This window comes from Oryctolagus cuniculus, chromosome 1 (assembly GCF_051225735.1).
Source record: "Oryctolagus cuniculus isolate XC-2025 breed Fujian yellow rabbit chromosome 1, ASM5122573v1, whole genome shotgun sequence".
Lineage (NCBI taxonomy): Eukaryota > Metazoa > Chordata > Mammalia > Lagomorpha > Leporidae > Oryctolagus > Oryctolagus cuniculus.
Window position 1 is genome coordinate 145218627 of NC_142867.1, and position 69129 is coordinate 145287755.

The window sequence follows — 69129 nt, forward strand, 5'->3', positions numbered from 1 at the left end:
ACTGGCTTCAGAAAAATGTTTTAAATTTTATATGGCCTAAAATCCTCCATAAACAAGATTATCCCCTTAAAACAATAACACAAATATCAACAAACGTAAATTAACTAGGCCTTCCACAAAGAATATTATTCTTTCATTTGTATATGAGACTGTTGCCACCATCTGGGGAGTGAACTAGCAGATGGAGGACTTCTCTCTCTCTCTCTGCCACTGACTCTCTGTAATTCTGCCTTTCAAATTCATAAATACATCTTTTAAAAAAATCTTTTGCATCTGGAAAAACCTTACAGGTTATCTATGTCTCTGCTCTTTAGTATATCATTAATTTATCACTTCAACAAATGTTGAATACCCACTGTGACTCAGACACTGGACTGGCCTCTGGGTTTGAACTGCAAATAACATCAATATGATTCCATGCCCTTAAGTGAGGCTTGAAGTCTAAAAGTTAGAATTTCAGGAGTATAGAGCATTATGTTGTGCTAGGGACAGAAAACTCTGGGAGTGTGTGTTCAAGAAAGAAACATAGGTCAGGCAGGTGAGATTCCTTAAGGCAATACTATTTTAGGTGACACCTAAAAGTGAGTGTGAGTGCAAGGAGGGAGGGAGAACAGGGTGGAAGAGATTCCAGACCATAGAAATAACCCCATTCATGGAAGCTAGTAAATTTTTTAAAAAATTATTATTTTAAGATTTATTTATTTGAAAGTCAGAGCTACACAAAGACAGGGAGAGACAGACAGAGATATCTTCCACTTGCTGGTTCATTCCCCAGATGGCTGCAACAGCCTGGTTCAGGCCAAGGCCAAAGCTAGGAGCCCGGAGCTTCTTTCGGGTCTCCCATGTGGGTGCAGGGGCCCAAGCACTTGGGCCATCTCCTGCTGCTTTCCCAGGCCACAGCAGAGAGCTGGATTGAAAGGGGAGCAGCACAAATAGGCGTTATGTGGGATGCCCGGCAGCTGCTTTACTCACTATGCCACAATGCCGGCCCAAGCTCGTTCTCATTAGTTTCAAAAATCAGTACTGAATTTCTGGAAAAAAAAAAAAAGTGGGGGGTGGTGGTGAGATGGAGAGTACTTGAAGTGAAGTGGAGAAGACCAAAGTCCGAGATTTCAGATATTCAGATTTGGACTAACAGCGCTTCTTTCACTGAAAATTGTGCCATCTTGTGGCAACTGGCTGTCAAAGCACATCATGCCAACAGCTTATCTTAGAATCCCACCCAGTTCTTCCTGAGGTACGAGGTCCCATTTTTAGAAAATAACTATTCCATTAGATGCCAACAGTGTTAAGAGTTAATTATCTGCCTTCATCTATGGGATCGTGGTTTGAAGGCCTCTTCAAATAAAAATACATTTCCTTTCCCTTTTTTTTCTAACTGTATTATCTCGGTGATAATATCACTAAATTGATATAATTCCACTTAAAAATAAGGAAATTTGGTTAGCCTCATAAAACTCCAGCTCTGCCTTTCTAAATTCATCTTACCTCTCCGTGGGACTGTCACTCAAATGGCAATGGAATGGTGAGACAGGTATAACAACGCCTGCTTCATTACGTCACTCTCAGCAAAATGAGCCTAGTAAATGTTTGTTGTCTTTCTAGCCTTTTTGCGAGCAGTTGTTAGATTTTATTAAGCTTACCGATCACTATTCATATCCTTAAGGGCCCATAGACCCACAGTTTGATAAACCACTGCATCTAGAGTACTTTCATACCAGCCTTGGACAGTCTGAGTCCAGTCTAGTTCAGCCTTCAGATGTTTTTTAGATAAAGAAAGGGAGACCCAAGAGGGAGGAAATGACCTGTCTCATTTCTGCCCCAATCCTAAACTGTCTGCTAACTTCCTTGCAGTCACTGTAGACAAATGGGTATGGAAAATACATCCCTGTGTCTCCTACAAACAGAAAGAAGCCCAATATGGCAGCAGAGGGATGTACAAGAGGGAGAAGGCTGGGTGATGAGACAGCAGGTCAGGCCATTTTAACTACTCTGATCCCCATTCTACGGGCATTGGAAACCAACCAGAAAGTGTTAACCAGCAGCTGCAGTTTGGAAACATCTTGCAAACAGCACTTTTTCTTTTCAACCACCATATGTCTGGAATAGCCAAATCAGCGGTTTAAAGTTGTATTGTGTAAGCTGACAGCAAGAAATTAACCTGTTTCCATTGAAGACTAAGGCCAAAAACAATTTGCTTAAGTAGACAAAAAAGATTTAGGTAGGCTGTAGAGTGAGATTCTTGCCTTCAAGTGTTGTGGGTACCAAATTACTGAGGATTCTGCCTCCTGGAAAGCTTATCCTTGCTTCTTTTTTTAGTAAGATTTATTTTATTTATTTGAAAGGCAGAGTTACAGAAAGAGAGAGAAAAAAAATAGAGAGAGATCGTCCATCCACTGGTTCACTCATGAAATGGCTGCAACACTCGGCGCTGTGCCAGATCGAAGCCAGGAGCCAGGAGCTTCTTCCGGGTCTTCCACAAGGGCCATCTTCCATTGCCTTCTCAGGCGCATTAGAGGGAGCTGGATTGGAAGTGGAGCAACCGAGACTCCAAGGACTTGGACCATCTTCCACTGCTTTCAGGCCATAGCAGAGAGCTGGATTGGAAGAAGCTGTGACCATATGGGATGCCGCCATCACAGGTAGTGGCTTCACCTGCTACGCCACAGCATAGGCAGCAGAGTTCTTAAGACAGATCGTTATGAATCTGAGGGTTGTCCAACTGTGACGTGTGTAAGATGAAGGTGTTAGCTATCAAAAGACTCTTTAAATATGTTGTAGATATTGGGGTTTCCTGTTTGCTTTTCTTGTTAAAGAATGCAGAATGAGGGTGCAGTTTGATAAACCACTACCTCTCGGGTACCTTCCATCCCAGCTATAAGTCAGCGATCTCAATAATGTGACAGTGCTCTCTTCTGTTTACCTTACATTTACTCATTCCACATCTCTCCCATGCTCTCCAGAACCCTGTCTATTTTTAAAAATTTTTTAAAAAACATTTATCTATTTACTTGAAAGGCAGTTACAGAGATAGAGGCAGAGGCAGAGAGAGAGAGAGAGAGGTCTTCCATTCACAGGTTCACTTTCTAAATGACCATGATAGCTGGAGCTGGGCCAGTCCAAAGCCAGGAGCCAGGAGCTTCTTCCAGGTCTCCTGGGTGGGTGTAGGGGCCCAAGCACTTGGGCATTAGCAGGGAGCTGGATCAAAAGTAGAGTAGCTGGGACTCTAACTGGTGCCTATATGGGATGCCTGCACTGCAGGTGGCAGCTTTACCTACTACACCACAGTGCTGGTACCCCTTAATTTTTAACGATTTATTTAAAAGGTGGAGTTACAGAGAGGCAGAGGCAGAGGCAGAAGCAGAAAGAGAGAGAGAGAGATCGTCCATCCACTGGTTCACTCCCCCAAATGGCTGCAATGACTGGAGCTGGGCCAATCTGAAGCCAGGAGCGTCTTCTGGGTCTCGCAAGTGGGTGCAGGGGTCCAAGGACTTGGGCCATCTTCCACTGCTTTCCTTAGACCATATCAGAGAGCTGCATAGGAAGTGGAGAAGCCTAGACTTGAACCAGTGCCCATATGGGATGCCGGCACTGCAGGCAGCAGCTTTACCTGCTACGCCACAGCACCACCCCTTCCCACCTCCCTTAATTCTTAAACCAAGCTGTGCGAACTTCAGGCACTTCATCAGATACGCCACACGTCTCTCACCTTTGCCACACTGCCCTCTTGGCCCAGAAAGTTCTGCCTTTTCTTTTCTCATCCTCTATGATTCAGCTCCGTGGTTACTTCTTCCAGGAAGCCTTCCCCATCCTCTGGATCCCAGCCCGAGTTAGGTATGCCCACCTATGGAAAGAATGTATAATTGCAATTTTTTTTTAAGATTTATTTTTATTTATTTGAAAGACAGAGTTACAGAGAGGCAGAGTCAGAGATAGAGAGAGAAGTCTTCCATCCGCTGGTTCACTCCCCAGATGGCTGCAATGGCTGGAGCTGCGCAGATCCGAAGCCAGGAGCCAGGAGCTTCTTCCGGGTCTCCCATGTGGATGCAGGGGCCCAAGGACTTGGACCATCTTCCACTGCTTTCAGGCCATAGCAGAGAGCTGGATTGGAAGAGGAGCAGCCTTGACTAGAACCAGCGCCCATATGGGATGCGGCACTTCAGGCTAGGGCGTTAACCCCCTGCGCCATAGCGCCAGCCCCTATAATTGCACTTTTACAAAGGACTCACATGATCATTTCATTCTTTTCAAAAGACTAGATCAGATTGATTTAGGCCACTTTTATCGGTTAAATACATAATTGTTTAATTATCTTCAAGAAGCTAGATTGGCTTGATCTATATGCAGTTTATTAATGAGATTCAGGGGATTGAAATCCAAGGTGAGGCCACTGGTTCATGACTCAGCTGGGTGACAGGCACAGATCTTGGCTTGGTCTTCTAACTTCTAGTGTGTGTGCAATTTCCCTTCTACCCACCGATACAGAATCAGGGGAGAGAGCAGAAGGTGCACCCTCTAAACCACGAGACTGGCACAAAAACAGAGTGGTCCCTCCCCCTTTTCACTGTGACCCATCCTAGCTGGAAGCCTTCCTGGGTAACCCAGCCACTGTCCCCCTGCTGGAGAAGACATCTCCAAACTCTGAAAAATATAACTTGCCTGACATTTCTGGAAGTACGTTCAGAAATGAAAGCCAGTTAACTGGCAGCTCTGTTGATTAATTCACTACCTAATTAGTGTTGGGAGAACTCAGTGAGACGGTCAGATTAAAGCACTGGATCGTGAGAGCAGAACGGGTCCCTGCTGTTCCAGACCCCGTGGCTGGTGGTACGGGAACAGTGTATACCCCGAACAGAAGCTGAGGGTGAGAGTTTTTCTCTGCACGCTGATAGCAATGTTCTGACTGAGCTGACCACACGCCAGGACCAGAGAACTCAGCCTCTCCAAGGCTCTCCTATGGGCTGAGGCTTTGTCCCCCTTTCCCCAACTCGTACAGCGAAGCCCTGTGTGTGACTGCACTGGAGATAGGACTTGGGAGGTAATTAAGGTTCAGTGAGGGCCGGCGCCCCAGCTCACTAGGCTAATCCTCCGCCTTGCGGCGCCGGCACACCGGGTTCTAGTCCCGGTCGGGGCACCAGATTCTGTCCCGGTTGCCCCTCTTCCAGGCCAGCTCTCTGCTGCGGCCAGGGAGTGCAGTGGAGGATGGCCTGAGTACTTGGGGCCTGCACCCCATGGGAGACCAGGATAAGTACCTGGCTCCTGCCATCTGATCGGCGCGGTGCGCTGGTTGCAGCGCGCCGGCCGCGGCGGCCATTGGAGGGTGAACCAACGGCAAAGGAAGACCTTTCTCTCTGTCTCTCTCTCTCTCACTGTCCACTCTGCCTGTCAAAAAAAAAAAAAAAAATAAGGTTCAGTGAGGTCTTAAGGGCAGGGTCCTAATCTGTTAGGATCACTGGCCTTATAAGAGGAAGGGAGATTTCTCACCATCACAGGTGCCAGAGAAGGGCCATGTGAGCACACAGTAAGTGGTGGCCATTTGCAACTGAGAAAGAAACCCCTTGCCAGGAACCTAAGCAACTGGACCTTAATCTTGGACGTTTAGCTTCAGAAAAATGAAAAAAAATTTTTTTTTGCTGTTTAAGCCACTTAGCGTATGCTATTTTGCTATGGCAGCCTAGGTAGGCTAAAAGAATTTCGACGACCACTCTACTCTGGCACTCTAAGAACCTAGTTAGGTGTTGGGCCTGAATAGTAAAGCTACAGGCTTTGGTCTACATTTGCTTTGCTGCCAACTTTTTAGAAATTCTATTTACTTATCTTAACAATGTATTTGCAAAGGACAGAGTGAGCGAGAAGGTGCTCCCATTTGCTGATTTGCTCCCCCACCAATTCATAGGTGAAGCCCTAACCACAAACATGACCGTATCTGCAGTGAGGACTGAAGTGGCGGACAGGATTAGCGTCCTTACAGCAGGAGGCACCAGACGGATCGGTCTGCACCCAGTCAGGACACAGGGAGAAGGCAGCTGCCCACAACCAGCAAGAGAGCCCTCTCCGTGATCAGGCTGGGTGGGCACTTTAACCTCCAGAACCGTGAGAAATAAACTTTAGTCTATTCCTGAACCGTGGCAGCCTCAGATGACCAAGCCAACCGATACCACTGTGTCTGGGACTCCCTCCCATTTCAAGTATTCACAGATTTCTGTCTACACTACACTTGCAGTTAATCTAGTGACTGCCATCTGTTGATACTTGTCCCTTGTTCTGAGGGTTGCTAGGTTTTTGTAAATGTTTACACCTTTATTTTAGTTGGTTCTGGGAGATAAGGAAATTGAACAAATGTTTTCCGTCTGCCACCTTGACCAGATCACAGTTTTTGATATTAGAGGCTGTTATTAGCTCTGATCAGCAAAAAAAAAAAAAAAAAAAAAAAAAAAAAAAAAACTCGGGAATCCAGAGCCATAGCCTGGTCTATGCTGCAGGTGCCAAGTTCACCTCACCATTGCCTGGGCCACGGGAGTTCAGTGATGCTCCATCCCACTGCCACAGTGGATTGCTTACTATTACAGGCACGAGCAGAAATGTTTATCTTCCTTAAATCTCATCTCCCCCTGGTACCTCCCAGTATCAGGATCTGCTGCAAGGTTGGCTGTAGACTTCAGACTCCTCACTCCCATCGCAGAAAACAATAAAGAGGCAGACGTGGAACTAGGTCACAGCATGTAAATAACCCATGCAGTCTCCTCTTCTAATGACTCGACACCTCACACACCTCCCTGCCTGTATTCAAAACTAGAAACAAAAATGTCGTACTTCTTTAATGTGATGCAGCCATACTTTGGGAGGTGGGGTACTCCTCACCTCCAAAAGGGAAAACACTAATTCCTGTTAATTCCTACTAGTCACCATAGTAACATCTGGATGATACTAATTCCTTTTCCAGGTAGAATTTCTGTAGACCGAAAAGTAATGAAAATTGCTACCAAAATTGTTTAATAAAAAGTAAGGAAGAACAGGAAGGAAAACTTGGTTTATACACACACACACATACTTCGGAAAAACAAGAAAGTACAGTTTGGGCAGTTTTCATTTCTACAGCTGCTCCTTCCCTTCACCTCCACTTTCCATGTTTTCTGCTATCAGTTGGACCTCAGCTGGCTGCAAGACTAAGGCCAGTAGTGACTCAAACCTTCAATGTCAAAGGGTTTGAACTCTGAATCGTTGTACTAACATTAAGAGGCAGCCGTGTTCCATTAACACTGAAAACACGCACTTACAAACCACAGCACAGGCTGGGAAGGGGTAAGGGGGAGAGAGACACCGTCCCTTAGGCCAGGGCAAGGAAATTCTGGGAGGTAGACTAGGGACCATGGTCAGGGAGTGAGTGGGGGCCAGTGGGGGACGAGGTGATGGCCACACTGCCTGAGGCAGGAGTTGGCAGGGGGAGCATCCCGGGGGGCCCGGTGGATGCCCAGGAGGCACTGGGCCAGTGGTCACCGCTTGTGACACCTCTGGTGCCAATGCACTGGGCTCTGGTCCAGGACTGACCCTTACACAAGGAGTTCCTCCAGCTGGCTGTGCACCTGGCATCAGAGGAGCCCCCTGCCCACTGCACCCACCCTTCAGCACCACATGGGGTGGCCTCCAGGAGGCCAGGCTCCATGTGCATTGTGGGGAGGGCCTTCTTATCCTATGGGGACACCCCTTATTATTCTTCCCGGCATGAGCACCACTGTGTAAACATCACTGCAGCCACTTGCTTGCATGTCCTGGTGCCGGTAGATAAGACATATGAATGACTGGATGCACACATGAGTGAATGAATGACTGCCCATAGAAGCACGTCCTTCAGGGTAGAGTGAGGAAGTGAGGTGGGCACAGTGGGCTAGGAACAGGAGAGGCTGGGCCAGGTGGGCGCTGCCAGGAGCAAGGTCACAAATATCGGGACCTGCAGAAGCCTACGGCCACATTACTCGGACTTGCGACAGGACCATTTGGCATTGGGGCAGGGGCGGGGGTTGGGGGGTTGGCAGGGAAGCCCTGGGATAGAGCAGCACGTCCTGAGAGGATGAGGAGAACATTCCAGGTGAAGACGTGCAGAAGGGGCAGCCCCCAGCCCATGGAACCACCTGGGAGAAGTTCAGAGGAGGGAAGGAAGGGGCTGGCATATTTAGGAAGCCACGGCTTGCCTGTCGTGTTAAGACCAGAACCCTCTCCCACCTCCCCACCTAATTTTTTTTTATTTTTACTTTTCATTATAAAAATTTTCAGACAGAAAAGTGAAAAAAAAATCATGGCCATTCGTAGACACCTGGGTTCAACAACTAATTGTTCATAGTCTGCTTCAAAATAAATTATAGACATGGGATTCTCATTCTAATTAACAATAAAACCTGAACATCACTCTTACCCAGTCCATCGGGGGGCTTGTCAGTGGACGAGAGAGGAAGGGATAGCAGCCAGGACAGGCAGAATCAGGCAGGTAGCTGTCCCTAGCCTTGGGACGGCAGGGACAGGAGAAAGCCAGCTGAAACCCAGAGAAGTGTCTCCGTGGAGCAGATCACCTGCCCGGAGCAGACGCACAAACCCACCTGAGCATCTAAGAGCACAAGGGAACTCACTCCTCATCCTCTCCCTCTCCCTGCCACCGCCTCCTCCGAGTTCACCTGCTGGCCAATCCTGCTGGATACCAGGGCTTTTGCTAACTCAGGTTGTGATGACCAAGAATCCCAGCCTCTCGGTGGCTCCCCACAGCACCGGTCTATTTCCGCTCTGCTTTCCTGTTGGCTGTGGGCCGAAACAGCCACCCAGTCTGGGACCTGCCCATCTCATACTGAAAGGCTTGCAGGTCTCTGCTGGGAAGCAGGATCAGTCATTCCCACTCATAGTCCATGCTCAGAGCAAGTCTGTGACCAAGCAGACAGCAGGGCCAGCAGTAGGACTTTGCCCAGGAAAACAGTTCAAGATGTGAATGGGTATTTGAAAACAGCACAATTTCTGTATGGAGGGGAGGGAGTCAGCCCCAGGCTGAGCAGAAGGAAACAGGAGGAGGCAAGGCTGAGGGCCAGCAGGAGGTCCAGCACAGCGATGCAAATTCAACTCCCTACAGCCCCGTGTGTCTTTTTCAGCCAGCTTTTTAAAGCCAGGCTCCACGGGCCTCTATTGTGGTATGGTGGTGCAGTGGGTTAAGCAGCTGCCTGCAAAGCTAGCATCCCATATGTCTACTGCCCCACTTCTGATCCAGCTCCCTGCTAATGCACCTGGAAAAGCAATGGATGATCGCTCATCCATTGTGTTTGGGCCCCTGTCACCCGTGTGGGAGACCCAGATGGAGTTCCTGGCTTCCGCAGCTATTTGGAGAGTGAATCAGTGGATGGAAGATCTCTGTGTCTCTTTCTCTCTGTAACTCTACCTTTCAAGTAAGTAAATAAATAGATAAATCTTAAAAAACAACACAACACAAAACACCAGGCTCTGGTGACAGACTCTGCCACACCTGCAGCTGACCCTGTACAATATGGCAGCACTGTCACCTCCTGAGGCAGCTGGGGGCACACAAGGCGTTCAGTCTCACCAGTGCACCTGCTAGGAAATTCTTCTAACAGTGTGGAGGTTACTCAAAAACACTAAAAATAGGGGCCAGCATAATTGCCCAGCCTGTTAAGCCACTGTCTGCAGCACCAGCATCCTATATGGGCACCAGTTTGAGCCCCAGCCACTCCTCCGCCCATCCAGCTCCTTCTCATGCGCCTGGGAAGGCAGTGGAAGATGGTCCAAGAGCTTGGGCCCCTGCCGTCCATGTGAGAGACCTGGACAGCTGCAGTGGGTCAATTTTCCACCCTCTCCAGCGCACAACAGAATCATTTTCAATAATAATCATGGGGCTGGCACTGTGGCATAGCAGGTAAAGCCACTGCCCGCAGTGCTGACATCCCATAAGGACACTGGTTCGAGTCCTGCCTGCTCTGCTTCCCATCCAGCTCTCTGTTGTGGCCTGGGAAAGCAGTGGAGAACGGCACAAGTCCTTGGGCCCCTGCACCCATGTGGGAGACCTGGAAGAAGCTCCTGGCTCCTGGCTTCGAATTGGCTCAGCTCTGGCTGTTGCGGCCATCTGGGGCATGAACCAGAGGATGGAAGACCTCTCTCTTTCTCTCTCTCTCTCTCTCTCTCTCTCTCTCTCTCTCTCTTTCTCTCTCTCTCTGACTCTGCCTCTCTGTAACTCTGCCTTTCAAACAAATAAATAAATCTTTAAATAATAATAATAATGATCGTGACATGACATGAATAATCATAAAAATGGCAAGCAAGGCACATAGACAGTGACCTTTTACTGAACTCCATGCCAGTAAAGTAAGTAAATACATGGAATTATTAGAGAACAAAAAGGAAAAAGCCTATTGGGTTAATGCCTTAAATTTCATTCATGTACTTTTTCAAGAGAGAAAGCCTTTGGCCTTCATACAGGTCCATTTTGATTCAGTAACAATTAAATAAAAATTAAATATGCAGCATAATTTTGAAAGAACCATAAATATCAAAGATGTTCAAATGCAGTAAAGCATTTCACATACAAAACAAATTTGTACTCATAAACAAAACAATTACATCCTGTACCATCTCACTCTTTGGCCTTGGGGGGTTATCCTCATCCACTGGGCTTTTTTGGATATTTTCAGTTTGAGGTAATGAGTGGTGCCCAAGGAGCTGCAGAGGTAGCAGAGTGAGGTGCCCTGCACCCTGTGCCCCAGTTCCACCCTGAGGCATCTCGGGTTGATTGGCCACAGGTAATCAAAGTCGAGAGCAGGAGGGCGGCATTGGCACCTGTGTGTTGATCCAGGCCATCTGATCATGCCAGGATCCGGGTCAGCATCACCGCATTCAAGACAGAGAACGATGCGTGTTCTGCTGTCGGACATTCACACACAGAGGAAAGCTCCCAGGGCCCTCACGGCACGCCTGCGGTCTGTCTCCGTGGCTGCAATCGCTATGCCCTCAGGACTGACCCAGGATCTAGGGCAGACTGATCTCAGGCAGCTGGGGTGAGAACTACGCCTGCTGTGACAATGATGTGCAGCCCCGCACACAGTCTCAAGTTGAACTCAGGAGCTCTCTGAGTAACTTCGGGAAGAGCGCGGTATGAATGAAGAGATAGCGGCCCTGCGCCCATCTGCAGCCTGCACACACGCTGCGAAGCTCTGTGATAACCGTGGCCGTTGTTTAGAACTTCGACCAACAACAGATTTGAGGGGAGTGTTTCAAGACTGACATTGTTTAGAATAATGGGTGCACAGTGATAATAAAAAGCAGACCAAAGTTGAGTCAGTTCAGTCAATGTTTTAAAATTCTGTGCAGAAAATGTACCCCTAATGGACTTCCCCACCCCAGGACCTGCCACTGTCCCATCCTTGGGGCACCACAGGGAAAGATGTTCCTGCTGGGCTTTGCACGTTTGCCTGCTGGGCTCGAATTGCAACTCCAGCCCGGACTTTTTCCACCGGATGAATGCTAAGCTTATAAGCAGAGAGAGGCTCTAGAACAGAGCCTCAGCTCTCAGGTGTGGCGGTAGCTCACTCTGCATGGCCGGCTCAGGAGGTACAGGGGACTGTGGGCGGTTCGAATCTCACCTGCGCTCTGCTGCTACAGCTGTGCCTGTGCCAGGAGGGGACACCTTTATTTAATTGGTACAAAGCTGCCACACAGGCAGTATCGTGGGTGAATTCTGCCCCCTTCCCCAAAGATAAGTTGAAGTCCTGCCCACAGAACCCATGAGCATGGCTTTAACTGTGATGAGGGTCCTTGCAGATGTAATGGGTTGAGATGTAGTCAGGCTTGATTAGGGTAATGATGGTGTCTTATCAGGAGAGGCAGATTCAGACACAGACCCAACGGGAGGAAGCTCTTGGGACGGTGGAACGATGTGGTCACAAGCCAAGGGCACCCACTTGATCTGTGATCCAGTGCTCTGAGCTGCCTGTCCTCCGTGGTGCTTTTTTTTTTTTTTTTTTTTTTTACAGACAGAGTGGACAGTGAGAGAGAGAGACAGAGAGAAAGGTCTTCCTTTTGCCGTTGGTTCACCCTCCAATGGCCGCCGCGGCTAGCACACTGCGCTGATCCGAAGGCAGGAGCCAGGTGCTTCTCCTGGTCTCCCATGGGGTGCAGGGCCCAAGGACCTGGGCCATCCTCCACTGCACTCCCTGGCCACAGCAGAGAGCTGGCCTGGAAGAGGGGCAACCGGGACAGAATCCGGCACCCCAACCGGGACTAGAACCCACTATGCCTGCGCCGCAAGGCGGAGGATTAGCCTAGTGAGCCGCGGCGCCGGCCCGTGGTACTTTCCTAGAGCAGCTCCAAAGAACTACGCAGGCAGACAGCCCCGTTCTCAAACCCTCGTCTTCAGTGTTTCCAGTCATCATGACTGTTCCCCCGCTCCCCAGATACTTCTCAGCGCTGGAGAGGAGGTGGGGATTGGTGGGAGGGCGGGCCTTATTCTCAAGAAACTGAAAGAACTAGTGGCAGAGACAAAACAATAAAGCAAGAAGTAGAAATGAGTGAGTACCTGGAGACTTCACGGCCGGCACCGTCTCACCCGTCAGCAAGCGGAAGCAGTGAACGTCCTTCCGGCCTCCGAGGCAGGACTGCAGGGAGAGCGGGGAGGTGCTCGGAATGCCCGAGTGTCCCTGGGGGCCGGCTGTGCAGGACGGGAGCGGAGCAAGGCACCCACACCGCCCGGCCACTGGCGGGAACCAGCAACAAAGGCCAGACTCCGGTGTGGCTGTCCTGCACAAAGCCCCCAGCCTCCAACCTCTCAAGTGTCAACTTTCAGCCTGGCATGAGGGTGGGAGGCAGCCCCACTTGGAAGGGGATTGATCAAGGTGTCATTGCTGAGGCCGGAGAAGGCTCGCCAGGCTCCTAGCACCCAATGCGCGCGCTAAGGCAAACAGACCTGACTTAACAATGCTCACCTTCACGATGGTGGGAGAGCAACGTGCTTTCGGCAAACACCTTAGTTTGCACTTGGAATCCATGCCAGCAGCAGCAATGAGCCCGGCTTCAGGTCAGCCCCACAGACACAAGGAGAGCACTCGGAGCTCAACAGGGCACTGAGCTGTGGATCCCGGGTGGGCGGGAGGCCAGGGGGACTTAAGGTGTTGTCCACTTAGGCTATCTCCAACTTCCGGTGCGCTTATTGAGACAGACCCCATCTACAACAGCTGGGCACTGCCCGTCTTCTCCCCTGGCTGCATTCTACCCCCCGGGGCCAGCGGTGGCATCTGCAGCTCCAGCAGGTGCAGGCAGGCCTCAGAAGCCCTCCCCCCGCCACCTGGGAGGTCAGGCTCTGCCCAGCTGGGCTGTGGCCATCTAGCTCTGGCCGATGGACCCTGACTCACTCTGTTGCCGGCTGACGCTGGGTGCACTTTGCTGTCCCTGCTCTTGGCATGCGGGCCTCTGCAGCTGCCCCTCCTCGCCTCTGCCCTGGGTCATCTTCAGATGGCATGGCTCCCATGAACTACCAGGGAAGCTGAGGGCTCTCCCTGTGGCTGGCAAGATGCACGCAGACTCCTGCACCAGTTCAGATCCCAGGCATCAGGAGCGGCGTCATCGGAGCCCTCCTGGAGGCTGCGTGCATCCACCTCCTTCCCTCTCGCAGCACTGGCTGAGGACGGCTCCAGCCAGCACAGTCGCGTCTTCCCACCACAAGCTCAGAGCCCTAGTGGAGAGACAAGCAGAGCGAAGGCTGACAGAAGTCCGGGCAGCACACCTCAGTTCTGGGCTGCGGCCAGAGCGCCCTGGAGGAGCGGCTGTCAGCCAGGGAGGGTGGTCAGGGCGGGGCTCTGAGTGCTGGCTGGGGTTGGTGGGATGGAGGCAGCGGGGGAGAGCATGCCGTATCTCTGGCCCGTGGCACGGAGACTGTACAAACATGCACCAGTCAGCCCTCGCTTATCCATCACTCTGAGACATCAGTGCTAGTAGGAGCCTGGGAGAAACCGAGGCACACAGAGAAATGTGCGCCTGGTCACTAAGCAGGACACAGCCGCGCCAGCTCTGAAGCCAGGATGCTACTCGCGCCCTACCATTGCCTCCTGTATTGCCGGCACTCCTCCCAGGGCTTTTTCTTTAAATGACGATGTGGTTCTTATAAATGTATTGGAAAGTGATCTGGACGCTAGACAATAATTAATAATAATTATAAAGATCACTTGGCAGAAGTGGCCATGGGTCACTGTAGAGCTGCATGTACCTGCTCCCCCCGGGAGGGGTCACCCTTCAAGCACAGCCGCCCCTCCTGCTCCAAAGCCCAGGCCTGGGCTGACCGCTGAGGCAGAACCGCTGGCTGTGAACACAGAGAGGTCACATGGGCGCCAACCTGAATCAGAAAGCTGAGTGTATAACCGATGGAGAGTGACTCTCCCATCGTGTCCACAGAGGCCCGACAGCCAGTGTAGGGGCTGCCAGGTGGGCTCGCCCCCAGCACCCCATCTTTCCTTGAACTTGGGGGAAGTGAGGGGACAGGGAGGGCTAGAGCAGTGGTCAGAGCCTCTCCTGGCTTCCAGGTGACATCATGCTGGCATGGGACCCAGGCCCTAATGCCAAGGGCCTCTGAGAGCCACCTGGGGGCCAGCAAACCCAGGCTTGGATGCACCCTTGATGGCTGCCCCGGGGGAAGGGAGAGGCGGTCTCCCAGCATGCATCAGCAGGAAGCTGGTGGGAAGCAGAGCGGCCAATGTGGAACGTGGGCACGGCAAGTGGCAGCTTAACCCCCTGTGCCACAATAGGCACCCGGAAAACACACTCCTATTGCCTCAGGGCCCCCTGGGTCAGAGCCTGGCACGGCTTAGTGGGACTCTGCTCGGGGTCCCACAGGACAGCGGCCAAGGCGCTGGCAGGGCCGACGGAGCCTCTTCCGAGCCAACTCGGGCTGCTGGCAGAGTGCACTTCCTTGCTCTCGGGTCCTGACCACGTGACCCCTCCACGAGCCTCTCACAGCGCACCTCGGACCTCTCAAAGGTCCCCCGAGCTCTCAGACCCCCGGGAGAAGCCTGGGCCCTCCTACAGGGCTTGTCAGGTTTGGTCGGGCACAGGTTAATGTCCTTTTTGATGTACGCCAAGTCAATCGGTTGTGGACTTTGCATTTGCAAAATCCTTTTAGCCACCTGAGATAACTCAAGTCAGGAAAGGGATGGATTATTCAAGGCATGGACACCAGGGGGCGACCTTAGCGCTCCGCTCACCACACTCGGTCTACTTACAATGTTGAGCAAATTTTGCTCTGATCTGTAATACAAATCTAAGACAAGCAAGTAGGTTTCTAAATGAAGGTGGACTTTTAACAGGAAGTGTGGAGGTGAGATATATTTTCCTCCCTTGTTTCAACACACTGCTCATCATCTAGGGAAGAGACACGTAGAACTTGATAGAGCTTAAAAAAATTAAGTCTTTTCAATCCCATTTCATTTTATGTGGACAGAGGAAACACAGTTGGCAGGACTCCTGGGCACAGTTGTGTGGATTGGGCACTGCACAATCAGGAAGTACCATTCTCAGCAAAACTGATGACAATCCCCCAGGAGTTATGTCATCTGAACATGTCAGTCTTGCTCTCCTACACTGAATGGGGTAGGATTGGGGTTGTGGTGATCACAGGTCTCAGTACCCTAGGTGTCCTGAACCAGACTTGAGCCTGTAGCGCCCTGCTCTCTGGGCAGGGATACCCACCCACTGTGTGTGCTGGGGTAGGCACGGGCTGTGTGGCATACCCTCCTTGGTCAGCTGTCAGCAAGGTAGGCCTTCCGGTGTGATGAATCCAGATCGTGGCACAGCATTGGGCGTGTGGCTGGGGACGGGGGGGAGCCTTTGGGTAGCTGGAGATACAGTCTGCAGCTCAGTAACTGTCAGGGCAGGAGGGAAAGTGAAGTCAGATACGGAGGACCCCCTCCAAAGGCCATAGTGTAGCTATGGAGGGGGCACTGATTCAAATGCCAGCTCTGGTCACCCCGGGCCTCAGTTTCCCTGCTCATAAATTAAGGATAGGAACACCAACTTCCGGGACTGGAAGATGTGAGGCTGAATGAGATAACGCGAGGGGGACGCAGAGTTTCACACGTGTGCCTCTGTCGGTGGCTGGGGCCACCTGCGACTGTACTGGGAGACACCACCTTCTCAGAAGCACACCCGGAAAACGTCCTTAGCAAGAAGCCTGGGGGCAGGAGCTCGGGCTGCTCATGTTCCCCGAGGCTCTCGTTTCCAGACATTTCAAACCAACCTGGTGGGTGGGAATCCCTGCACCCCCCGCAGTGAAGCCCGGAGCTGGGAGCTCCCTGCAGCCCTCGGGACCTGGAGCAACCACGAGCCGTGGAAAGCACTCCACACCCCGCTGTGTCCACAGCCACCTGCCTGTCTCTCTGCACAGTTCAACAGTACTCCCCGGGGCACCTAGCACACCTTTGCCTTTTGATGCTCAGCACCTAGCAAGCCATCTGGGAGAGAAAATGCTCGATTGGTTTTCTTGTGCCCCCCCCCATTTTATTGCATTATAAGTCACAAAAGTAGTTTATATTCCAAGTTCACTGTGTGAGGTGTTGGTCCGTGTAGTCACGGTGACATGACCACCGTAAGCAAGCTAATCGACATATTCGTCACCTCTCCTAGTTACCACCGTGTTTTGTGGTGAGAACACTTCAGATCTCCCATAATGCATTTCAAGTACACAACACGTTATTAACGACGCTAGTGACCATGCTGTATGCATGCTGTATCATGCAAGTGCAGATTCCAGCACTTGCTCATCTTACAACCACAAGTTTGGACGCTTCGGCCAGCATATCCCACTCCCCACCCCCAGCGCCTGGGAACCACCACTCTGCTCCGTTTCTACCAGATCCACTTTCTCCGATTCCCACGTGTAGTGAGATCATGTCATCCAGTTTCCTTTTCCCGAGAACTGTTCCCAGCTAGCCTGGACCCAAGGTGACCAGCAGAGGGCGCAGGAGCCACGGAAGATGAAGGGCGGGGCTAGGAGCTCTGCGCTAAGCAAGATTTCCAGGAAACATTTTTAGCAAGCATCACATTTATAAAACTTTTTTTTTTTTATGTTGTATTCTCTTCCTCTTCCCTATTCGTTGCAAGATCTGTCACTCGGCAGCTGCAAAGACTCAGGGCTTGGGAAACTACCAGAAAGTCAGGGCTACCGCCCCCGGGGTCCATGCATATTTCAACAGCTGGAAAGGGTTTAGATGAAATGGAGAGGAGATGGGAAAAAACTTGACTGGGGAGGGAGCAAATCTCACCAGAAGTGGCCTTTTCCCCTGCCTGGGGCTGCCGGCCCAGGTCATTGGGCTCCCAGCAGTCTGTCAGGGCTGCCACGGCAGGGAGTGAGCACCCTGTCACCAGGGGCATGCAAGAAAATGGAAGCAGGGCTAGCACAAATACTCCAAAGGCTGCTGGGAGGATTAAGTGCGCTGTTAGTGTGTCTCACTCCTCCAGGGTCTGCATGTAGCAGTAGTAGCAGGAAACTTTCTAATCATTACCATTTAGAGAAGGGAGCTTGTAAATGACTGGGCGTTTCTCTGGAAAAAAAGAAGTTAAAAGAAAAAAAATATTGGCTAAGGTAACACTTCTGATATGGAAGTGCATAGATTTGTATGATCAGAAGAACTTAATCTAGACCAGGAACTGACAAGCCATGGCCCGCCACCTGTTTTTGTATGGCCAGCAAACAGAATGGTTTTTACATTTTTTAAGTGGTTGGAAAAAAGTCAAAATAATAATATTTTGCAACACATAAATTTTTTTTATCAAATTCGAAGTTTCGGTGCCAGCGTTGTGGCATAGTGGGTAAAGCTGCTGCTGCATCCTATATGGGTGCTGGTTCGAGTCCTGGATGCTCCACTTCTGATCCAGCTCCCTGCTAATGCTCCTGGGAAAGCAGCAGAAGATGGCCCAAGTGTTTGGGACCCTGCACCCATGTGGGAGACCCCGATGAGGCTCCTGGCTTCTGGCTTCATCCTGACTCAGCCTTAGCTGCTACAACAATTTGGAGAGTGAACCAGCATATGGAAGACCGCTTTCTTTCTCTCTCTCTCTCTCTCTCTCTCTCTCTCTCTCTGTGTCCTTCTTTCTCTATAACTCTTTCAAATAAATAAATCTTTTTTAAACATTTCAAAGTTTCGTACCCTGAAATAAAGAACTCAGCCACAGCCGTTCGCTCCCTGTTATCCTCGGCTACTCTCACACTGAGCAGTGTATGATCTGCAGTTCCTAAAACATCTACTCACCCAGCCCATGAAGGAATGCTTTCTAACCTCTGATTTAGGCTTTGCAAACCAGCAAGGCGAAGGATTCATCCAAAAATTCCCTCCTATTTTGTCACGCAGGGAAACTGAGGCTTGGACAGGGAAGAGGTTTGCTCCATAGAAGTAGCAGGGTAAAGTCCTGGGCTCCTGCTGAGGCCCCTGCCTGCTCTCCACAGCACTGCAAGCCGGCCCTTGCGTCCATTGCGGGTGCTGAAGGACCGGGCAAAGGCAGAAAGTACACAACGGTTCACAGGAACAGGGCCTCAGGGACGCTGAGGGCCTGTGGAGGCAGCCCCAGCTCCTGTCCCGTGCTGTTGGCCTGGAACCACGTAGGAGGCTATTCCTAGCATCTCTGAGCCAGGATGTCTCTAGGCCACAGAATCATTGCCTGCAAAATAAACATTGCGCTCACTGATCTGCAAGCACCCAGCAGGAGGTGCTGCTGGAGGAGTCGGTGCCCAGCCTCCTGCCTCCCCTCGCCCCTTCCACCATCCTTGAGAGCAGCCTGGACCTGAAACCAGAGCTCAGCCCTAGGTCAGGAAGGACAGATGTACACCTGACTCCTGTGGAATGTGGGCAAAGACATCCTCTCGCAGGTGCTGGGGTAAGAGGTAGGACCAGATCCCCAACCCCACCCCTTCCAGGCTTCCCGGGCTGGAGGGGACTCCGGCCCACGTACACAGGCTGCAGAGCCCTCCAGAAGCTCTGTGAGTGTTAAAAGTGTTACGGGGGCCATCATGGTGGCCCACTGGGCGAAGCCTCTTGCAACACTGGCATCCCCTAGCCGATGCCAGTTGGAGTCCCTGCTCCTCTCATTCCTGTCTGGCTTTCCCTGATGCATCGAAGGCAGAGGAGGATAACATAAACACCTGGGCCCCTGCCGTCAGTGTGAGAGACCAGGGTCCCTGCCATCAGTGTGAGAGACCAGGGTCTCTGCCATCAGTGTGAGAGACCAGGGTGGAGATCCAGGCTCCTGGCTTCCAGCTGGACCGAACCTGACTGTTACGGCCATTTTGGGAGAGTGAACTAGCCAATGGAAGATCTCTCTATCTCTCTGTTACTCTCTCTCTCTCTGTCTCTCTCTCTCTCTCTCTCTCTCTCTCTCTCTCTCTGTCACTCTGCCTTTCAAAATAAATATAAATAAATAAAATCTTATTTAAAAGAAAGTGTTAAACTGGAGCCAGCATTGTGGCACATCAGGTTAACCCACCTCTTGCAGTGCCAGCATCCCATTTGGGTGCCAATTTGAGTCCTGGCTTCTCCACTCCTGATCCGGCTCCCTGCTAATGTGCTTGGGAAAGCAGCAGGAGATGGCCAAGTACTTGGTCCTCTGTCACCCACATAGGAGGCCTGGATGGAGTTCCAGGCTCCTGGCTTCAGCCTGGCCCAACCCTTGCTGCTGGGGCCATGTGGGGAGTGAACCAGAGGATGTGAGCACTTTCTCTCTCTCTTTCCCTCTTCTCCCTGTCTCTCTGTAACTCTGCCTTTCAAATAAATCTATTTTTTACAGAGTGTTGAACTGCAGAGTATCTGACACTTGAGGGTGGGAGGGGGGAGCCTGGGGAGCCCCCCCCCCCAGTAGGAGGAGGACAGGGCTGAGATGTGGCTCTCTTTCTGATGAAAAGAAACAGAAAGGACCAGAGCCGAAGGAAGGAGAGGCAGCGAGGAGGGAAGGACTTAGAGAAAGAGGGAGAAGGCGAAGGATGGAGAAGGAACAAAGGGGGGAGGGGGTGGGGAGGACAGAAAAAGAAAGTGCAAGCCTCTAGGTGCCTGGTCACGTCCTGGCTGGAGCGAGCTGGCGGGCTCACTTCGGCCTCTCCTTTTTGGTAGCTTACTAGAGGCCCCCCGCGGAGACTGTCCTAGGCTTTGGGACTTCGGCGGCGGCCGGCGCTGCGAGGGCTCTGGTGAAGCCCGAAGTGGGAACCAGTGGCCCGGCACCTGCCAGGGTGGGGCCAGGAGGAAAGCCCGAGGCGGCACCGGCCCTCACTCTCCCTGAAAGCCCGGCAGGCTCCGAGCCAGCCGGGACTGCGCTCCCTCACCTGCAACCCAGGGCGCTGGGGTCCATGCCGCCGCTGGGACGGAGCCCTGGGGGCCGCCCAGACTGCCCGCGCTGGGCCTCCCGGGCCGCACCACTCCGCTCCCGTGCCAGGCCCCAGCGAGTCCCCTGGCAGCAAGCGGCCTTTGGGGTGGCCCCGCTGCCGCAGACTTGCACGACCCTATTCGGATCCGAGGTCGCTGCGGAGGGTCAAGGGGCAGGGCGAGAGGTGGGTGTGAAATGGGGGTGGGACCCCTGGGGGGCCTGGTGGCCGGGCGCCTGCGTGTTCCAGAGAATCGCTTACGGTCCTCGATCCACCAAGAATCGGCTCTGCCCCGGGCTGCGAGGGCCAGTGATTCCCTACTTACACATTGATCTTTTAAAATTCAAACCGCCAAAGGAAAGCACAGATCCATAATACCACCTACAAAACGAAAATAACCAATTCCAAAGAAACGCATTGCGAATTACTCCACGAGGGGGAAAGAAAGGACGGGGCCCCCAAAACGATGTGACTCCAGAGATCCTAAGAGTTTGTAAAACAAAACGAAAGTTCACTCTCGGCTTCGACATTGTCATCAAGAGTCAGAGCCCGGCTTCTCCAATGAAACAGTGGTTCGGCTGTCCCCAGGACATGGGGACGGGGTAATGTGGTGGTCCCGAGATAGTCTGTTTTGAAAGCAGTACGGTTGCCACCAGCCTCCGATCCGGGCAGAGGCCGGGCGCGCGCCGCAGCCCGGACGGTGCGTCCCTGGCTCGGTCCCGGTGGCCCCTGCCCGGCTCTGCGCACCTGCGGCGGAAGCTGACCCTGTTCTCCGCGGGAGCGAAACCACCGCTGACCACTGCCGGCGTGCCCGCGGCTGGGACAAGCGGAGCCGCAGGCTTACGGGGAGAAGAGAGGAGGAACGAGATCCACTCCGAGGAGGAGCGGCGCGTGCCCGGGGACAGGCCGTGCGCGGAGCTCCCGGCCCGAGGTGCAGAGACGACGCCACGACTGCCTGGGGCCGGCTGGGCCCCTCGGGCCTCCAGTGCCCCTTCCTGAACTGGGGGTTGGGGGATGTTGGCCCACAGGTAGGTGGCGGCGAGGGCGATCGCTCCCGGGATGAGCTGGCCGTTGTAGAAGGAATCTCGCCTCCACTCCGGCCCCAACTTCGTTTTGCCGAGCAAGACACAAACTGAGAGGAAGGGGAGACGCCGAGAAATCCGTCCGCGGTCCAGGGGCCTGGAGGAGGGCTCGGCCCCGAAGCCCCAGGCGCTGGCCGCTGACCTTGCCCAGGCCGGCCCCTCCCGGGCTCAGCTTCGCCGTCTGTGCAAGGTCTCCGGGACCCCTTCGAGCTCCGAAGGGATCCAGAATCCCGTCCGGGCGGTTCTTGGGGAGGAGGATGTGGAATTCGAACACCGGCTCCCTGGGGGCTCGGCTAGAGCTGTGAGGCGACCCCTCCCCTTCGCGGTCCCCAGCCTTGCGTCCGCGGAGCCAAGCGCGGGCGTGGAGGGGGCCGGTGCCGCGCTCAGAGGGCCCCCGCCTGACGTCGGGGACAAGGGGGCGCCGAGACCCCTGCCACCCGGAGCCCCTAGCCGCCGGCCGCCGGGGAGCGCGGCGGGCCCTGGGCGCTGAGATCACCTTTTCCACTGCGCGGCGGGCGGACGGTTTCCGGGATTTTCGCTGCGGCGGCGGCGGCGGGAGGCCCCGGTGGGTTCGGGCGTCGCGCTCTGGGGCTGCGCCCTTGGAGTGAGGGCTTCCCTCCTCTGGGCCTCGGTGTCCTCTCGAGGAGAGGGCCTCCCGTCCTCTGTGAGCCCCTTTCGGGCTGCCGCCGCCGTTAGTGTGGGTTTTTCGCCTAAAAGGGGTTTACGTGCAGGTTTGCTCTTGGGTTCGGCGGCGTGGGGAGCACTCGCGAGAACACGGGGTCACTTAAGGGAGAGTCTGGGGCCTGGTCTGGCTCTGTCAGCCTTCTCGCGAGGCATCCCCGCCCCAACTCTTGAGGCCTCAATCCCGGCGGGCGCCCCGCAGCAGGCCTCGGCCTGGGGCCCGCAGGAAATAGACGCCTTGGCCTGTGGCCAAGGAGCTGGGGGCGCACCTGTGTAAGAGGGTGGGGGCTGGGCGGCACTACCCTTCCGACTCCCCCAAATCTAGAACTAAGGTCCACGTCCTGAAAATGACCCTCTCCCTCTCGTCTGACCGAGGGGGCTACCCTTGGGGGCCAGCTGGTGGTGAAATTGGGCTGGTGACAGCTGGTCCCCAAGGGAACAGACCCTCTAGTGATCTTATGTTGTAAGTCCCTCAGCTAAGGGATACAATAGGGCAAGTTTAGATCTGGAAGGTTCCCAAGGTGAGGGGGTGGGGTGGGGGCTGGCTGGGCCTCCTGGGAAACCTCCCCCAGGCTATGCCCCCTCGGGAAGATACAGAAGCAGGGAGGTGGCAGAGGGCCTTGCTGGGAGAGGGGGGGAGGGGAGGGAAGAGGCCGGGACAAAGGGCCTGATGCTCGCGTGTCTAGGAGGCCACAGAGAGCCAGTTCTACTCGCGATGGCCCCTGGGCCAGGTCCTTCCTCTTGCTGGCCTCAGTGTCCCTTCTGAGAAAGGAAGTGGCTGGACTTCCCGTCTGAGTCTACTCAGGAGGAGCAATCCCCAGAGGCATGCCCTGGCTTCCTCGGCTTGCTGGCTGGGACGTGGAGTCCCTGCCGCTCGGCAGAGGTGGGCTTGGCCCCAAGGCCTTCCCACCCCTCAGTGGGGAATATTATTGCTCCCAGTGGGTCCCCACACCAACACTCCCAAAGAGCCAGGGACTCACGGAACTCCACCCCAGGGGGAGTCCGAAGCAACCAGGGGCCCCTGAGCCCGCCTTCCTCCAGTCTTGATAACAACTCAGCACTCAGAAAGTCTGACAGCAGCTAGGGTGGAGAGACTCTCTAGAGCCTCTGGCCAGGTCTTATCCTCCCCGGCCCAGCCCTTACTCACAGAAGGGTCTTGGCTTTCTCCTAGGCAAGAGCCAGAGGCCTGGGGCCAGTGTCTGGGACTGGAGGAAGTGCATCATGTTGGGGAGAGGCAGGGCCATGAGGCCCCACCCAGAACGCTGTGGGAAACTGCAGCCGGCGGGGTGCAGGCTGGCTGGTGGACAGGACAGGGAGGTGGGGCGCAGGAGTCCTGACAGAGCAGGCAGGGATGGCAGGTGGCCTTTTCCAGCCTCCTGGGGACACTCCACCCTCTTTGCCTGGAGGAACTGGGTTCTCCCCAACCCCAAACAGACACCGTGGTGCCCTATGGGTACAGATGCCCCTCACATGCACTCAACCCTCACAGCCTCTTGGAGTCAGCACAGTTAGCACAGTCTCAGGACAGGTGAAGAGACCCACATCCAGAAAGGGCTAGCAGATGGCTCAGAGCCAAAGACAGAAACTTAGTGGAAGGTTTAGCTTTTGGGATGATGCATCCCACACCTCGGCCTGATGCTCTCCAACAACGACCACAAGGATCTAGGCAAGGTGCTGCCAACTTCCTCGGTTATGTGGGAGCCAGGCTCCCTGATGTCAGACTTCCTGAGGTCCCAGCCCCAGCTTCGCCCACTAACCATTTCCCCTCAGAGGCTCCAAAGCTGGGAGTGAAGAAGCTGCACCACCGGCTTCTCCTCTTGTCCATCTCTTAGTATGCAGACTGAACCCGGCCAACAGACCTTGGGCTTGCCAAGGAGGATGTGTCCATGTACCACTTAATTTGCAGTTCTAGCAAATTCCAGCTGGAGAGCATTTTCCTCCCAGGGCAGCTCGGAGAGAAATGAGCCTGGTAAACTGAGGCGGGGGTGGTGTGTGTGTGTGTGTGTGTGTGAGAGAGAGAGAGAGAAAGCGAGCTGCTGGAGTCACACCCGTGCCCGCTGCTGCATCCCTGCTGGGTGCGCAGCCCTGCACCCTGGCCGCAGGCTGTGCGCCACCTCTTCCCCAGCTGAGCTGCACAGCCTTTGCCTCCCGAGCGTTCTCTCCCCTGCCCAGAACGCTCGCCTTTCAAGCTGTCCCCGCGCTCTCTCTGCAGTCCCCTCCCTCTGCCTGCCTGCTGCCTCTGTGCCCTCGGGCACGTCACGGCCCGCTGGCTCTCGCGCCTCTCTCAGCCTCCCTGTGCGCGCGCCGTGCGGCGTCCGGGGCACACTCCTACTACCGCCTCGTACACGGCGTGACCCTCGCTTTCTCCCTCTGGCCCCTCTCTCACCTCTCTCTCGATCCCTCTGTCTCCCCTCTCTGGGGAGGGGGTCTCTCCTCCCGAGCTGTTCTGCAGTCTTTCCGGGCTTGCGCTCCTCACAGTCTCCCTCGTTCTCGGTCGGCCGGCCAGCCCCCTCCTTCCATCCCTCCTCCCTCTCTCCCCGGTTCCTCCCTCCGGCTCGGCCTAGGGGGTGGGGGGCGGCGGCGCGGGGCGGGGCGGGCCAGGCGGGGCGGGGCGGTGACGCGGGGCCGGCCGGGCAAGAGGCGCGGCGGCGCGGGGCGGGGGCGCAGTCCCGGGTCCGACCGGCCGAGCCCCGCGCGCCCCGCCCGCGCCCTGCGCCTCCGCCCGGCCGGCCGGCGGGGGAGGGGGCATGAACCGGCGCCCGCGCGCCGCCGGGAGCTGCGGGCCGGCCTAGAGCCCCGCGCGGGCCCCGCGCCCGAGCCGAGCCGCCGCCGAGCCCCGGGCGCCGCGATGCAGCGGCCAGGGGAGTCCGGCGCCGCGCGCTTCGGCCCGCCCGAAGGCTGCGCGGACCACCGGCCGCACCGCTATCGCAGCTTCATGATCGAGGAGATCCTGACTGAGCCGCCAGGGCCCAAGGGCGCCGCGCCCGCCGCCGCTGCCGCCGCGGGCGAGCTGCTCAAGTTCGGCGTGCAGGCGCTGCTGGCGGCGCGGCCCTTCCACAGCCACCTGGGTACGTGCGGCGGCCACGGGGCGCGGGCTGCTGGGCGGGAGGGACGAGCCGCGCCGCGGGGAGCCCTGGAAGCCGCCCTCGCTGCCCTCACGCCTGGCGCCGCCCGGGAGCGTCGCTCTAGGGGCGCAGGCCACCCTCACCCCCAGGCCCGTCTCGCGGGCGCGCTGCAGCCGGGAAGCGGAGGGTGCAGGCGACGGCGGCACGACCAGGCCTCGTGCCCGCAGACTGGGCCGAGGAAGCATTGGCTCTTCTTCCCAGCCGACCTCAGGCTTCCAGCACCGGAGGGGGCCGCTCTGGGGTACGGGCCGGAATTGCCCATCGCTGGCGCACGACCACTCTGCAGACCGCTGCGGGTCAAAGCGACCTCAGGCCGCAGGCGCCTGGGCTTCGCCGCGGAGAGTTGGCCGGGAGTGACCTCTGGAGAAGAGGCCCACGGTTTCGAGAGCTGGGTGCTGGCGCTGGCCCACGCCGCCGGCCCGGAGCCTCTCAGAGCTCGGCGCGCTGCAACGGGCAACCGCCGCTGCATCAGCCCTAGCGCGACCTGCCTGGGCCTTTCCAGGGGGCAAGCGGCCTGGCTGTGAGCGACCGCCGGGTGGCCCTTCCGCTTCCAGGTCTGTCCCCGGCTCCTTCCGTGGAGGGGCTTCCCCAGCGGCGCCCCATGCCCTCCTTGCTTTTCCCGGTTTCGCTGCACATCCATCGGCCTGTCGTCTGCCTCTCCTCGCCCTTACTATTCTAAGGACCCTTCTCCCCGTGATCCTCCTCCCCAAGTTCACCCTCATCTCGGCTGGACTCCTGCTGACTTCAGCGCCGCGAGGGTGGTGCCCGAGGGAGATACCTCTCCGGGAAGGAACCCCCAGTCTGGAGCCGCCTTTCTTGCACTCCTACCTCAGCTGGAGCTCGCCCGCCTAGGGGCCCGGGGGCCGGTTTGCTCGTTCTGGGCCCGTCTCGGTCGCAGCATCTCGGCGGAATTTCACCCGCATCTGCTCCGCTGTTAGTAATTCGTTTGAAGCGGGCAAAAAATAAAACCATTTTAGGACTAAAGAAGCCGGAAACGTCTTCGCAGGGAAGAGTCTGAACAGACAAAAGAAGAACCACAGTTTCCCTGCTCGCGGGGTGCTTTGGGATTTCCAGGAAGCTCCCGACCGCACCCCAGACGCCGCCCCTCCGCCCCGCCGCCGCGTGGCTGTCGCGCAGCGGGCTGGAGAGCCAGCGCTCACCCTCCGTCGTGTTCTTTTTTCGAACACTGCCATGCCGATCTGGGCCGGGCAAACACCCGTCTTCCGGACTCGCTGCGGCTTTTTCTCTTGGCTTTCCCTTGCCACTAAGGACACACTCTTGCCCGTCTTGCAACTTCGAACTTGTCCTCGGAGAACTCGAATCTTAGGCGGCTGGGGCCTGGGGCTCTGTAACCAGGCAGAGCACCCGGGTGGGGCAGGTCCGCCCTTCCACACCCCGGGTACGCCATGGTGGAGAGTCGCTCGGCACCGGGCGCAACTCCTCGCGCCCTGGGCCGGCATAGGTTTTGCGCCGGGTGGCACTGGCCAAGCGGCGAGCATGCCCGCGGCGCACGGTGCGGTGCCCCCTCCCCGCTGGGAGAAGTGCCGCTGGAACTCACCGGCTCCCCACCCTCTCTCCCCGCAGCCGTGCTGAAGGCAGACCAGGCGGCAGTGTTCAAGTTCCCGCTGGCGCCGCTCGGCTGTTCGGGGCTGGGCTCGGCGCTGCTGGCCGCCGGGCCTGGTTTGCCGGGCGCCGCGGGTGCGCCGCACCTGCCGCTGGAGCTGCAGCTCCGCGGGAAGTTGGAGGCGGCAGGCCCAGGAGAGCCGGGCACCAAGGCCAAGAAGGGGCGCCGCAGCCGCACGGTGTTCACCGAACTGCAGCTGATGGGCCTGGAGAAGCGCTTCGAGAAGCAGAAGTACCTCTCCACGCCAGACAGGTAGTGTGGGGGCCAGGCTGGGCCAGTGGGAGTGGGAGTGGGAGAAGCGGCCCTGCCCTGCTGAGGGTGCGCCCTGCTCTTTTCAGAATAGATCTCGCCGAGTCCCTGGGCCTGAGCCAGTTGCAGGTGAAGACGTGGTACCAGAATCGAAGGATGAAGTGGAAGAAAATAGTGAGTGTCCCTGGTGGCATCTCGTCATTGTGTTCCGGGCCATGCCCGTCTGCCTCCCAAGAGCTGCTGTCCAGTGCCACCCTCCCCGCCCCCGCCCAACCCTTCGACTCCCTCGGTGCCTAGGGCCCTTCCTGGTCTTGTCTCGCGACCCCTGTGGGTGCCCTAGCAGAGCCAGCATTCCTTCTTGTTCTCTCCGCATTCTCTGGCCTCCTTGACAGCCTTGAACTCTCCCACCCCGCCTTGGTCAGACCTTGGGGCTACCTCTTCCCGGCGGCGCGCGAACGGCCCGCCAGACCCGAGGATCCGGGAGCAGCCTCAGATGGGCTTCGCCGGACCCCATGATCCCAAGTGAGCTCAGGGCGCGGGGTTCCGGGTCCGCGTCCCGGCTCATCACACTACTCTCTGTCGCAGGTGTTGCAGGGCGGTGGCCTGGAGTCCCCTACCAAGCCCAAGGGCCGGCCCAAGAAGAACTCCATTCCCACGAGCGAGCAGCTCACGGAGCAGGAGCGCGCCAAGGAAACGGAGAAGCCGGCGGAGGTGCCGGGCGAGCCCAGCGACAGGAACCGTGAGGACTGAGTGCGGCAACGTGCCGGGCCCGGGACTCCCGCACCGCCCCGGCCTGGTCAGCCCGTGGGAAGCCACGAGCTGGTCCCTCTGCATCCACGCCGTTTGCTTTCTAAACGTTTCATTATTACTTTGAATGCGGACAATTCGGGGCCAAACAAGAAAGGACACAGACCCTGCAACCAAACCCAGGTCCCAGGGCGCTCCTGGGCCCCAACCTGGGAGACTCGCCTCCAGCGCGGCGGAAGCTACTCGGCTGCGCTGGAAGTTCCGCGGCACCGGGCGCTCCACGCGCACTCACGCCCAGCTCCTCGCCCACACCCCCACCCCGCCTCGGGCCGGCGCTCCGGGTCTGGACGCCGTCAGGCACACACCCGCTTCCGCGAGTCGGGGACTCGGCGGCCGTGCGCAGGCCACCTCGGCCGGAGACAGCACCCGGACTACCCAGCGGCTCGGCCACAAGGCCGGGTCCCCGATGTCGCTGGGGCCCCTAGCCCCCTCCTGCAAAGACAGTGACTTTTTTTTTTCCAATAAAATATTTTATGACACGGTGGGACTTGGTGAAGCGGCTTCTAAATCCGCGGGCGGGGGTTGGGGGTCGCGTAGAGGTAAAAAGTGCTCTCGCGACAGCTTCCTAAAACGCCCTTTCCATTGGCTGCGTCAAGGCGAGCCTTGCCTTTCTCCATGCGGCCTAGGCTGGGCATGGCGGGTGGCTCACAAACTCGGGCATCCCAGGAATCACTTCCACTTTGGGCGAGAAGGGCTGGAGCCCGGGACTCCGTGGGCGGAAACAGTTTGGCTGCGTTGGGGCGTTCCAAACAGCAGGAGCCGGCGGTCTGCCGCGCTAGCGAACCGGTCCCGGCCAGAAGCCGCCTCAGTTGTTCGGTCAGTCTCTCCTGGGGCTTGACGTGTCCACTCTGAGGTCTCTGAGATGGTCCTGATTAGGCCTTTATGAGGGAGGCGGCGGGAAGCCAAGGACGCACGGCTGCCAGCCCACGTGTTGTAGAAGCAGCGCCGGCTTCCCAGAGCTTGCACGTAGTCCGCATCCGCAGACAGCGCGTTCTGGGCAGTGAGGGCACCCTGCGGAGGGACGCCAAGAGAGGACTCCCAGTGGCTCTAGCCCGGACGGGTGCAGGGCGGTCCCTTCCCGGGGCTGGGCAGTTGGGGCGGTGCGTTTCCCCAGGTGCCCCGGCTCACCAGGAAGATGTCGGTTGCCTTCCGGTTCTCCTAGACCCTCTCAGAGCTTGAACGTGGGTTGTGGTCTTTGCCCTTCGGCGATGGGGGGAGGGGGCAGGAGGGAGAGCAGAGTGTGGGGGTGTCGAGGTGGTCGCTTTACTGGTTAAAACTCCGAAGATAATGAAACTTGGCCAGGCAGAGTCCCAAGCCCGGTCCTTGCAGGCTCCAAACTAGGAAAGAGGCTCGGGCACTCTGCGCCCAGCTGCAAGCTTTGTGTTTCAGAAAGCGACGTCCTAGGGCCCCAGACCTACAGCGACACAGCTTCCTCCCGCGCATCTCTGGGGTCTGGGTGGTGGTGGTGGTGGGGATTACTGAGGGCTTTTAGCGACCCCGGGAGCCCCAGCGGACAGCTCCCCGGCTACTCGCCCACATCCCTTGAGGGGACTGCCCCCTTCCCAGCCTTGGCCACCTGGAAGGAATGAATCAGGACTCTGCGACTGCGCCTCCTAATTCCTTCCGGCCCTAGGGGTGACCTCCAGGTGGGCTCAACCTGCTGATCTGCCACCAGGCCGCCGCCAATTGACTGCTGTTTGACCACCTGCAGTCCGGCCCTTTTCAAAGGACAGGAAAGCCTTGGTCTGCCCGGAGGCCAGTTCTGCTTTGGTCACCCATACAGACTTGTGGGAGGAGAGAGGGTACAGCCCTCCCAATGAAGAGGAGGCAGGGCAAGGGCTCTGTGGGCTGGGGCGACAGTTGTTTCAGGATCCTCTGCTTTGAATCTGAGCAGTGCGACCTTAGGCAACTTGTTCTCCCTGTGTATCAACGCCACCCTCAGGGGACTGGACCCTGCGGTCTTCGTAGGACCAGGGCCCTAAAAGGTGGGAGGAAGGAGGAGGGAGTCGGTGAACCCGGCGTCAGAGCACAGTCCCTTGTAGGTACAGATGGGGACCCTGATGCGGAGACGCCCGCCTCGAGGTCATGAAGGGGTGAGCGGGGAAAGCAGGGCCTCAAACCTAGGGAACCGGATTCCAGTGCGAGCAGGGGTGGGAGGGGTGGGGCGTTTTGTTTTGTTTTTGTCGTAGCCTGTGCAGCTGTGCTCCTTGTCGGAACTGGGGACGCGGCCACTGCAGCAGCAAGGGAGGAGCGGGCTGCGCGCTCGCCGCGTCCGTCCGGGCCTCCTTGGGACCCCACGAGAGTGGGGCGAAGGCGCAGCGGTGATCATCGCCGCCTGAAGACGGAATCTCGCAAAGCCGCGACTCTAGGTAAAGGGCCCCATCCTATTCCGCAGAAGCGACGCGGTCTGCCCAGCCGCGCGCCGGTCCCGGGCTCCCAGGCGCGGCCTGCGTGCCAACGGGCCCAGGCGCCGAGCGCTGGGGTCTCCTTTGACTGCCAGCCCCGGAGCGCCCCGAGCTGCAGTCCCGGGGCTTAGGGAAGGGAAAGTCCCCTCGCTAAGTAAGGTTCCATCGCCCGGCCCCGCACAAGTTTCTTCTCCGCCGGGAGGTCCCGGGAAACGAAACGCGGAGACGGCGCGCGCGGCCGAAGCTGCGCTTAGCGGAGCCCGGGGGCCCACGGCTCGGGGAGGGGACGGGCTCGAGCGTCTCGCGAGATCAGTGGCCCTGGGGGAGGGGGAGCTCTCTGGACCGCCGGGACCCTCCGGAAGGGAAGGGCGGGGGAGGGAGGGCTGAGGATTAGCCTGGAAGCCGCCCTCCCACCAAGCGTGAAGTTTGCGCTCAGTGGGCTGCCTTCGAGGTGGCTGGCAAAAAAACGGGACTTTGGGGGACTGTTGGCTAAAGGGCCTGGCCAGGGATGGGGCGGGGGTCGCAGCCCTACTTTGTGGGACCCTGGCCCTGAGCATGCCGTGGTGGGCACAGCCAGGTTCCTGGGTTTGAAAGGACAGAGCTAAGTTTGAGGCAGCACTCACGCCGGAAAAGTTTGGGGACACGGAGAGCCCTTCGAAGTTGGCCTGGGGTCCGCAGCCCGCGCCAGTCTCCGACTGGACGCTGAATCAGCACCGCCAGGCGCAGCCAGGTGTGGGGGCGCCTTATGCTTCCCCCGGGAGCCCCACTTTTTTTTTTAATAAATAAATGTTACTCGTGCTTGCTCCCCATCTCTGTCCTGGGGGAGGGGTCACTGGTGGGGACTTGCAAGGTGGGAGAAAAGAAATGCGGGTTGCGTTCGCCACAGCGTGGTCAGCCGTCTCCTGTAGCCGAGGGTGCCTTCTTACTGTGCCTGCGGGGAGCTGGGGCCCAGAGCCGAGCGGGCTGCGAGTGGCCGAAACGCTGGCCTCTCCACACGCAGCGAGCACTGCCGCCCGGCGGCCTCCCGTAGCCCCGAGATCCGACTAGAAAGTAGGTGCCTGCTCTGTTTTCCCGACGCCGGACGCCTCATTTCGTTTCCGTCCTTCAGGGGACACCCATCCCAGAAGCGGCAGCCCGGGAGGAGCAATTAGGCGACATCGCTTGGTCCCACCATAGCTCCCCGGTCCACAGACGACGGGACTTCCGCCCTCAAGACTTGTCCGGGCCCATGTTTCCCAAGGAGAGCAGCCGCCGCCTCCCACCCAACCAGCTCAGCGCGGCACTAGTCTTCGAGCTAGCGGGAGGGAAAGATTTTAAACATCACCGCTGGGTCCCAGCTGCAGGAGGGAAGGGAGCAGCCTTCCCGCTCTTGGTGGGCGGATGAGCAGTAAAGTGACCTCGCTCAGGGCCAGCTTGGGCGCTGGGCGCATCCCAGCCCGCTAGTGACTCCCTGCCGGTCGCTGGGCGGTCTCTCCTCTCTCCCTGGAGGCCCACAGGGCAGGGCTTTCTCTCCTGGCCCTACAACTGCATGACTTCAAAAAGTTGGATTTGTCCTCGTTCTCATACAATGTTACCATATATCCTCCACTTTATTATTTTTTAAACTTATTTTAAATAAAAATTTAATTTATTCTATTTGGAAGGCTGAGGGAGAGACTTCCCATCTGCAGGGCTGGGCCAAGTTGAAGCCAGGAAGCAGGAGCCAAGAACACAATCCAGGTCTCCCGCATGAGTGGCAGGCACCCAAGTTCTTGAGCCATCACTAGTACCTTTCAGAGTGTGCATTAGCAGGAAGCTGGAATGGGGGGTGGAGCAAGGATTTGAACCCTGGTTACTCCAATATGGGATGCAGGGATGTCTCAAGTGGTGTCTGAACAGCCCTCTCCTAGACCTTAAGACAGTATCTTCTGGATCCTTACGACAGTTGGGGTGGGGTGAGGGGCACCAGGCACTGTGGGCCAGGTGCCTGCTCTGTGTGACACCCTCCCTGGCAGGTGTACCGCTAAAAAGCCATTCTGAGGAGGAATCAGAAAGAACAGCAGTGGCCCCTGGCCTCTCAGGCTTGGGTTCCCTGATGGGTGGAGCCAGGAAGCCTAAGGTGGAGGGCCCCTGGGAACCTTCCAGGAGGTTCTGGAATTCGTGAGGGATGAACAGTTTAGCGGGGACATCAGTCTGCTCACTGGTGAGACTGAGCTGAGTAATAGGGCCGGAGGCAGCAGGAGGGGTGGACCCAAGGGAGGGGGCTCTGACCTGGAGGAAGTTTTAGGAAAACCTCAACAAGTTGATTTCCTTTTTTATGACAGCTTAATGATCAGTGATTTAAAAAAAAAAAAAAAACCTATGTCCTTATGAGCTTAAAACAAGACCTTTGAGAAAGTATTAAACAGAAATTCCCAGTGATATAGAAGTAATGCTTTATTGCCAACATTGAATTTTCTCTCTCAGTGCTTTGGGAAGTAATCATGTATCTGACACCAGCAGCATCACGGGCTCTGTGATGTTTATCAGACTCTTACATCAGCCCTTCAGGCATCTATGGAGGGTGGTGTGCAGTTCCTAGAGCTGGGGACACCATTCTGACTCACTTGCTTACCCAGTAGCTAGGCGCCCCTGCTGCCACTTTGCAGGTAAATATGAAGCTCTCGAGATGCCAGCCAGCTTCTTCGGGAACACACGGACCGTAGCGGCAGCACTGGCTCTGATTTCAACCTGGTAAGTCTCCACCAACCCTCACCCAGCAGCTCCAAGCTCCAGCATGGGGTGCTGCAGACATATAGGGTCTCCGAAGCCTCGCTTTCTGGAACGATTCTTACCCATTCGTCCACTAAGCACCTGCTGTGTGCCAGGCACAGCGTGGGGGCGTGAGGCACAAGTGGTGAAGAAGCCACAGTTAAATCCGCCATGGGTTTCAGGGAGTGCCAGATGTCATGTGGAAAATGAAGAGGTGATAGTCAAAACTTGGAGGTGCAGACTTTAGTCGGGGTGGTCGGAAAAGGCGGGTCTCAGGAGCCGACCCTTCAGCTGGGACCTGGGTGACTAGGAGGCAGTGGTGGAGGCACCGCGAGCGCCAACGAACTGAGGCGGTTGTTCGGCGGAACAAGTATGGAGAGGCGGGGATGGTGGGGAGAGAAGGCGAGGGGGTGGGCCGAGGCACTGCGGGGTAGGCAGCCCGGCCCCGCGGAGGAGGAGGCACGGGAGACGCCCCCCCAACCCCGCCCGCCCGCCCAGCCTCTCAGAACTCAAACCTGAGCGGTGCTGCCCCAGCCCCACGGCAGCTCCGCCCCCACCAGGCAATTTGCTTTTTTTCCCCCTTTCTTTTTCATAAGGATGCAATTTTCTGCGTGCTTTAAGGACATTAGAAGGGCGTTTGACTGACGCGCCATGCGAAACGCATTAGCGGGGCTCGCGCGGCGGCGCTGCGCACAGGAAGGGGCAGGTGGAGGCGGAGCAGGCCCTAGGGACCAGGTGGGGGGGGGGGCGGGGCACAGAGAGACGCGGGAGGGACCGAGAAATTAGAGCTGGAAAGACAGCGGGGTGTCAACAATAAGCAAAAATGGTGTCCAGAGTGAGAGAGGAAAAGAGGGAGAGGCAGCGAAGTGAAAGTGAGGGGAGAGGGGTGTGCAGAAAGGGGTGGAAAAGCCAGGAGGGTGGAGATGGGGCGAGGGAGGGGGGAGGAGATGATAAAAGGGAAGAGGATTGGCAGACCAGCTGCCCCCCAGCGCACCCAATGACCTTGGGCACAGAGAGGCCCCCGGTGGCTAGCCTGGCAGACAGTGGGGAAAATGGAAAGTGATGGCAAGCTTCCTGGCTGGCATTTCTACTTAAACATGGCCAAGCTCCCTCCTTCCTCGGGGCGCTCGCATCTGCTGTTCCTCTGCTTGCAGTGTCTTTCCCTGTGTGTCCTGCCCCTGCCCTCTGGGAGCAGCTTCCCTGCACTGGGCACCGTCCTGTGCAGCAAGGGACATGCACACTGCCATCCCAGAGCCAGATTCAGACCTTCCAGGTTCCTGCTGGGTCAGGACCCACTCTGAAGGCACAGACGCTCACAGAGCAAGGAGGATGCTGGCTGGCGCTTCTTTCTGCCTGCAGGGGCTCTGGGTAGGTTAGGGCTGGTCCCAGGGCCATGATCTTGCAGGGCGCCCTGTGGCTGGGACAGGAGCTCCAGGTGGCCTTGTTTCCCCACCCTGAAGCCTGTCTGAGATCCAGAGCCCTCCCAAAGCAGAGGCAAAGAGAGAAACCAGCTGGTGCCAGAGATGAGCTCTGCATGCCAGGCTGGGAAAGGGCCTCCCTGCCACCTCCTCCAGCACTTTTGGAGCACTGACAACAGGTGCAGCCTTGGCTAACCAGTAAGCCTTTTTTTTTTTTTTTGAAATATTTATTTATTTGAAAGGCAGAGTTATGAGCGGAAGGGGGGGGAGAGGGAGGGTGGAGGAGAGAGAGAGAGAGAGAGAGAAAGAGAGAGATCTTCCATCCACTGGTTCACTCCCCAAATGGCTATAATGGCCTGCACTGGCCAGGCCAAAGCCAGGAGCCAGGAGTCAGGAGCTTCTTCCAGGTCTCCCACGTGGCTTCAGGGACCCAAGGACTTGGGCCATCTTCCACTGCTTTCCCAGGCACATTCGCAGGGAGCTTGATTGGAAGTGGGGCAACTGGGACTGGAACTTACATTCACAGGATGCCAGCATCAAGGTAGCGGCTTAACCTGCTGTGCCACAATGCTGGGCCCATCCTTAAATCTTTGAAATACCAAGTCCATTTCTCAGATGAGAAAAATGGGGCTCAGAAAAGGGGGCTCATGGCAGGCCAAAGCAGTTTCCTGGCCAGCCCTGGCCCCTCAGCCTGGAGCACATCCCCAGGGAAGGATTGGCTGGCTGAGCTGCATTAGAATTCAGGCCAGAACACGGCTTCTGGAGGCGGTCAGTGAAAGGAGGCAATGTCAGGGTGCCTGAGCGATGGTAGCTTTCCACGCTGGCACAGCCGGCCAGCGTGGGGTTCACATCCTGACCTCTCCACTACTTAGCTGCGTGGCCTTGGGGAAGCCCCCCCCGCCTTCTCTGTGCCTGTTTCCCCTTCTTTGAAACGAGGACTAATGACAGCATCTTACAGCCTCACTGAGGTGTCTGGTCACGTAGTAGGTAGGATTTCCTCACAGAAGATTTTTGGTATCAAAAGAAAGGTGTGGCTTGATTGTGTGGTGTCCTGGGACTGATGGGAGTTTTTGAGGTGGGGCACCCCGCGAGCTGCAGAGGGCACCCTGGTTCCAGACAAAGGAGGCAGTGGCTCCCCTCTCCTTGCAGGCTGATGGAATTGGCGCTGGCAAGAAAGGAGCCTGAAGTTTGGAGGCAGGCCCATATGGGGGTCCTTAGGGTCTGCCCACCCCCCACCCTGCTCTCCCCCCATGTTTCTATCCTTGTCTTCATGGTGCTTATATTGGGTGCAACTTTTTGGGATTTTTATCAATTGATAGACTGGTTTGTCTGCTCTGGAAGGGCAGAGACCCCGCATGTCCTGGACCCCAGTTCCTGTGGCCAGGTAAGGGAACAGCAGGTGCATGTAGGATCAGAAGAATGAATGTCCCTAAGCCCTGCCAGGTACAGCCTTCAAGGTCCCGGGATAAACCCTCGGTGCCTGGTTATGCTCTGTGTGTGAAGCTCCTCTAAGACAAAAGTTAGCCAGTGCCGCGGCTCACTAGGCTAATCCTCCGCCTTGTGGCACCGGCACACCGGGTTCTAGTCCCGGTCGGGGCACCGGATTCTGTCCCGGTTGCCCCTCTTCCAGGTCAGCTCTCTGCTGTGGCCAGGGAGTGCAGTGGAGGATGGCCCAAGTGCTTGGGCCCTGCACCCCATGGGAGACCAGGAGAAGCACCTGGCTCCTGCCATCGATCAGCACGGTGCGCCAGCCGCAGCGCGCCAGCCGCAGTGGCCATTGGAGGGTGAACCAATGGCAAAGGAAGACCTTTCTCTCTGTCTCTCTCTCTCACTGTCCACTTTACCTGTCCAAAAAAAAAAAAAAAAAAAAAAGGCAAAAGTTAGCCCAACCTTTGCTCTTACAGCGTCTGAAATGCAACACCCTCTCCTCCCTGGGCAGGAGGAGGTGATTGGCAGGAAGAGGTGATTGGCAGAACCTTGGCGGCCTGGGCGTGGCCTGGGAAAGCTCCCTGGGTCAGGCTGCCCTGTTCCTACATCCCAGCGGTTCCCTGTCAGCCCGTCAGGCCCTGCAGTGAAGGAATGAATGATGGTGCAGGTCTGACCATCACCTGGAACTGCTGGCCTCCTCAGGGTTTCTGCTGCCACTATAGCCTGTGCCTGCAGCGGCTCAGCAGCGCCAGGGAATTCACAGCCTTTCACCCACCACAGCTGGTCACCACCCAAGTGCTGGGGAGCTTTGTGGTTACACACCTGGCCCCCTGATGCCCAGGTGGGTGATGCTAGGGCGGGGGCACCGTGCACACTGGCTCCCAGGTCTTCCCTACAAGGTCAGCTTCCAGCTACCCCTCCGTGGTGCTATGCTACTGCCCTCCCTCTAATCTGCCTGCCGGGTGGCTGCTGGGAGAGGTGACTGCAAAAGTGGCCCAATGCTTGTCTCCTAACAGCTGGGGTCCAGACAGAACTTGATTTAAACCCCAGAATAGCCACACAACAGCACTGAAACCATGCAACAAGTAGGTGCAGGGTGAACTTTGAGGACACCGTGCCCGGGGAAGCAATCCAAGCACAGGAGGACTGGCTCCGGGTGGCCACACTTATCTGAGGCATCTAGAGGAGATAGAGTCACAGCGACAGAGTGGAACAGTTGCCGCCGAGGTGCAGGTAGCCTCGGTGACTCAGTTCTCACACGTAGCCCTTAAGCAGAACAGTAGAACATGCAGGAATAGGGCGTCCTGAGACGGGGAGTGGCTGGCTCTGTTCTAGTGCCCTCCGGAATCAGCTGTCCTTCAGGACAGCTCTGGGGTGTGAAACAGGGCGGCCGCTTTCCAGGTTCCCTCCGCTTTCCAGGTGCCCTCAGCCGCAGCGCCAGTGGGGTGTGTGCAGAAGAGGCTCCGTCCCCAACAGGCAGCCTTCTGGGCCTCAGGCAGCTGGCTCACAATAGGTCCTAGGCTTCTGTCACCTGCTGCCCGTCTGAAAGTCACAAACTCACCCTGTGTAGCTTGTGTGCATGACGTTCCCTCTCACTGACCACAGACAAGTTTCTGACCCGTGCACAGTGCGTCTGCTTCTCTGGGGGCTGGGGCCGGAGAATGGAGAGCTGGTGTTTTGCAGGGACAGAGTTTCAGTTTTGCAAAATGAGAAGTGTTCTGGGCATGGATGGTGGGTAATGGTGTGACTGTGTTTAGTCTCTGAACTGGACACTTGAAAATGGTTAAAGTAGAGAACTTTATGTTATGTGTACTGAACCACAATTTAAAAAATGAATTTTTTTAAAAAAGATTTATTTATTTATTTGAAAGTCAGTTACACAGATGGTGGAGAGGCAGAGAGAGAGAGAGAGAGAGAGAGAGAGAGGTCTTCCATCCACTGGTTCACTCCCCAATTGGCCGAAATGGTCAGATCTGTGCCGATCTGAAGCCAGGAGCCAGGAGCTTCTTCCAGGTCTCCCATGTGGGTGCAGGGACCCAAGGGCTTGGGCCATCCCCCTCTGCCTTCCCAGGTCATAGCAGAGAGCTGGATCGGAAGTGGAGCAGCCAGGACTCGAACTGGCGCCCATATGGAATGCCAGCATTGCAGGCGGTGGCTTTACCTACTACACCACAGCACCAGCCCCCCAAAATGACTTATTTTAAAGGCAGAACAACAGGAACAGAGAAAGAGGGAAAGACAGAGAGAAAGAGAGAGTCTTTCATTCATTGGTTTACTCCCCAAGTGACTGCAACAGCCAGGTCTGGATCAGATTGAAGCCAGGAGCCAGGAACTCCCTCTGGGTCTCCTACATGAGTGACAGGGGCTCAAGCACTTGGGCCATCCTCTGCTTCCTTCCCAGGAACATTAGCAAGAAGCTGGACTGCAAGCAGAGCAGGCAGGACTCACACCAGAAGCTCCGATAGATGGGATGCCACTGTTGCAAGCAGTGGCTTAGCCCACTGAGCCGCAATGCCAGCCACAACCATGATTTTAGACAGTGTTATTGTGCCTGTTCAGTATAAGATTCCAGGTTTGTCCCATCTCTTCACTCTTTCATCTACTGCTTCATTCACTCAGCACTGATCACTGCCTCCTTCACTTGTTAGTACGTTGGCTGAGCACCTACAAGTGTGGACACTACTGAGGTTCTGGGATAGAGATGTGAGCATGACAGGAGGGACCCATGCCCTGGGAGCCACCTCTGGGAGGGGGCAGACAGCAAGATGAATGAGTCATGTGTGTAACACATAGCAAAGTTAAAGGGGCTTTGGTGAAAATAAAACAGGGAAGGGGAATGGGGCCCAGAATTAAATAGGTCCCACTGGGGCGGTGATGCTGGGGAAAAGAAAGAAGGGGGGGGGACAGCAGGTGCAAAGGCCGGGGCAGTGTGGTGAGAGGCCTTGAGGCACGTGCAGGCCAAGACTTCCCTGAGAGAGGGTCTGACGGAGGCTGGAGGGGTCCCTCTCCCTATGTCTGGGTGGGTTGAAGGCCATGGCCTGGAGCTATGGAGGGGACTGCCATGGTCCAGCAGGAAAGGGGGTCTGGGGTCAGGGGATGTGTAGGTGGGTGGAGAGCTGGGTTCAGGAAGCATAATGCGGATGGAACCTAGGTTTGCTGGTCCTTGGGGTGGAGGATGTGTTATGGTGGGGCCGTGGGGGCCGTGGGAACGGAAGGCCGTGGGCCACACAGTGTAGCAGTGTGGGCTGGCGCCTAGCTGCTGACAGTGCCTGGTGAGCGGCCTTCCAAGCAGCTGAGATTTGGTGTCTGGGCTGAGGGAAGGGCAGGGAACAGGCTGGGGGCCTCACTGCACCCAGAGGTTAGGGGAGTGTCCCCGCAGGGGGATGAAGGAGGGCCACAGGAGAGGGTGTCCCAGGTCTCTGGGGAGGAGCGGGACTGGGGGCGCTGTTTCCATGCAGCTCTGAGCAGCGGGCCCCAGGGCTAGAAGCCAGAACTGGCGGAGAGGAGCCCCTCTCCATGCCAGCTGCCAGGGAAGCCTGGAGGGGTGCGATTTGGGAGGGGCCCTGGGCAGACCCTGAGGCAGCTGGGCCTTCCAGTCCTTAGATCCGGTCTGGGAATGAGGAGACTGACACACAGATGAGCAGGTGAGACCTAAGGCCTCGTTTCTGTCCCCTTGCCCTGTTCCCAAAGCCCAGGGCCACTAGCCCTGCCTGCAGTGCCTGTGCTGGTGGGCAGAGGGGGAGTGACGGGGAGGACACAGGCTCTGGACGCTGGTGGCGCTGGGCCCCTGGCTCTGCCTCTGTCGACTGGGGCATAGTCTGTGGGTGTGCTGTCCTCTCTCTCGGAAGGGCTGGTTTGTGAGGGGGTGCAGTAGGTGGCCCATGCGTGGCTGAGCCCCCACCCTGCTGGGGTCCCGAGTCTACAGGTCAACCCTGTCCATGGCCTTCTTCACCACAAAGTACTGTTTGTGATTTTTTTTTTTGGAAACAATTTTTGTGAGTGACTCATACATTTAAAATTGTTTTAATCTGTTTTATGCTTGCGTATAAACGGGGCCGTGTGTTTCTTTTTATGAAAGGTGTCTTCTGCAGGTTGCTTGTAATATGAGCAGGAAGCTGTCCGATGAGGCCAGGGGTACTTATGGGGACACAGGGTGGTTGGCAGTTGCAGCAGTGCCCTGGCCTGCTGGCCCTGTGTGTGCAGCCTGCAGGCCTCCCGTATGGCGACGGTTACTTCCCAGGCTGCCGGGAAGGGGTTGCTCAGATTGGAAACGCTGACAGGTCCTGGTCTGGCCACTGGGTTGATAGGAGTCGGGGGAGCAGGCAGCAAGTCCTAGGGCTGGCTTAAGTTGCCGCATTAAGGAGGAGCAGCAGTGTGCTGGGTGTGCACTGGGGAAGCTGAGTGGGTGAGACAGCCCCACCTCGGTCGGTCCACGTCTGTGAGCAGGCACTCTCTGCCCTCCTGTCCCCTCTCCAGCTGCCCCGCCTCTCTTTCTGCTGCAGGCTCCCAACTGCCCTGGCTTGCTGGCTACTCCTGCAACACCTGCCCCAGGGCCTTTGCCCGTGTTGTTTCCTCTGCCTGGGCTCTCCTCCTGCTGACCTGCCCATAGCCCATGGGCTACTCAGATACTCAGACACTATCAACTTAGTGTGCCCCCACCCCATGAAATTCAGGTTAAAGCCCCAGCCCCGCCCCTCCTCATCCCTGCTGTGAGCTCGCTCCCCTGTTGAGCACACATCTGCTGCCCTTATTCTGCTCTGGCTTCTCTCCCTCTCTCTCTCCAGAGTGAAATCTCCAAGCATGCTGGTCTCTCAGTCCTGTACCCTCCTCTCCAGGACAGTGCGGCACCAGCGGTGGGAGGGTGCATACTTGGTAACCCTGTGGTACCTGGGGTGGAATTGCTGGGTCACAGAAAATGCATGCATGGTTCAGCCTCCCTGGAGACGTCCACACAGCCCTCCACAGCACCTGCGCTATCCCTCAGGATTCTAGTGGCTCTGTATCCTCCTCAGCTGGAGGCACGGCCGGGCTGTCTGTCTCGCCTTTCCTAGTGGGTGTGCAGTGCTAGCTCCCAGGATTTTAATTTGCACCCCTCATATTCCCTGCTCGTCTCTCTGGAACTGGAGAGCATGCAGCTCAGCCCCTAGGGCACTCTTGGCCCTAGGAGGCCCTCAGCTGTGAGCACCCCCTCCGTTGGAGCCCTTGCTCAGCTATGGCACCTGGGTCTGATTCCCAGCTGGAATAAGGACAAGCTGGGCCTTTCCTAAGGGTTCCTTTGACACCAGGGGTCTGTCCTGGAAGTAGACCCTGTGCAAGCTGTGGTCTCACTGCAGGGCTCAAGAGAACACGCTTGCTCCACTGGAGCCCCCCCCCCCCCGCCAGCCGTGCCCTGGACACCTTCCTGGAGTGCCTGCCCGGCCCCTGTGAGCCCCTGCTTCCCTTTCAAGGGTCAGTGTAGGAGTTGCTTCCTCTAGCAAGCCCTCCATGTTTGGCTGAGGCCCATCTCTGTTAACTCATTCCCCCAGCTGACTGGGAAATCGGGGTAAGGGTGGGGTGGGCAGAACCTGTGCCTCTCCCGATATTGAGGACCTGCGGCTGCACACAGTGGGCCCAGGGTGCAGCGAGCACTCTGTGCATGTCACACAGCCGGCGCCCATGAGTAGTCTGGGGATGGGCTTTATCCCCTTCAGGAAGGGTTCCAGAGCGAGGACTCACTACACGCCAGGGCTTCAGTGCCCCAAACGGGCCACACCTGTGGTGGGGCGGCTGCATCGGGAGTCGCCTCATGCTTCTCTCTCTGTTCACTTTGGTTTATTTTTTTATTTAGTTTATGTTTTTAGAGGATTTATTTATTTATTTGAAGGGCAGAGAGGGAGGGAGAGAGTGAGGGGGAGAGAGAGAAAGAGAGAGAGAGAGAGAGAGAGAGATCATCTGTCTGCTGGTTCACTCCCCAAATGACCACAATGACTGGGGCTGGGCCAGGCTGAACTCAGGAGCCTAGAACTCTGTCTGGGTCTCCTAGATGGGTGGCAGGAGCCCAAGTACTTAGGCCATCTTCTGCTTCTTTCCCAATTAGCAGGCAGTTGGTTGGGAAGTGGAGCAGCCAGGACTCCAGCTGGTATCATATGGGATGCTGGCATTGCAAGCAGCGGCTTAACCCACTGTGCCACAATCCTGACCCTTTCATTTATTTTTAAAATAATAATCTTAATTTTTCTTTTTATAGTTAAGAATTTTTCAATATCTTAAAAAAAATAGGCCTCATTTTTTAGAGCAGCCACCGACATCCCCCGCGGTCAGTATCACCCAGAGTCTGTGGTTTATGTGAGGGCGCACTCTTGATGGCGGACAGGCAGGGTTTGGACAGTGTGTGAGGACATGTGTGTCCACATCCCAGGGCTACACAGACCAGGTTCATGGCCCTGAAGTTCTCCTGGGCTCCACCTATGCACCAGCCCTCCCTCCAACCCAACCCTTGGCAATCACCAATCTTTCTACTGTGTCCACAGTTCTGCACCTACCAGAGTGCCACAGAGTTGGAATCACAGTCTGTAGCCTTTCCAGGAGGCTTCTTTCACTGAGTAACCTGCACCTATGTTTTCTCCATTTCTTTTTTGTGGCTTGATAGTTCATCTCTCTGGGCACTGAAGACTGCCCCATTGCCTGGATGTGCCAATCTCTCCACCTAGCAAAGGATGTATTGGTTGCTTCTAAATTCTGGGAATTTAAAAAAATATATATTTGTTTGTTTATCTGAGAGGCAGAACTACAGAGAAAGAGGGAGAGACATACAGAGAAAGAGATCTTCAATTTGCTGGTTCACTCGCCAGTTGGCTGCAACAGCCGGAGTTGGGCCAGGCCAAAGCCAGGAGCCTGGAACTCTGAGCTCAAGCACTTGGACCATCTTCTGCTGCTTTCCCAGGTGCATTAACAGGGATCTGGGTCTGAAGTGGAGCAGCTGGGACTTGAACCGGGACTGATAGGGGATGCCAGCATCACATAGGCTACAGCTTAATCTGCCGTGCCACAGCACCAGACCCTGGGCTGATTCTTCACCCCCCTCTTACTGTGACAGCAGGAAGGTGTCCTGTTGCATCAGGCACCGTGCTGGGTGCTTCCCAACACAGCCATCCACTCGGGCTACCTCCCCCATTGCTCTCCCATGGGACAAAGTCCCAACAGCGTGGGCCCTTGAATCTGCAGAAGTTTACTGTCTCACTGTCTGGAGGCCAGAAGTCCGAGAGCGAGCGAGGCGTTGGCAGAGTTGGTTGCTTGTGAGCAGCGAGGGAGCAGCTGCCCAGACCTGCCTCCAGCTTCTGGTGCTCGGTGGCTGGCGGCGGCATCTGCCGACCTCCGCCTTCATGGCCAGACAGCCTTCCCCTCGGGAGTGCCTCTGTTTACATTACCCCTTCTCATAAGAGCATCAGTTGTGCTAGATTTAAGGCCCCATCTCCCTCAGCCTGGCCTCATTTGATCTGATTACAAAGGCAACAACCCAGTTTCCAAATAGGGTCACATCCCGAGGCCTGGGAGTTAGGGCGCCAACATGTGAATTCGGGTGGGGGTACAAATCAGCCCATCACAGCCGTCACTGGGAGGCAGTGCGGCCAGTGGTTAGGGATGATGGCTTTGAGGTTAGCCAGAACAGACCTCTTGCACCCAGTTCACTACGAAACCACAGAGCCCGAAACAGGGTGCAAATCAGAGCTGTGTGGCTGGGCTGTGGCCAGCTTTTGGAATGGAGCGTGGCATACAGCAAGTGCCCATAAAGCTCAAGGCTCTGAGTTTACATCATCACTCCACTCGCACTCTTTCCAACCATCTCCCCCTACTCACTGCTTGGCTTTTTTTTTTTTTTTTAAGATTCATGTATTTATTTGAAAGGCAGAGTTATAGACAGAGAGGTGTAGAGAGAGACACACGCACAGAGAGAGAGAAATAACTTCCATCTACTGGTTCACTCCCCAAGGGGCTGCAACAGCCAGGGTTGGGCCAGGCTGAAGCCAGGAGACTGGAGTCCCTGCAGGTCTCCCATGTAGGTAGCAGGGGCCCAAGGACTCAGGCCATCTTCTGCTGTTTTCTCAGGCACTTTAGCAGGGAGCTGGATTGGAAGTGGAGCAGCCAGGACTGGAACTGGCGCCCATATGGGATGCCAGTGCTGAAGATGGCAGCTTAACCACTGCGCCACAGCGCCAGCCCCCACTGCTTGACCCTTAAACATGCAGGTCACTGCCATCTGCAAAACGTCTCCTGGGAGGCCCTGCCACCACCTGCAGTTCTTCTTGACCCGGTGGGAACTCTGTGGTGACCCCCTGCATGCCCCACATCTGGGACTTGGCACCCAGCTCCCATACTGTGAGGAAACTCAAGCGGTCTCTACACGGGTCATGTAGCTGAGAACTAAACTACTCAGGCTGGCCGCCCCGGAGAGCACCTGCTGACGTCTCTCAGTGTCTGCCAGCTCTGTGGAGAAGACCACCTTGGCCCTCCCTGCCACTCCAGGACCCCAACCCAGCCAGAACTGTCTGGTCCACCTACAAGAGTGAGGACAGTAAGCTGTTGGTTTAAGCTCTGGCGCGACTTGTTTCCCAGCCATGGGTGACGGCAACCCTCCTCGTTCCCAGCTAAACTTCTCTGAGAAGCTGCCCACCATGCCCACCATGCATCGGGACATTGCCGTCACTGTGATGGGCTGACTACTGAAGTGTCGGCCTCCAGAAACTGAGAATGTGACTGTTTGGAGATGGGGGCTCTTTAGAGAGGATGGATGAGTCCTAATCTGATAAGAGGACCCCGGGACACAGACAGGCACAGAGGGATGGCTGTGTGAGGCCACGGGGGGATGTCTACAAGCCCAGGAGAGTAGCCTCAGGAGGACCGGACCTGCAGGGGTGGGCCAAGGCCCCGCAGCTGAGCCACTGCTTAGGACATCCATGTCCCACTGCTTAGGACATCCGTGTCCCACTGCTTAGGACATCCGTGTCCCACGTTAAAGTGCCTGGGTTTGAGTCCCTGCTTGGCTACAGATTCCAGCTTCCCCGGGAGGCAGCAAATGGTGGGCTAAGTAGTTGGGTCCTTGCCACCTGTGTGATGCACCCGGGTTGGGTTCCTGCCTCCTGGCTTTGTCCTGGCCCAGCCCCAGCTGTTGTGGGTATTTGGAAAGTGAACTAGTAAATGGAAGCTCTCCGTCTCTCTTTTTCTGTGACTCTCAAATAAAATAGTAAATGTTGCGATGTGCTGTAAAGAAAAGAAGGAAACCAACCCTGAAAGAAAGCCTTGACCTCAGCTGTCCAACCCGCCAGGCAGAGAAGGCCTGAAGAAGCCCACCCTGCCTGCCTTCCCTGATGTGCCAAGGGAGCGAGCCGACTCACACAGCCAACAGGCAGTATGCTGGACACCTGCTCCTTCGGAGCCTTCAGGTCAGCAAGCCCAGAGTCTGTGGCCGTGTCCAGGAGCAGAGTGGGGCAGTGGCCAGTGCAGACTCAGGCTTTAGCCAGCCCGGTCTGCTTCCCAGCTCTGGAGCTTTGGGCAGGCTCCGTTCACTTCTGGGTGCCCCAGTGTTCCTTCCTGGGAGAGGAAGCCAAGAGCAAGACAAAGGGCACTTTTAAAAATTCATGGAAGGCCGGCGCCGCGGCTCACTAGGCTAATCCTCCACCTTGTGGCGCTGGCACACCAGGTTCTAGTCCTGGTCGGGGCGCTGGATTCTGTCCCGGTTGCCCCTCTTCCAGGCCAGCTCTCTGTTGTGGCCCGAGAGTGCAGTGGAGGATAGCCCAAGTCCTTGGGCCCTGCACCCATGGGAGACCAGAAGAAGCACCTGGCTCCTGCCATCGGATCAGCGTGGTGCGCCGGCCGCAGCGCACCGGCCGTGGTGGCCATTAAAGGGTGAACCAACAGCAAAGGAAGACCTTTCTCTCTGTCTCTCTCTCACTGTCCACTCTGCCTGTCAAAAAAAAAAAAAATCATGGAAAATGGAATTAAAAGATAAACATCGTGTTGCAAAATGATCTTGAAATCCACACCTAGAGTGAGTCTTTAAAAATATCATGGAAAATGTGTATTATGAAAAATCTATGCATGGATTTCCAATTTTTTCGCACCCAAATAAATTTATCTAGTCATTCCATTTCCTCATAAATATTTTGAAGTTCTGTTGCATTTCATAGACAGTAGTAAATCAGCAAGCATACCTGACGCCTCATTGACATGGCAGCCATCACCTGCTCCTGCAGTACAAATCCCTGGTCCCATGACCGCTGTCCCCTGGGTGTCCCCCTTCTCCTTCGAGGACACCTCTGCTTCCTGATCCAGCAGGCCAGGGCCCCCTGAGGTCTGCCTTTGGCTGCTGCTCCTCTCCATGCAAACCACCCTCATGCAAGTAACCCCCGCACGTGGACTCCTGGCCTGGCCACCAAGACCCAGTGTCCTCCTTGATGCCCTTGTGTGTCTTCCAAGCACCTCCGGGTCACCGTGTTCAAAGCCAGACTCACCATCTTTTCAAACTCCTCTCTCTTGCTCCCCACCCATAAGTGGCATCGCCACCCAAAATCTCGTAGGATCATCCTCTGTCACTTCTGCCTTCAGCAAGCTCTGTCACCTTGGTGGACCTGGCCCTTTGTAGGGGGTCTCCCCATGGCTCTGCTCTTCCCCATTGCTCACTACTGGGAGCTCCCAGAATCTCAGAGAAGCACGGATCTGATCTCACTCCTCAGCTGCACTTAAAAACTCTCGGCCACAGCCTTCACATTCAGCCTTGTTTTAGCCCCAAATAGATGCTCTCTCACCCCCAGGGCCTTTGCACAGGCCACTCCTGCCTGGAAGGCTCCTGTGTAGTTAACCCCTTGTGTAGTTAACCCCTCTTTGTCCTTGCAGGCTCTCTGGAGCCTCCCCTGAGCCCAGACCGCAGCAGCTCCCATCGTGCACGGGCATGGCTGTCCCTGTGCAGCCCCTGCCTGTCATCACCGTCATGCACGCATCATTGTGCCCGCAGCAGCTCAGCGCTGCTCCCTGCCAGCAGCAGCCGCCCTGCTGTCCTGACCACACCAAGATCCGGAGCCTGGTGCAGTGCCCGGCACACAGTAGGTGCTCAAGAAAGACCTGTGTGAGGCTGCTAAAAGAATGGAGGAGCCTCCAGCGATGAGGACTGAGCAGAAGGAGCAGGGACAGGAGGCTGCGGAGAGGGTTGGTCGGAGTGGGGTGGGGTGAGGACCAGGGGAGACCTGAGCAGGGTGCAGGTGCCCACGGGGCACGGGGACCGCTCTGTCACCATCTCCTGAGTCTCTCCCTCCTGCTGCCTGTCCTGTGTAAGCCCCATCTCGCTCCCCAGTCTTCCAGAAGCCTCACCGGAGACCCGGAGCTTTCCACAGCGGCCTCGCGGCCTCCAAACCCTCCCCCCACGCCAATGGCTCTGGTAATTGTTCTCACAACCATGTCAGTATTGAACAAACAGATGTTTATAGTTAATCCCTAATTTTGCCATCAAAAAATATACAGTCTTGGGTAGAAACTGAAGAGGAAAGAATTTTTTAATTTACAGTGTCTCCCCACTGCTCCACTCTTGAAATCTGAAATTGCTGAACGGCCTCCAAATTCAATATTCCAAGTCAAACAAATGTATGTGTTCTCTGAGAGGAAGTATTGAATATCTGACCAGGATGGAGAGGGACGAGAAAATCAGAGAAGAGGGAAAAGCCGCCCGCTCAGCCTGGGCGGTGCGCACACAGCTTCCAAAAATGCCTCCCTACCCGCGTCAGTTCCTTCTTTCTTCTGATGGTTTTTCTCCGAAGATGAACCTCTGTGGGCCGGCCTTCCCTGAGGAGCTGCCTGCTGGCCTCAGGCGAGAGCTGACCGCTCTGGTGTGTTACACGTGGCCCCATCCTCTGCCTCTGGGCCCAGACCTGGGAGTTGTCCAGGGTGTGTCCTGGTCGGGGAAGGACCCGTGGGACCGTCTGCCAAGTGCTGTGGTCAGTCGGGGAGTCTAGGCAGGCGTCATGGAGGAGGCGTAGGGTCTGGGCCTTGAGGATGCTACAGAAACCAGGAGTCCTGGTGCACCGGGGCGGGGCGGGGCTGTGCCAGGCTTGTAGAGTGGCAGCCTCGAGGAAGGGCCTGGAAAGCCCTGGGCTCAGCCAGGACTTGGCACAGAGGCCTGGCCGTGTCTGGGAGTGAGCTTCAGGGCTGGGCCGTGTGTGGACCCCTGGCTTCTGAGTCACTGTGCCCCAGAGCCTGCCCGCCTCCCCGCCCCTTCTCTCCAGAGGCCCCTTCAGCCCAGGTCAGATGGGTGCCAGTGACCGAGAGTAGGAAGTAGGAAACCACGATCTAGATTCCCCTGCACCGCCCACCTGCCTGCCCTCTGCCCTGGGCCGCTCTTCCTGGCTGCTGTCTGCCTGGCTCCCTAGCCACAGCCTCTGACCTCGGCTGTGATGAGGCCACCCTCAAGTCCAGCTCAGAGACAGCGGCGGTCCTCCTCACAGCCAGTCTCCAGGAAGCTGAGGCCACCGCTGCTCTGTGGAAGGGGAAACTAAGTGAGCAGCCGCATGGTGGCCAGTGGCAGGCACCAAAGGGCGGGGCCGGCACTGCAGCACACTAGGCTAAGTTTGTTCCTGTGGCACCAGCATCCCACATAGGCTCTGGTTTGAGTCCCAGCTGCTCCACTTCCTATCCAGCTCTCTGCTATGGCCTGGGAAAGCAGTGGAAGATGGCCCAAGTGCTTGGGCCCCTGCACCTGCGTGAGAGGCCTGGAAGAAGCTTCTGGCTTTGGATCGGCCCAGTTCCAGCCATTTGGGGAGTGAACCAGCAGATGGAAGACCTCTCTCTCTTTTTCTGTATCTCCTTTTTTCTGTAAATCTGCATCTCAAATAAATAAATAGATATTTAAAAAAACCTATGATGCTTGCCATGAGGCCCTTAAAAAAAAAAAACACTGAAGGGCAGCCTTGGTGGGGTGGGAGTGGGGGTAGAGCTGGCACCAAGGACCTGGGTAGCCCCTCCAACCACATAGCTGGGGGTGGGGTGAGTTCCCCTGGCACATCAGTGGGGGTGTTCTCATGAGGTGGGAGCACTAGCGTCGGTGAGCCCAGCTCTGTGCAGAGACCCCATTTCCCTACTGAGGTCTCATGATGATTCCCGCTGTTGTCACTGTCCTGGTTCCAGGGTCATTGCTCCAAGTGCAGGTGGACAAGCCTCTCCCTCCTTGTGTGACCTGGCCTAGAAAAGGATGGGATTTTTTTTTAAATTTTTTTATTTGAAAGGCAGAGCAACAGAGAGATAAAGAGAGAGTTATCTCGTCCATCCAGTGGCCGCAACAGTCAGGTCTGGGCCATGTTGAAGCCAGGAGCCAGGAACTCCATCATGTTCTCCCACATGAGTGACAGGGGCCCAAGCACTTGGGCCATCTTCCACTGCCTTCCCAGGCGCATTAGCAGGGAGCTGGATCAGAAGTGGAGTGGCTGGGACTTGAACCAGTGCTCCAGTATGGGTTGCTGAAGCTGCAAAATGTGACTTAACCCACTGAACCACAATGCCAGCCCCAGGCTGGGATATTTAAACAAGGCTGGAGCAGCACTGGCCACAACAAGGTTCTCCAACGATGAGATGTAACTGGTCCCACAGACCCACCTCCCATAATGCAACCCTCACTGGGTACTGCCTGCCTGCTGGAGAAGAAGCCCTCGTAAACCAGGCATTCTCGGAGGGGTTCTTCCAGGGACGTGTGAGCTGGGTGTTAACACCGTCGTTATGAATACAAAGCGTCTAATTGCCCAATTACATCAACTACGTTGAGTCTTAGAAGCCAGTAGGTTCTGTGCTGCTGGTGTTCACACTCCTGGGGCTGCTCAGGGCATGTGTCTGGTGGGGAGCACAGTGCCACAGCTGCCCTGCCCACCCCCCAACATCACGTTCACTGACCATGTGTTGTGGTTTGCAGTTGGCCACCAAGACCATGGGTGCCAAGAAAAGCTGTAACTGCTGCCGATCAAGGCCCAGGGTGTTGATTTGAAGAGACTCTCAATGAAGGTCAACAAACTTCTGTGAAGGGTCACAGTCGAGGCTTTGCAGGCCACATGCAGCGGCTGTTGCACCTGCTCCCCACTCTCTTCTCCTCCCCGCCGCTCCTCTTCCTCTGCAGCCTGGTACACACCTTAAAATCATGCTTAGCTCACAGCCCATGCAAAACCAGGCCACAGACTGGATTTGGTCTGTGGGCTTTAGTTGACTGAGCCTGGCTCTGACTGTAAGAACATGATGGAGAGGAGCTGGCGCTGTGGGATGTGGGGAATCCCTTCCCTGTTGGGAGTTGGAAGCCCCTAAGTTCTCTGGTTGGCACCACCATGTGATGTGCAGGGCACCTGCTCAGAGCTCAAGATGGGAACAGGGTGGGGGGCTCCTTGTGTGTAAGTGCACAAGGCACCATCCATTTCTGCCAGGGCCTCTGCACAGGCCCAGGGACCCACAAGGGGCCTGGACAGCTTCCAAGTCTGGTCCAAGTCTGTCATGGACAGAGGTGAATTAAGGCTGTCCCGAAGCCTCTGGGGGAAATGCCAGCTGTGTCCCCGGGCTCTGCTCCTCCTCTCACAGGACACTGCCAGGCCTGGGCCTTAGGACGTGGAGTGTCTCCTGGGCTACCTTCCTGCTGGCACAGCCCGGTAGGGCTGCTGGAGCGCAGACATGCAGACCAACAACCCCTGGCACAGCCCCTGCCCGGCCCCAGCTTTCTGGTGCCCCAGCAGGAAACTGAGGCACAGAGAGGTGAGACCTAGGCATGACCAGGGCCCAGACCTGGAGTCGCCTGAGCACTGCCCCGGCACTGCTGAGAGCCCTCAGCCTGCAGCTCCTGGGGACCAGGGCTGGGGAGAGGAGCGGGTGGGGAGAAGGGCACAGGTCCAGGGCAGCAGAGGGAGACGGGGGCAGCAGGATGCAGGGAGACAGAAACACTGGACAGCGATGAGGGAGGGAGAAAGACCCAGAGGGAAAGAGGCCAAAAGAAAGATAGGGAGAGAGAGAAGGAGGGAGAGAGGAAGAGGTGGACAGAAGAGGCATTGGAGCAGGGCAGGCTCGGGCCTGGTAGGAAGGCATGGGTTGGGCAGGGAGCACCGGGGCATCAGCTCTCTGGGCCCGGGGGCTCTGCTGTCCCGTGCCACCCTCCTTCTGAGGTGCCTGGGGGCTGCAGCTAGCCCTGGTCACCTGTCATTCACCAAGGCCATCCCCAACCAGGACCTCAGAGGTCTTCCTTGGCCTTTGGCAGTAGTGTGTCACCTGGTCACCCTGAGACCACCACCCTGACCCCCTAACACCCTCTCACCCCTGCCCTGCCGTGTCTGCGCCCTTCAACCCCATCACCCAGTGCCCTGGATCTGTTGCGTCCCTGGGGCGGTGTCCTGGAGCAGGCAGCATGGCCCGGCCTCGCCAGCACATGCACCGGATGGGCCTAATTACCGTGAAACCTAATTCTTCAGGCTCCGTGCTCCGGACAGTGGGGACTGGCGTGTGTTTTCCTTGGCTGTCTTCTGACAACAGCATTAAGAGAGGAGAGAAGTAAGAGGGGACTCCCCGTTTGGACCCTGAGAGGCTGTGCTTTCTGCTCCATTTGGCGCCTCTGGATGCCAGGCCTCACCTGGGCAGCATCTGGGGCTGATGGCTCTCTGCATACTATGAGGGGCTGGGCAGCCTCCCTGGCCTCCACTCACCAGGGGCCAGCAAGTGTCACGACAATCACCAGTGTCCCCGGATGTTGTCAAGGGACTCACACCTGCCCTGCTTGAGAACAGCTGGTCCGGGCTGAGAGACGCAGGGATCCAGGGGAGGGCAGGGGGTAGAGTGGGAAGGGACAGGGGCAGAGGTGGCCCAGAGCAGAGGGTTGGACCTGCTCTTGGATGGGGGAGGTGAGTTTGGGAGGCCAGGTAGAAATCGGCCAGGAGGGAGAGGCCGGCAGAGGCATCCTTGGGGAGAGACTTACCAGCCAGGCAGAGAGCTGGGAGGATTTGGGAGGGCTGGGGAGCGGGCCTCTGCCATGGGGGTGGGTGTGGTTCAGGGGTCAGGACTTTGTCAGGAGGGACCTGACAAAGAACAGAGCCACTGCACTTGCGTGTTCATCTGAAGACATGAGGGACTCCCGGTGGCCGCCCCTCCCTGGCCACCTTCATGTAGGTCCTGGGGCATCGGGAGGGAGGGGGCGCCCTGCCTTGAAGGATGAGGGGTGCGGGAGGGAGGGGGCGCCCTGCCTTGAAGGATGAGGGGTGCGGGAGGGAGGGGGCGCCCTGCCTTGAAGGATGAGGGGTGCCTCCATCTACACATTTGCTGCTCTGGGGGTGTCTTCCCCGGTGCCGTTCTCCGTTTCAACAGAACCATGGAGCCACACGATGGGAGATGCTGGAGGACGAGTCCTGCAGGGCCGGGCAGCCCTGGGAGGCAGCTGTGCTTCTTAGCATCCCTCTAGGCGGGTGGGCAAACCGAGGCTCACTGTGCTGAAGCCACTCCCGGCGTCTCACAGCCTGTCATCCTCTGGATGACCAGGAGCCCAGAGTGGGAATAGGCTGGGCGGACCACGCCCAGGGAAGCAAACCTACACGGGGTGGGGGAGCTGTTCCTCAGTGCCTTTCCTGATGGGAAAATCAGAGGCAGGAAGCATCCCTCCCTGGAGCACACTCTGTGACCTCCTGGGTGCCACCCGCTGTAGAGGGGAGGAGGGTGAGTGAGGCCAAGAAATTCCTCCTGCTGAGGATCCAGGCCCCCGGCCCAGCCGCTGGCCCAAGGCTCTTCTCAGGAACCTGGCTCCTGGGGTCTTGGTTTCCCTGCAGGTAAAAGCTGCTGGCTCTTCCGTGAGGCCAAGGCAGATACTGGAAAGACCCAGAGTGGGTGGTGCTCCTGCCAGGACAGCCCGTCCTCTTCTGTCCTCTCCACAAGCTGCAATGCCGCCTGGGGGCGCTGTCCAGGGAGCAGTGTGAGGGCTGGTGACACAGCCCAGAACCGCGTCCAAACGTTGGCTTCTCACTCACACACACCCCGGATCCTGGTGAGCTTGGGCATCCTCAGCTGGGGCTTAGGGTGGTGACAGCACACATACGCTTGTACACACACACACTCACTGCTCACACACACTCCCACAATGCCGACTCACACTCATACGTGCTTACACATTCATACACAGGTGTGCGGTTGCTCACATGCACACACACAGACACACATGCCCACCACATGCTCACACACACGCTCATGTATTCAGACACACTCACATGTTCGCACACATTCCCACAATGCTGACAACTCACACACAGGTGCACAGTTGCTCACATGCACACTCTCACACGCAGAAGTGCATGTCCTCCCTCCTCTCCTTAGAGGGAGAAGCCGCTGAGTGGTGCAGGGCGGCTTTCGGGATCACAGGCCCTGAGAAAGCTGTCTGCTCGTGTTGTCCCCGTGGAGGTCCCAGGCTCTGGGGTCTGCTCATGTTGTCTCCGTAGAGGTCCCAGGCTCTGGGGGACTCAGTTTTCTCCTCTTGTTGCCAGTATCAGAAACCCAAGTCAAAGGGTGAGCTCATAGGGTAGGTCTGCCTTCAGGCACAGCTGGATCCAGTACCCAGTGTGCCCATCCCTGCAGGCTTCTTTCTCGGGCAGCCGCTCATCTTGCAGAGCGGGGCTGGCCTGGGCACCCAGGAAAACCTTGCAGCTGTTCAGCGGCCAGAGGAAGGAACCCGGTCTCTCTGCACTGACACCAGTGAGGGTCTGAGCCGGACCAGGACTGTGTGGAGTGGCACGTGCATCCGGGAGCCTGTCACGGTGCCAGGCGGGCCAGCGCATCAGAAGCCCTGTGTCAGCATGGGATCAGCTCTGCCAGAGCCAGAATCAGGGACTGGTCCTAGAAGAGGAGGAAAAATACCCGAGCCATGGCCTGGGGACACTGAGAAATCTGCAAAAAGGGAGAGAAAGTTGGCCACAAACTTAAGCGCCTACTCCTGGGGGCTGTGCTTTAGGGCAGTGGCTGGGAATGGCCCTCGTGTGGTCCTGCCCCATGTGACAGGTGCCATTCTACAGGGGAGGTAACGGGGCCCTCTCCCAGGTAGCTCAGCTGGGAAGTGACAGCAGGGGAAGCCACGGCAGGACCTCGGGCAGGGGAGGGCCATGCACCAGTGTAGAAGAAGGAGGAGGTGAGGGCGAGGCTACAAAGCACACTCAGCAGCTCAGGTGGCAGTGAGGTAGACAGAGGGAGGGCACTGGCGGGGGGCCTGGGCCAGGGCGGGACAAGGGCCTGAGGGGCAAATCTGCAGGAGGGCGTGGCCTGGGCTTAGGTCAGGGATGGGGGGGGTGAGGGGAGGGCGGGGCCTGAGAGCAGGGGTTCATGAGAGCCAGAACTTTGCGCCCTGTGTCCTGCATCCTGCATGTGGGCAGCCTGCCCCCTGCCTTCCTCCACTGATGTTGTCCATCAGCCAGGCCCCTGGGCACAGCCTGGTCCAGGAGAGGCAGGCCTGGCTGCAGCACCCCTGGGGGCGCAGGGCCTCCTCTCGCAGGTCCCCTCCTGGAATGCGACCCCTCACACTGCCCGGTCTGAGGCAGGGCATTCTGCTGCCGCAATACTCGGTGTCTCTCCACTTAAGTGATCACATGATTTCTCTTTATTCTCCCCCTTGCATTTGGTTTCTGTTGCTGGTCACCCCCAGCCTGTGCACCTGATTCTCTGGCTCCCACACCTCTCAGCCTCAGTCTGTCTGCAACACGGGCGACGCCGTGCCTGGCACATAGAGGCCATGGGCCCATCCTCAGAGCTTCCAGGCCTGGACCACCGCCAGCCCTGTCTGCGGGTGGGCGGCCCCGGCTCCGCCCTCCCATCTTGGGGTGCCTTGGTTCCCTCTTGGCTCTGGTCCCATATCTGACCAGTTCCTTCCCTGGCACAGGGGTGATCCATGTTTGTTGGATGCTGCCAATGCCCCACAGCGGTTGGTTACTGTCTACTGCAAAATGTAGAGCAAGAAAGGGAGACGGCTTCTTCAGACGGGGGCTGTCCAGCTACAGTGCGGGTGACGTTCCCCTCAGCTTCTGATAGCTGAGTTCTCTTTGTGCAGCCGCACACCATTGTCTCTGTTTCTCTATGAAGGTCTCACTTCATCCTGTGGTCAGCTAAGACCCTTGGATCGTCTTGGTGGGAGCTCTCACCGCATCAAAAGTATGCGTCTCCTCGTTGCCAGGAGCTGGGGCTCCTGGGTGGTTGGTTCTTCCCTGAACACCACGCCAGCCAAGTCTTCTCCTTATCTGTGCTCCCAAAAGCTGCTTTTGTCGCTAGTGATTTGTGTCTCTCCCCAGCTTCCCTGGCACAGGGAACCACCTGAAACGGTTTGTGCTTTGGAAGCCCCTATTAAGATAACACAAGAGCAGGTGTTCCACTTGGCAGCAACGGTGCCCATGGGCACAGCAGAGCGCCTGGGTCCACCCAGCCCTGGCTCTGGAAGTCAGCCTCCTGCTGTGATGGCTCAAGTAATGGAGTCTCTGCCACTCATCCATTACAGGCATTTGGGGAGTGAACTAGAGGATGGGAATGCCCTCTCTCTCAACTAACTAACTAACTCTCACTCACGCACTCTGCTGAGCAGGAGATAGCCTGGATTAGGCCACTTCTTCCCAACTCTAAATCCATGATCATCACCTTTAGGTTTGGTCCGAGGTATGTGTCTTGGGGCATGCATTGTGGCGCAGCAGGTTGGGCTGCTGTCTATGGCACAAGCAGCCCATATGAGAGTGCCGGTTTGAGTCCCGGCTGCTCCACTTCTGACCCGGCTCCCCGCTAAAGCGCCTGGGAAAGCAGCAGAAGATGGCCCAAGTGCTTGAACTCCTGCCACCCATGTGGGAGACCCTGATGGACTGGGCTTTTCTTGGCCCACTCCCAGCCATTGTGGCCATTTGGGGAGTGAACCAGCAGATGGAAGATCTCTCTCTCTCTGTCTCCTTCTCTCTCTCTCTCTCTCTCTCTCTCTCTCTCTCTGTGTGTGTGTGTGTGTGTGTGTGTGTAACTCTGCCTTTCAAAGAAATAAAATAAGTAATTTAAAAAAGATGCATGCCTTAGGACCTTAAGCCTTAAATGTCATCTCGCAGTGGGCGGCTTCCTGAGGGATGGCACTTTGCAAGACGCAGCTCAGGGGACACTTTTCTGAAGTGGCTCTAGAATCCACGGGCCACTGTGCTCTACACAGGGTCTGTGAATGGCGGCGTGGGCAGCCTCACCAGGCCCCAGACTCCGAGCGTGTGCGTTAGTGTTGCCGTATCCTTCTGGCACAGCTACAGCACGGTCCCTCGGCTGGCACTGGCACAGCTACAGCACGGTCCCTCGGCTGGCAGTGTGCACGCCTGCTGGGCCAGGAAATTCTGGAGGCTGGACCTGCGGCTGTGCTCAAGGCGAGCAGGGCCGATGCCTCCCCAAGTCAGAGGGAAGGCTGGCAGGCTCTGGTCTCTGCCCTCTCTCCCTGTACTGCACTGTGTGTGTGTGTGTTTGCACGCGTGCGCATGTGTGTGTCCACATGCCCCCTTCCACAAGACACAGTCACATCGGAGCACTCCATTGTGACATCATCTTCACTAATTACCTCTGCAATAACCCTGTTCCAAATGAGGTCACATCCTGAGGTCCTAGGAGTTACAACATCGGCACGGGAAGGAGCCATAACAACCCCCACCCTCCCTTGCTCATGTGGGAGTCCTGTTGGTTGCTAGGGTGTGGAAGCACCTGCTTGGTAGGGTGCTCACAGCAACCCCACCCACCCCCAACAAGAAGCCAGCCAGTTGCTGCGTCTGCAGAGGGCTGAACTGGGGGTGGCTTCAGGGAGAAAGACAGGGAGCGGCCGGGAGGGTGAGTCACTGCCTCACCGGAACAGGAGGAGGTGCTGTTGTACCTAACGGCCTCCCTCCCCCTCCATCACCCCCGAAAACCTCAGCAAACCCGGACACTGGGATGGGACAGCTTATGGACGCGGGTGGAGACCTGTCCCTGGATGCCCACAGCTGGTACAGTTTGAAGTGTGCACCATGTGAAAAACATGCAAAATCCATTTTTGAAAGTGCTTATTAAAAATAGCTCTAAACCTTAAAAACAGGACCTACCTGGTAGTCGGGGTGAGGAGCCAGTGAGCTCATGGATGGAAACACCGCCCGGCCTGGCCTGGAGCTTGGGCTGCTATTATTAGCTCCCGGGCCCGTGCTGGCCTCTGAGGCGGCTCCAAGCTCGCAGGCTTGGCTGCGCTGGGACACACGAGGTCCTTCCAACCGCCCAGCCTGGAGGAGCCCTGGGTAGCCAGGCTGGGCCTGGCCTCACGTGGATGCACTTAGCAGATGGGCTGGTTGCAGGGGTGGGTGGTGAAGAGGCCCTGGCAATGCAGCAGCCCACGCAGGCCTGCGGCTCCTGCTCGCCTTGGCACAGGTGGGAACCCCCCACGGCCTCTCGTTCTGGAACAAACCCTTTTCTGCCCTCATCAGGCCAGCCGGCCCGCAGGCCTTGGCAACGCAGCCGGAGCCTGCAGCTGGGATGATGGATGGGCCACGTCAGCGCCCGCCAGAGAGGGGATTTCGTGTGTGTTTGACATTTATTTACTGTCCGTATAAACACTAACACCTATGAAGCATGCTCGCCGTGTGATGGCTTGGCTGAAGGCAGCTCTTAAGTACATAAATTATGTGCACCTCGCTAATGAACGCTCTGACAGCGGGAAGTTTTATTTACCGCTGGCCGGGCACTGGCGGGCGGGATTTGTGCAGGGTCATAGTCCTGCCTATTCAGGCTCCAGCTCATTTCTTTTTTCTTCTTTAAAAAGTTCTGCTCCTCCTATTTTTTTTTTTTTTGGTACATTTCCCCCTTTTAAAGGTTTGCCACAAGACTGTAGTCTATGTGGACTCTCGCGGGTTGGGGCGGGCGGAGAGGGGGGCAGGCGCCCATCTGGCAGCGGGCTCTTCTGACGGGCGTGTGTTCGAACAATATGTGGTTTGACAAATTTCAAGGCAGGCTTATGAAAAAATAACAGCGGTGCAGCCGTCGCGGTGCGTGCCGTCCACCTGCGGGCGCGGGCAGGGGTGCCAGGCCGCATGAGTCAGGGTGCCCGGCGGGGGCCTGGGAGGCGCGTGTAAATCATGGCTGTCCGCACGTGTTGACACGCCAGCCGCCCAGCTCCTGAGGCCCGGGCCGGCCCCGGTGTGAGGCACCTACCCGGCGCCAGGTGCCTCTGGCGATGTCTGCAGTGCATATCCCCGCGACTCTGCAAGGTGCACAGTCTGCTCCCTGAGGCAGGGAAGGGCTGCCCGCGAGGCCTGACCTGGCCAGCCCTCAGGGGCCTGCAGACCCTCACTGTCTTCTCATCTGAAAAAGGGACCTGGCAGGCCGTGTGTGCCTCAGCAGAACGTTTGAGTACCCAGCCCAGGGAGGCGGGCAGGGAGAGGCGGCCTGGGGTCCAGCCCCTGGGCAGGCCCACCCTGCAGAGCCTGGAAGCTGTCTCCAGTGGTAGTGAGACCTTGGGCTGTCCCCTTCCTTCCCTATACCTTGAATTTCCCACCTGGGACGTGGAGGTGCCTCTAGGTGCCTCTGCTGATCGCTCTGCCCACGGCTTCCTCGCATGCGCATGCGCACAGTAGCGTGTCTGCCGGGAGAGCAGGCCCAGGGCCTCCATTGCTCTCGGTGGCTTCAACTTTCAGTCCTTCCCCTTCAGGCCCTTCCTCCGGGCTTTTTGCCCACCTGGCCAGCCTGGCGTGGCTGCAATCTGCCAGGGGCTTCTGGTGTTTTTCGGGGCAAGGGATCTGCCCAGAGGAACACCACGGCCAGCAGTGTGTGACTGCTCCTGCGTGTGGATGGGAGGAGGTGCCCAGGGACTGTCTTTGTGTGTCCTGAGTACAAGGGGTCCGCACTTTGAAGATGAAGAGATGCAGCCCCCAGGCTGGGCCCAGCCACGGCCAGGGGAGCCGTCCCTGCTCATATGGTCACACTACAGTGGCACGAAGTATGGGAAACACCCAGAGGGCACAGGCACAGGCCGGGCACCGGGACCTCAGGGAGCTGCCACTCCTGCATCTCCAGGCAGCTCCAGGTCGCCTCTGGCTTCCCTGCCTGGCCCACATCCTGGGGACACACGCCTACCAGCAGGTACTGTGCCCGCATCTAAGCCCTCACCAGTCTCCGGGACCTGCTTTACAGAGGTGTCAGCAAGTGTTGCAGGAGAGGCAGAGGAAGGAGGTGCACACACCTCAGCCAGCCAGCCTGGGGCCACAGAGAGACTGAGGAGGCTGGACAGGGGTCACCTCTGGGCCCTGTGCTCCCTGAGATGGTCCCAGCCCCTGGGCCTGGGCACCTGCCCTCTGCCGTCAGCCTTCTGCTCACTCTGGACCCCAGTCTCATCCGCCATACATCGGGGGTAAGGAAGCCTTAGGCTCCCCAAGGCCTGCTATGCCAGCACAGGTCTGAGAGGGCGTGGGTGGGCATCGGAGAGCAGCCAGAGGGTGTGGCCCCAGGCCTTGAGGAGGTGGTCGTATCAGGGAGGGCCTTCTGGAGGAAGGGGCATGTTGGCTCTAGAAGGCAGAGGGCTCAGCTGGGTGGGGGCACCCTGGAGGAGCAGCAAGAGCAAAGCCCCAGATCTGGTGGCCAAGCAGCTGTGGACAGGGAGGAGTGGGCTGCCAGCTCCACGCTGTCCCGCGGGACACATTGTTGACCTATCTGAGGCTCAGGAGGGTGCAAGCTGCCAAGGTCACAGGGCAAGTAAGAGGTGGGGCAGGCACCATGGAGCTGACTTGGACACTCCCGCGGAGGCCCCGGAGTGGGGCCACGTGCCGCCAGCTTTATTAAATTCATATTTCCACCTCCGCCCCGCACAAATATCTGTATTTACCATCAAGCTCGGCAGTATTTATTTTCTAAAGTAGTTCTGTTTAAATAAGGAGTTTCTCTCTTAAATTCATCGACTCCAGTTTCCTGCGGACCCCAGCCCTGTGTGGGGCTGACATTAATCATTTGCATGACTGCAGACCCCAGGGGCTGCCTGGGGCCTCTGGTAGGCGGCAGCTAGGCCTCTCAATGGCATCCCCCGACTCTCCCGATTAATGCAGGGGACCGGGACACTCAGTCCCCTCAAGGAGTGACCAGCGGTGGGGGGCAGCCGGGGTGTGTAAGGAAGGGACGAGCATGGTGGCTCCCAGCTGGCCTGGCCATTCCAGCTGAGTGGCCCCGTCTTTCTCCTCCTTAGGCTCTGACCTTGTCCATCAGGGCTCTGACCTTGTCCAGCTGGCTGTGGGTGCTGGCCTCCCTTTGCTCATCCATGAAATGGAACAAATACACAGGATGCACTAAGGGTGCAGCCCTGTGCACATGGTGCTGACTGTCCAGTCTGTTGTTGTCCTTGCTGCTGTGTGTTGCCATTTGGTGACTCGGGGGTAGCCAGAGCAGGTGCTCCGTGGGGGTCCTTCCCTTCCCCCTGCCCACTCTCATTCCTTGAAGCACAAGTCGCCCTGGCCACGGCCTTTGCAGAGGAAGTATGGGGTGTGCACTTTGGGAGTCCTGCAGGGAGCTGAGCCCTGGGGACACTCTGGGCTCTGAGAGACCACTCCTGGGCCAGGGCCACCCTCCCTACTCCAGTGGCATTGCTCCCTCTGTTTGTTTCCCATTGGGTGCCTCTGTGTAGCATTGGTGCTGTGATGGCCAGGGAGGCCGGGTCACTAGTGACAGTACGAATGGGATGAACTGGGAGGTTATGGGGAAAATGGAGAGCACAAGGCAGGGGCGGTGTTGGGTTTGGAAAGAGAAGGTGATTGGGAAGCAGAGCTGAGGGTGAGGATGTTAACGTCGGTCACAGCATCAGCTAGGGTTCACGGAGCACCTGGTACATGCTGGCTCCCCGCCAAGCACTGCACCACCTGTCTTCCTGAATCCTCTCCGCAGCCTGCTGCCTCCCAGATTGTCCCATTGTATAGATATGGAAACTGAGGCACAGAGTGAGCCTCCGCTTGGAGGCTAGAGAGCTAGTGAGTGTGAAGTGGGGATGTGGGCAGTCTGACCACAGGCCCTGGCCATGACCACTGGGTCTGCTCCTCCCAGTCTCAGACCTCTGCCCCATGGTGGGCTATCAGGCAGGACGGAGCCTTTGCCTGCAGGCCCCCTCCTGGCAGGGAAGGCAGGCCCTGGAGCTGCTGACCCCGCTTTCTCCAGGAGGATAGGGGATTTTGGAAAGAAACGTGGGCTGTTGTTTTCAGAACAGGTGTTATGGCCTCTGATCAGCCCAACAGCCCCCTGGCAGGGCCAACAAAGGGATCCAGCAAAGGAAACTAAGGCAGAACAGAGCTGAAGGTCGTACTAATCTCTGGGCACCTATCCCTCACCTCTGGCTCCCGACCCCTCTGTGCTCTGCTCCAAGGCACTAATGGCAGCAGTAGTTTCTCTTTGGACCCCTGCCCCCATGTCTCTGGTCAAAGCTGCCGAGATGAGCGTGGCCCACTTACCGCTGGGTAACAAAACACCCAGAGACGGTGGTTTAAGTCGACAATGACGATGACTCACTGCTGAGGTGCTGCAGGAGCTGGGTGCGGCCGCTGGGCTCTTCAGGCTCCAGGTGGCCTCCCTCACGCCCAGCACCCTGGCTGGGGGCTGGGCCGAGCTGCCTCCCTCCACCATGCTCTCCCCTCTCTGGGCCTCCATGTCCCCAGGGCATCCCATCCTGCTGGCCAAGCCTGCTGACCGGGAGTGAGGGTCCACAGGGTGGGAGGGTGGACCTGGTGCTCCAGTGATGAGGCCCCTCCCACCACCTCTTATTGGTCAAAGTGAGTCTCAAGCCCAGCCCCAGTGCAAGGGGGATGAGATAGAATGTGGGGACAGGAGGGGAGAAACCGTCAGCCTGCTTGGGTGTGGGGCTGTTGCCATGGTAACAGAGCAGCGACAGATCTGGGCAGGAGCAGAGAGGGTTATGTAAGATGATCTGTGATGGGCAGAATTGTGACCCTCAGATCCACATCTTGGACCCTAGCCCCAATATGGTCCATGAGACCGACGCTGCTGTTACCTCCAAGTTACGGGTGGGGTGTCTGGGTTTCCTGTGGCCGCCATAACAAAGTACCACAGACTGGATGACTCAAAAGTGGAGAAACTGATTCCCTCACAGTCTTGGAGTCCAGGAGCCCAAGACCAGGGCGGCCACAGGGCTGTGCTCCCTCTGATGGCTCTGCGGAGGGTGCTTCCTGCCTCTTCCGGGCTGGCTGCCTCTCTGCACTCTCGGCCTCTCTCCTCCTGAAAGGACACCAGTCATTTAGGTCCCACCCAGTTAACCCAGTATGACCTTGTCAGGTTACCACTTGGGTTCTGGGCTCACGTGGCTTTTGGGGAGTACACTGTTCCACCTCGTATAGACTAAACCTGGAAATCTCTTTCCCCGGCCACTCAGCTGAGGTGGTAGTGACATGCCCCTGTCTCCCTCAGGGTCACCAAAAGCCAAATGACTGGAGTGACTAGAAACAGAGGGTGGTGGCGCGTGGAGGGGGCACCCTGCCCCTCCTTCCCTGGTCTCTGGGTGCCTGTGCCCCACTGTGCTGGAGGGGTGGGGGCAGGGCAGTAGCCTGGGGTCACCTACCTCCTACAGGTCCCTGTGGTAGAGCATGTGTGGCCTTAGAGACACCTGGCTGTCAGGGCAGCTTGGAGGCCATGAGTCAGCCTCTCCTTTCCCATTAGACGGTCTGGCCGGGGGCACGATCTAGTCCACTCGTGCTGCTGTGATAAAGACCCGAGAGAGTGTAAATTACACAGAACAGCCCTGGAGCCTGGGAGCGCCAAGATCAAGGCGAGAGGGCTGTCTTGCTGTGTCCTCCTACGGCAGAAGAACAAGTGTGTCCCCTCCAGGCCTTTTATAATGTCGCTGATCTCGCCCACGACAGGGCTACCCTTGTGACTTAATCTTCTCCTAAAGGCACTCTTTTTTTTTTTTTTTTAAAGATGTATTTATTTATTTGAAAGAGTTACACAGAGAGAGGAGAGGCAGAGAGAGAGAGAGAGAGAGAGAGAGAGAGGTCTTCCATCCCATGGTTCACTCCCCAACTGGCTGCAACAGCCGGAGCTGTGCTGATCCGAAGCCAAAAGCCAGGAGCTTCCTCTGGGTCTCCCACGTGGGTGCAGGGGCCCAAGCATTTGGGTCATCTTCTACTGCTTTCCCAGGCCACAGCAGAGAGCTGGATCAGAAGTGGAGTAGCCGGGACTAGAACCTGCGCCCATATGAGATGCTGGTGTTTCAGGCCAGGGTGCCACAGCAATGGCCCCCTAAAGGCCCTCTTAACACCAGTGCATGGGGGCCAGTGTTGTGGTGCAAGTGGGCTAAGATACTATCTGCAATGCCAGCGTCTCATATTGGAGTGCTGGTTCAAGCCCTGGCTACTCCTCTTCTGATCCAACTCCCTGCTAATGCACCTAGAAAGGCAGTGGAAGATGGCCCTCGTCTTGGGACCCTGGTACCCACGTGGGAGACCCAGGTGGGGTTCCTGGCCCTGGCTCCTGGCTTCTTTTGGCCATTTTGGGGAGTGAAGATCTCTCTTCCTCCTTCTCTCTGTCACTCTGTCTTTCAAATACACACACACACACACACACACACAACCACACACTCCATCACACACGCACACACACACCATCACACTGGTACACATTCAGACCATAGCAGGGTGGGAGGCAGCCTTCCAATATGTAAGTAAAACCTGCAGGCAATCTCTCTTAAAAAGTTAAGACCTTACAAGTTATGCTGGTGTCCCTGAGGATGGCCACCCCTTCCAATTCCCTGGCTGCCTCCAGACGTGCCAGATCGTCCTCGCAGACATTAAACACACCTGAGTTCACCTGCACATGCATATGTAGACAGATGCACCATTGTGTTCCTGGACTCAACTCTTCTTCTTGAAGTCAGATAATACAGAGACACCACCCATCTGCTGCCCAGCCCCCTCCATGGGATCATGGCCGCTCTGGGCTCCTCTGTGCCCCGCCCCTGATGGGGGATTTGAAGCGAATCCCGGCCGCCACCATCCTCTCTTCCCTTTGCACACCTCACTGTGTGTCCCTCTCCAAGGCAGGCGCCCCTTTCTCCCCCAACACCAGCCCATTAGCCGTGAGTCCTTAGGACGGTCGGATGCCCAATCAGCACCCGGGTGCCCCTGCTTGTTGCAAGCGTGTCTGTCGGGGATTGGTTCATTTGACCCTGGATTTGCTGGCCTGTCAAAGGCCTCCCCATCGCCGGCTGCCTTCACCCCGCACCGTCTCAGCCGGTCCTGCCCAGACATGAAGAACACATCCCCCCCCTGCTTGCGGCAGAGGCTTCCTGGCTATTCAGTCTCTCTATTGATGGGGACACATCTCTGTGGGCCCAGGGTTTTTGCTACAAAAACAAGGCTGCAATTAACATTCTTTCTGAGCCCTCCTGCTTGTTTTTCTAGGGACAATGGCTTGATCTTGGGCAACTACTTCCACTTTCTGAGCTGTGGCTTCCCGTGGTGAGGTGTGGGGTGGAGGGTGAGAGGGGGCCAGACTCCTTCCATACGTGACAGTGAGGGTGAAGGCTGGTCCCGTAGCCTGAGGCCACATGCTTCTGAGCAAAGGGAGGGAACAGCGCTTTGCTGAGGATGGACGCCCCCTGTGGTCACTGCCATCACTGGACAGAGGGAGCGCGGGGTGGGTGTGCTGGGACCATCTCCATATTGCCCAGGAGGAGAGGGTGATCGGACTCGAGCAGCGAGAGCCAAGTTGGGGGACAGTGGGGGCAGAGAAGTATGCATGTGGCGGGGGCATCAGAGCTGGAAGATGCCTCTCTGCTTCTCATAGGGCTGGGAGGCCACACCCAACAGTCACAGCCCTGCCTCCCACTGCAGCCTCCAGCCTTAGTTTTCCTGTCTGTAAAATGGAGATGGGGGCCATGGGCTGTTCCCAGGCCTGTGGTCAGGGCGGTAACACATCTGGTGCACAGAGCTGTGGGGAGCAACTCGGACTAGACTAAGTTACTGGAATTAAGACTTATTCTATGCATCTGCTCTCCCACAATATGGCGCTGAGAAGGGAGCAACAACTTCTATGCAGCTGCCTCTCGCCAACTTGATTGACTGAGCTGCAGGAGCTGATCTTGCTCCTGATTGGAGGAGAACAGCGTACTCGGCGTGTGGGTAGCAGAGTTGGGATTGGTGGAAGAGGACTATAAAGGAGGAGAGAGACAACATGCACCAGGAACATCTAAGGGGAACATCTATCTGAAGGAACACCTATGCAGCCCCCGAGAGAGCCGGCCGGCGGTGTGCCGCTCCCCCGCGGAAGTGGGGAAAGTGGCTAGGGGGCCCGCCCCTCCACGGAGGTGGAGGGATGGTAGCCAACCCGGGAAGAACCAGCAGCAAACCCGGGGAGGGCCGAGCAGACGAAAGAACAGCGCAGGGTCCTGTGTCGTTCCTCCATGAAGACGGGGAGCGACACAGAGCCACCCAGCAGACGTTGCCTCCTGTCCTCAGGCTCCACGCTGGTAACTCAGTGCGCCCATGGGTGCTGCCACTCCCCAGCCTGTGCACATGCATCCTATGCATGGTAAAAGTGGGGTCTTTGGGGTGATCCTCCAGACTTTGGGTGCAGGAAGCAGGGTTTGCAGGAAAAGGAGGCCCCCCACACAGCTGGTGACAAACGCTTCCCACCTCGGGACCTCAGCCATGTGTCAGTGCTTCTGCTTTCCAAACTCTTCCTCCGACCGGGAAGCTGAGTGAGGCAGGTGAGGGTCAGGACTGGCCCAGGGGTGTGTCCCCACCGTCCAGCACTTGCTCCGGGGCACGTCTTGGCCTCAGCACCTGTTTGGGGCTACAGGGTGTCAAAATGGGTTCTCAGGCCCCCATTCCACGTGGGAGCCCGGACACCCGTGGAGGACTTGCATGGGGTGATGAGACCGATTTCTCTAGCTCCCACCTCCCAGTGAGGGGGACTACAGAGAAGGGAGTGGGGGAGACAGCACTCGGGACCCCACTGTGGGCACTGGGGCTCGACTCTGCCGCAGGAACCAGGGAGGCTTGGAGAGCTTCCATTGGGGTATATCCCAGGATACCAGGCGGGAATTCCTGGGGTCCCACCCACCCCATGCCCACCTGGCTGCAGAGTGTTTCCATCCAAGGGCCACCTAGCACCTTGTGGGAGGGAGCCACTGGTAGGGAAGGGGTGGCTGATGATGAGGTAGGACACTGACACCTCTGCCACAGAGGGGGCCGTGCTGGTCCCAGGGGCCCCAGGTGAGGACTGGGTGTGGAGGGTCCACAGTGCAGCCAGAATGGCTCCTTTGCTTTTTGCTTTGAGGGTCCTCTCCCTGTGGCCAGTGGGAGCCACAGCCATGCCAGAGCTGCCTGAGGCCTCTTTACAAAGCAGAGACCCAGAAGATGTCACGGGAAGCCTTTAGAGGTGAGGGTACCGTATATGGGAGATGGGACCGTATATGGGAGAAACAGCAGTGCTTTGCCCATCACCAAGCCCAGGGCGCGCAGCCACCTGGCAGCTGGCTTCTACCTCCCTCTCTCTGAGGAGGGCAACCTGCTTTTTCCCAAGGAATGCAGGCCTGAGGGGGCCGGGAATCACAGAGGTGGGACAGTCCTGCTGTTAAAGTCCCCCAATGGGCCGAGAGGGGTCCTAGGGACTCTGGGGGCTGCTGGGAGCTTCCTGCGGGGACGAGCCGTGGTGCTTCATAGATGGGGCCCAGAAAGGCCCTTGGCAACCCCGAAGGGGGCCCAGCTCCTGTCCTGAACCCACAGCACAGCAGGCCTCACGTTATCAATCATGGCCACGTTGCCTTGGGGACCTCATGAGGCCAGGGGGCCGGCCCTGCAGGAGCCTGGACTCTGCAGTCCACTTCGGGGTGTTGATGGAACACTGGACACTGACCCTCCTACTGTTGGCTTTCATGCACCGGGAGCTGGCAGTGCTCATCCCCTAAACAAAGGTCTGGAAGTCTCCCCAGCCTGCAAATCCGTGACCTGGTAGAACCTCTGACACCTGAGGATTATGGCCAGGGCCTGGGGCAGGCCCTGAGGCAGCTGCCCATTGCAATCCCCCAGCCTCTGCCTGCCTGGGTGGGGCAGGTCCCTGTCCAGGGGCCCCCACCTGCCCCACCTACCGCATTCTTTTCCCCTTGAAAACACCAGGCGCAGTGCAGGTGGCAGCGTAAAACCTTGGTGGCAGGCGCACAATGGCGGGGATTAGGTGTGAGTGACAGGCCCGCTGGCGCCTCGGGTGGATCCTCCGGAGCTGCTGCTGCCAGGCTGAGGACGAAGACACAGTAATCGCCACGCGTCTGTCATCGTGGAGCCGCCTGCCGTCTGGCTCTGGCCCAGGAGCCCTGCGACTCCCACTGTCCCATGTGCTGTGCCAAAACCACCCAGCTGGAAGCTGATGGGGCAGGATCTGAACCCAGAGCCACCCTGTGGGGAAGCAGGCCTGCAGGCCCCAGCTTCATTTCCTCCGGACGTCTCCCAGGCAGGTGCAACACTCCCGTTTAGCAGATGAACCTACCAAGGCCATGCAACCAGAGGGTGCCCACAGATGCTTGTGGCATGGGGGCTGGTGGCTGAGGTTCCCAGCGGGTGGTGACCTGGAGACCCTTTGCAGTGGGGGTGCCCAGAGACAGAGCTCCTGTGCCGCCCATTCCAGGCGTCAGGACCAGCAGAGCCTTCTGGGATGCAGGCCAGGGAGGCCCTACAGGCCCCTAGGGGCTGAAATGCCAGGGTCAAAACCTCCATGAAAGCGGGGGCATGCAGACTCCCAGGCCTTGGAGGGTTGTCTCGAGGGGCCAAGAGACCAGCGTCACAGCCAGGTGGGCTGAGGCAGCTCTACCTGGGAGGGCCTTTGTGTGCCATCAGCTGGTGCCCCGAGTGTGTCCTCTCCAGGGGACTGGGATGGAGCTTGGGACTGGGTTGCCTGTCAGCAGCTGAGTTTTGGCCATGACAAGGAGAGACGCTCCCCATTTCAGGGGCCTGCAGATTGGAGAGGAGCCACCACACCCAGGAGTCAGAACAGTCCCCCACCCACCCCCACCCGCCTTGGCAAGGACGCTGCAGCCCAGCCTGCCCTGGCCCCAGGGGCTCTCTGGTCTAGTGTCCTCCTCTGTGGAGTGGGCGAGTATTCCTGCCTTGCTGGGCCCTGGCGCAGTGACACTGGGCTGTGCCACCAGATGCTCGAGGCAAGTGGGCACTTGGCAGGTCAGTGCCCCACCGGTCCTGCCCATCACTCCAACGCCCTTGCTCCCCTTCCTCCCCTCTGCTTCCTCCTCTTCCCTGCTTCCTCACCTTCTGAAACGACCTGTGTTGACCTCGCAGTACCCTCACTGCTGAGGCGTCTCCCTCGGCATCCCCCAGCTTGCTGTGTCTCCTGAATGCAGCCTGGCCTGGTCCCACACTGGGCTGAGGATCACTGAGCTGGGGTTGGACGTGGACTCAGTGGACAATGGCCTCCAGGAACCTCGCCCCTGCTCCACGTCGCGGGGTCCTGGGCTCTGTCCATCAAGCCTCTGACTTCCTGTGTCCCATCAGCCAGCAGAGGGGCAGCACAGGAGGCCTGGGCCATGCCCTGCCCTCCCTGCCCTGCCACTGGGCACCTGAGGAGAGGGGACTGGTGACCCCAGAGCTCTGTGCACGGGCCAGCAGCTCTCCTGGGTTCTGGGTCCTAGTTCCCAGATCCACCTAGCCTGTCTCGCTGTGAGCAGCATTGTCCTTGGGGCAGAGGGATCACACAGACAGCCCCTCCTGCTGGGGCCTCACCATCTGCCAGGTGAGCCGGCAGGCACCCCAATGAGGTGGGGTCTAGTTCCCGGTCCCGAGTTCGGCTGCTAATTTGCATTTCTCTGGGTCATCTGCTGTGTGATGAAAGATAGGACCGACCTCTCCTCTGGCCCCAGCATGGAATGAGGTGGATGGACAGGGGTCTGCAATCCCCTGATTCCAGTGCCCAGTGGACACACACCTTCTCCCAGCTCTTTACACACTCACCTAGTTGTTGATGTAAAGACACTTTATAGGGGCTGGTGCTGTGGCACAGTGGGTTAAAGCCCTGGCCTGAAGAGCCAGCATCCCATATAGGTGCTGATTCGAGACCTGGCTGCTCCACTTCCAATTCAGCTCTCTGCTGTTGCCTGGGAAAGCAGTGGAAGATGGCCTAAGTGCTTGGCCCCCTGCATCCATGTGGGAGACCTGGAAGAAGCTCCTGGCTCCTGGCTTCAGATCAGCACAGCTCCAGCCATTGTA

At 57.2% G+C, this 69129-nt stretch overlaps 1 protein-coding gene and 2 long non-coding RNA genes across 3 annotated transcripts; 2 read left to right on the forward strand and 1 right to left on the reverse strand.

The window, feature by feature from the left end:
- Positions 1-2350: 2350 nt before the first annotated feature.
- Positions 2351-24673, reverse strand: LOC149128684 (uncharacterized). The gene is made up of 4 exons (XR_016236350.1): positions 24518-24673; positions 12557-15887; positions 3710-3844; positions 2351-3534 (listed from the first exon to the last, which is right to left on the reverse strand). It is a non-coding gene; the product is annotated as an uncharacterized LOC149128684 (long non-coding RNA).
- Positions 24674-24748: 75 nt separating this feature from the next.
- BARX1 (BARX homeobox 1) lies at positions 24749-28414 on the forward strand. Its single transcript, XM_008258238.5, has 4 exons — positions 24749-25199; positions 26841-27132; positions 27219-27303; positions 27715-28414. The coding sequence occupies exons 1-4, from the start codon at positions 24980-24982 to the stop codon at positions 27877-27879; spliced, it is 762 nt and encodes a 253-aa protein (XP_008256460.3). The 5' UTR covers positions 24749-24979; the 3' UTR covers positions 27880-28414.
- Positions 28415-38838: 10424 nt separating this feature from the next.
- Positions 38839-47098, forward strand: LOC149128685 (uncharacterized). Its single transcript, XR_016213473.1, has 3 exons — positions 38839-38936; positions 40702-40789; positions 46787-47098. It is a non-coding gene; the product is annotated as an uncharacterized LOC149128685 (long non-coding RNA).
- Positions 47099-69129: the final 22031 nt, after the last annotated feature.

What these genes read in the sequence shown, in the direction of transcription:
- BARX1 (XM_008258238.5), top strand. Translation starts at nt 24,980, where the DNA reads ATGCAGCGGCCAGGGGAGTCCGGCGCCGCGCGCTTCGGCCCGCCCGAA. An exon ending in TACCTCTCCACGCCAGACAG is followed by an intron (nt 27,133 to 27,218) that starts GTAGTGTGGGGG and finishes TGCTCTTTTCAG; the next exon opens with AATAGATCTCGCCGAGTCCC. An exon ending in GGATGAAGTGGAAGAAAATA is followed by an intron (nt 27,304 to 27,714) that starts GTGAGTGTCCCT and finishes TCTCTGTCGCAG; the next exon opens with GTGTTGCAGGGCGGTGGCCT.